The sequence below is a fragment of the Quercus lobata genome, chromosome 11, assembly GCF_001633185.2.
Source record: "Quercus lobata isolate SW786 chromosome 11, ValleyOak3.0 Primary Assembly, whole genome shotgun sequence".
Taxonomy (NCBI): domain Eukaryota; kingdom Viridiplantae; phylum Streptophyta; class Magnoliopsida; order Fagales; family Fagaceae; genus Quercus; species Quercus lobata.
Genome location: NC_044914.1, coordinates 27,219,986 through 27,292,074, shown reverse-complemented (window position 1 = coordinate 27,292,074; position 72,089 = coordinate 27,219,986). Strand labels below are relative to the sequence as shown.

Sequence of the window (72,089 nt, the reverse complement as noted above, 5' to 3'; positions counted from 1 at the left end):
ATATCGTTTAGAAATACATAAGAGTCCAATTCATAGCTTTCCATATGTAGAGTTGAATGAATACCATTACAAAAGAAATGAAAAAAACTTTCAATTCTGTGGTTCTATCTCCTATCTCACATTCCAAAACTGTTTCCACTGAACCTGTTTGTACCAGTTCATTAATGATGGGAAAATGAAGAGATGGGCATAATCAACATGCTTTAAGGATATTTAGAAACAGTGAATTAATCCATCCTACTTTTGATGAATTGAAGTTATAGCAGCACAACACATTCATGGTGGGTGTATCTGTTCTTACGCTCCAGCCAACCATGCTTGTTTGTTTTTTATACCAGTTGCAGTGGTACAAAGCCAACGCATGAGGTTTGTAGATGTGTGGAGAACCTAAATAAATGACTTACATTGGTGAAACTTTGTAAGGATTGTTTGCAGCAAATTTCAATAGAAGAGAGAGGAATTAGCATAGATATTCATTATTATCATGGTTACAATGTCCGTTTGAAAAATTATTTATGACCAAGAGTCTTGTAGCTCAATTGATTGATACCTTCAGGAGTTTTCTAATAGAGACATTCGTGATTCAAATTCCTCCCTTATGCCAATTATTGAATGATCAAAATCCGTTGACATTGGCCACAGTAACGTCATGGAGATCAAGAAATAAATATTTGATTCATATCAATCAACATGGCAATTGGCAAGATGTTGGCCGTTGGCCCCAGTAACACACAAGACTGCAACTTTGAACCCAGGGGGCCAACCTTGTGCTTGGCAATTAGCTCTCCTCAAACTCAAACATGAATTTTCTTCCATCTTTTGTTAAATAATCCACATAAGTCATAACACATCTATGTAATATCCCAAAATAAAATGGAATGACATTGACGGATATTTCAATTTTTGTTGAAAATCTTGTTGGTGTTCTTTGTAAATTGCAACGCCACAAAATTGAAAATAAAACTATTTTAGTATTGCAAGGTTTTAGAAATTCTTCCTGTACCAAAAACAATGTTTGCCCTCGTTAGGAACTTCATGTTCTAAAGAAGGCTAGAGCTGGTTTGATATCAATATTACAATCTTGGGTTCATGAGGAAGCTCTATGAACATCAGAAAGAGGATTCTCTCCACAATCCGTCTCCACAATAGCTGCTGGCATCTACTTTTGTAAGCCTCTTTGCATCCCGGGCTCATACAAAAATTGCTTCATACAGTTTGTTATGGAATCCACTCATGAGGTTCGTCGGTGATCCTAATAATGAAGATCTCTCTCAATTTATTCACATTTTAATTATGAGATCATCAAGAGTCTTGTAGTTGTAGCTCAACTAGTTGACACCTTTTGTTTCTAACGAAGACATCCAAGGTTCATATGAATCACATCCCCCTCCCCCTAAGGACTATTGGTGATGCCTCTGATCTGATTGTTTGCTTTTTGATAGCAGTTGAGCTGATTGAGCCTCTAAACAAGAGGAGAAATTCTATAAGATTTTAAAACAGAGATACTAACGTAGAGGCTTATAAGAAGATTATTCAGATGTTACGTAGTAACCTAACATACTATAATTTTAGACAAACTTATGAAGTTGAGGCTCCTGTTGTAAGAGAGGTTAGTTCTTCATCATTAGGAAAAAAATCCCATTATAAACCATAGCACTTTTGTATATAATCAGATCAGAATCCAGACCAGGCACAACTAGGCTCCACAAAACCCAACAAAATTCTGGTGTGCTCTCTTGTAAATCTACTTGGGAGACTAATCGAATGAAATTACCTGAGGTGGACTGGTGGAGATTGGCTTGGAAACATTCCAAAACACAACTTTATTTGTTGGCTTGCCCAGGGGAATAGACTGTCTACAAGGGATAGGTTGATTCAATGGGTTTATCAAGGGAATACTTTACTTGTTTTCTGCAGAAGGAAGCATGAGATCAGGGACTACCATTTCTTTGATTGCTCCATAACTAGAACGATTTGGCATCAGGTCAAAGTTTAGAGTTTGATGGAGGACTCTGGTTATGACTGGGGTTAGGTGCTTCAATGGAGTAACAGCGCTTGAAGAATAAGAGCTTTAAAGTGCTCTGATGCAGTGTACCACATCTGGTTACAGAGAAGCACCACACATTTTTAAGGAGCAACATTAAATTTAGAGTTAGGTTCCGCATGACAGTGAAGAATTCTATGATCAACAGGGTGATTTGTTGTAATTGGAGTGTTGTAGTCTAGCTGCTGCTCGGCTTAGTTTTTTTTTTTTTTTTTTTTTTTTTTTTTTTTTTTTTTTTTTTGGGTTGTTAGTAACCTTGGCTGCTTTGTGTAGTGTTTGTACCAGGCTTTCATTTATTGTGCAGTTCTTTTGGGCTGCTGGAGCGGTAGAATTTCACTTTTAACAAAATCTCACATTTATCTAAAACAGAGAATTTGAGGTTGCTTGAAACGTTGATGAGAATACTGAATGTGAGAGGGTGATAAGAATTGTTTTGCTTTAGTAGAGAATTGTTTTGGTGAGTAGCCACCATAGGCACTGCGCTGCTTTAGGGATGTATATAATCTTCAGCCCGCCAGGAATCTTAAAATCAATAATTTCATATATTTTGTAACTATAAATTAACCTATGTTTCCACTAAGTGTTGCATTTTAATTGAAGAATAATAAGTGTATCATTTGGTAACTCAAAGAGACAAGAAAACATGCTAAAAGTTCAATATAAACTCACTGAGTATTTTGATTTAAATGATCCGGAAAATAGACACTTCAATTTTTTTACAGCACTCTAAAGAGAGACACAAGACTTCACTCCAAACTATGCATCATTTCAGAAATACTCATCATTTCAATCCTGCTCTATGCATCCATGCGGATAATGCACCTAAGGCCTTCACCTCTAAGCATGTACTCAAAGGCCTTGTTGATTTCCGAGAAAGAGACTTCATGGGTGATGAACTTCTCTAGCTCAAGCTCCTGCCACAATATAGAACAATTAGACTAACAAAGCTAAACAAAAAAACAAAGAAAAGAGGGTGAAGCGGAATAAATAACTTGGATTTCTAAATAGTAAATACAAGCCATGTAAAGGTAATTCTTGATAGATAATGAAAGAGAAGACCTTGAAAGCAAGAACAATCAGACAAGGAAGAATTAAAGGGAAAAAAAAAAAAAAAAGATGGTCTTATTCCCTTTTGGAATTTAAGCATAATTTCTCTAGACATTTTGAATTTATATTTTTATCTTTTGTTATTCCTGAACTCTTGCCGGATATTGAGGCAGGATTAAAGCATTCAAATGAGTACTTAATTAAGGTATACCATGGAGGCTACTAGTGGCCATTAGACCATTTTCTTGATTAAAATTACTGCCAGTCACGTGTAAAGAAACTAGCATTCTAAGTAAAAGAAGTAATCCGATATGCGGATTGCAAAGTGATCTAATCCATACATTCTATTTTTCAATAAGAAATTCAGCTTACCTTATTCATGTACTTTTCAACCACCGAAGGCAAGTCAGACCGTGGTTTGTAGTTACCAAAGAAGGTACCCTTGATAGTCCTCTCATTCAAGATATTCATTGGGTGGGTTTTAAATGCATCATCTTTGTTTGGGACACCAACAAGTACAGCAACACCCCATCCCTGCAAAAAAACATACCATATGACAGATTTTAGACGAATGGATTCGAGATAAAATCTATTTATTACATGAACAGGAGCTCGTGGGAAATTACATCATGAACACATTCAAATGCAGAAATCATGGCATTGATACTTCCAGTGCACTCAATACTTCGATCAACTCCACCATTGGTCATTTCAGCAAGCACCTAAAGAAGTCAAGGAAAGTTAGAAAAGCTGTGAAAGTTGTTTGCACCTTCACCATGGAAAAATGTTTCTAGCATTTTAAAGTAAACCAACCTCATGAACAGGCTTGTCATGGTCTTTTGGGTTCACAAACTCGGTGACACCAAATTTCTTGGCTGTTGACAACAACAAGGAAAATGAACATAAAAGACTAAATAAATGAAAATCTAGCAACTCAAGCATTCCCTATATCATCAGATTTTGATAGCACCAAGTATCACAATACCTTCATCAAATCTCTTTGCATTCAGATCAACACCAATAATCCTTGAAGCACCCGCAATTCTAGCCCCTTCAGCAGCCTAATTACATAAAACCATAAAATCATGTGTGTGTGTGTGTATATATATATATATATTAATATATCTTTACTAGAAACAGTAATAATGCTGCAATAGTAATTCCAAAAAAGAGCCATATCAAATAAGTCATCTGCATTAGAAGATAGCAGAGACTCACAGCTAGTCCAACAGCCCCGAGTCCAAAAACAGCTACCGTCGATCCCTTTTTGGGTTTTGCAACATTCAAGGTAGCACCAAGGCCTACAGAACTCAATTCTCAACAATAAGAGAAATGAACAAATAACTATCATGCAAATAAATTCATACGGTTTTTAACCGACCTGTTGAGATTCCACAGCTGAGAACACAAACTTTGTCCAGAGGAGCAGCAGGATTAATTTTGGCAACACTACCAACATGTACCACAGTGTATTCACTAAAGGTAGAAGTCCCAACAAAATGGTAAATGGGTTGTCCATTAATAGAAAATCTCGACTTGCCGTCATTGAGCATCACGCCTCGGTCAGTGTTTATCCTCAGGAGGTCACACATGTTGCTCTCCTCTGACTTGCAATGCCGACACTCCTTGCACTCCCCAGTGAAGACAGGAAGCACATGGTCACCAGGTTTGAGGTCTGTCACACCCTCACCAACGCTCTCAACAATCCTAAAATACCAAAATGACCAGAAAGACAACTATATAGTTAGATAAATGTATTCAATTGTATATGAGAGGAACTGAAACACAATTAAAACTATTTGATGGTAACTAGTATGTTCTAAATCATTTTTCTTTTCTTGAAATGTCCATACCCGCCAGCTTCATGACCAAATATGCGAGGAAACAATGGGGTCTGTCCCTGCGTATTCAAAAATCAATCGGTTTAAGAATATCTCGCACAGAAAATAAGTATTTACCAGAATAATGCATTTCTATACACACGCATAAATCATATATATATGATCAAAATGTGATTACCTTGGCTTCCCAGAAGTAAACATCTGTGTGGCAGAGGGAGGTGAAGAGGATCTTGAGACGAACCTCCATAGCCTGTGGTGGCGCCACTTCCACTTCTTCTATCACTAGTGGCTTTCCAGCTTCCCATGCCACAGCAGCTACATTGCACATTCATTCAATAATTAATTGGAAAAAAAAAATAAAAAATAAAAAATAAACATAAATAGGATGTAGCTTTGACACTGCTAAAACATAAGACTGCCTGCTTGGGTTAAGCTAAAAAGTATGACTACTGTTAAGAACAAAGAAGGAATGCCCTCTAATTTATACTAAAACATTGGAAAAACTTGGCTTGTTTGGACTTCATACTGAAATTGCAATGTAAAGCCTAAACTTAGAGAAACTTTATTTACAAACTACAAATGTATCATCCTAAACAAAGACGAAAATAAAAAATGGATGGTCACATTCAGTCAATTCCGCTTGCTCATGGTGTGACCATTCTGTTTTGCTTAAGTTGAACTCTATCACGCTTCCACCATCATTGCAAACGATACCGACCCACTTGCAAGGACTTGCGGTTATTTTTTCATGCCACCACCACTGAGTCTGGTTCAGAGCCTTTGATTCCTGGGCTGGTGACGATGATTGAGGTTTTGCAACAGTAGTACTCGCATGGTTTATGATTATGATAGTAGTAATCCAAACAAATATAACAAGGGAGATGGAAACAGAGGATGGCATGTTTAGTGGATGATTGATGATTGTTTTGGTTCAATACAATTTTACTAAGCAAAACAAGTATAGATTCTGTTGGGTGCATCATAGCACCGTGGGTCCAGCCCACCCTTGATAAAACACCTCATTAAAGAGGTGGTTGGACAAGTGCTGAGAAGTCAGCAAAGTGAAATGGGTTTGCTGGAATAGCTTGACCGAAGGAGAAGAATTGGGTTCATCTTTTTTTCTGTAATTATGTACAAAGGTCCAGCAACATTTATGAAGGGATGTACAAGAGTCAAGCCACATAAACGAATATGTGATGTTAAACTTGTGAGACACGTTGAAGAAAGAAAAGAAGAAAAAAAGAAGAAAAGGATGAAGAAATATAAAGGCCATTTAGCCATTTGAAGAAGCAGAGAAGTGAAGTCCTAGGAAAGTGAGAGATCATTTGGATATTGTTTATTTGACTGAAAACTATAAAAAAAAATTACTGTTTATAAAATTATTACTGTTCATCAACCTAAATACACTGTTGATGGGCAATAGGCGCTGGTTAAAAAAAAAACAAAAAAAAAACAACAGACGTGGGAAGCACAAAATGCGCTTCCCAAACGCGCAGTTTTGAAGAACTGTGTAAATAAGAGAAAAATAGAGAGAGTAAGAGAAAATTGTGAGAGATACACAGTGAGAAACGGAGAAAGAAAGCAATGATTGAAAAGAAAATGAGAGTTTTGATACCTGCTTCAAACTTCTGAAGTAGCCCTGTTCCTAATGGCAACTGTTTTTCCTCGTTATTATCGTGTGTCAAACACATAGGAGTTCAATTTGTATGGGACAATCAAAAGCAAAACATGTTGCTGTATTGATTATTATTTTTGGTACACAGAGTATATCCTATTCCAAAAATTTCTAGTTTTTGGGAATGACAAAAGATCATGGTGCATCCTAAAACTAGAAACAGCTCAAGATTTGGCAATTAAACAGAGCCCTTTAAAACAAAGAAAACGTGACAACCCAACAAGGGACAAAGAGTCGAGATCATGATAACAAATGGTACATTAAAACAACAAAGAAATGGAAAGAAACCCATTGAACAATCACATGACTAAAACTAGGAAACAACAAGAAGATCAACAACAAAGAATGTCTGAAAAAATGAAAAGGTTGTACCTTTGCAACGTATGACTTGACCAGCAGTGGTTGAAGACATGTTTTTTTACTTTTCTTCACACTCTTTCTTGACTTTGATGTTTTATCACAGATTGCTTTGAATTCGTTGTGGAGAGATAGATATGCTCTATGAGGGTATATATAGCGTTTAGAACACAGGGTTCCCATATTTGCCTTCCAATAAGGTTCCAACTCCGGGATTCAAAACCAGATGTGGTACCGCTGGTTTTCAAAAGCCAGCAACTAACGGATCTGTATGTTTCCTTTTTTGATAAACTTGTTTATCACTTTCTAGCATCTGGTTTTCTTAATTCCCAGCATCTGGTTTTCTCTACAACATGCACTGATTGGTAATTCTCTTTTTCTTTTTCTTTTTTGATGAAATGATTGGTGCTTCTCTTGAGTCTGAAGACTAGACAGAAATAATACTAAAGAATTATAAATAAACCCCATTGTTTAAGAGTGTTACAGAATAAATAATATCATAATAAAGTAAGTCTATCTATCGTGGATTATTCAGCCCAAAAATAAATAAATCATAATTTGAAGGTCTAGTGGAATACAAACTGTGTGAAAGTTTTGGATCAAGACAAAAGGTTGCATTATTTCATGCTTTGGGAGTGCATATATTCACTGGGGTGTGTGTAAAAAACATAAGCTAAGAATTAGTTCTCCCATGCCGGCACAAGATAGTCTAAGGTTTAACGAGAAATTTTTAAAGGGGTCTTTTTATATTTAAATATCATTTAAATAATATTTTGTTTTTGTTCTCTATATATTAAGAAGATTTAAAAAGTTAATTATAATTTTAGAAAATGTCAAAAATATCCCTAATCTAATTAGATAATTCTTATTTATAAAAAAAAAAGGTTAAAATTGTAATTCAACAAAATTTAAAAACAAAAAAACTACCAAGAAACTTTTTCCCTAAAAATTAGCACACACTCTCTATTTAAATATGAGAGGTGCTACATCCACAATATTTTCACAATAATTCATAAGTGGTTAGTTGTTATTGATTCAAATTTGAACCTAACACTAGGATTACTTTCTTGCCACAATAATAATAACCACTAACAACTTACCACTTAAGATTTGTTGTAAAAATGTTGTGAACATATCATTTCTCATTTTAAATATATCTCACATACATTTGATACATTTTTTTTTCTAAAAACTAGCATACACTAAACCCAACAGTTTATTACTTTTCAAAATCATAAATTTTAGTTTCTTAAAAATCCCTTCCTGTATAACCTCACTAACAATAGACAAATTTAAATTCAAAAATTACATTAAACTCAAAAAAAAAAAAAAAAAAGAGCCTCATCGCACGTGTGGAGCACATGTAACGACATTCGTTTGACCAAATTTTATTAAATTAATATTAAAAATATTGTGTATTAACTTGTTCTTTGCCTAAGGGAATGATTCCAAAATTATCGGAAATTTAAGAATTAAAATCCATTATTTTAAAGTTTAATTAAAGTGTATCTTAAAATAAAAAGTATGACCTTTGCTCCTTTTCATTTTTATTTTTTTTTCAACGGGTTATGGAGATATTTGTTGTTGCAAGTGTTTTGGTGCTTGATAAATTTTTATTCTAAATTCATCAGTTGTATTTTTACTAACCATGGTTAAAATTTTGTGAAGAGATTCCTATAAAAATTTTAAATATTTCATTACTAATATAAATAGAAGGGGGTGAGTGTTAATTTTTTTCAAATCTCAAGGATTTGAGTGTTTTTCCCTTTCATGTTTGTGGTGGAATGTCATTCCCCCAAATCTCAAGAGAGGGGAATGTAACTACCCGAATGCAAAATACTTTTTTAAAATAACACATGCACTATTTAACGATTTAACCTATAAAATTTATATACTCTATTATAATTATGTAACATTTTCTCACGCATCACATGGGTCTGCGACTAGTTCTTACCATTTTTTTTTTTTTTGAGAAGGAATTTCTTACAATTAATAAGACTAATTCATCCAAACTGAGCTAGCGATACTATGTAGGTTTTATAAATTGATGTGTCACCAATAAAAAAAAAAGTTATTGAAAAAATTCATTTATTAAATTGTTTGAGTGACACAAATTATATTCTTGCCACATCAGTTTGTAAGTTTTTTGCCATAAAATTTGTATTAGTTTTAGCATTTTTCATTCACTTAATGGTGAATTGGTGATTGTGTTGTATTTCTATATTAATTCTTTTTTTTTTTTTTTGTATGTGTGTGTGTGTGGGGAAGATGCTAAAGTTACTACAATTTTTATTATAAAAAACTTACAAATTGATATGATATTTCAATAAAAGAATAAATGAGTATTGAACTGACATAAGTTGTAACTCAATTTGTATTGAATTGACATTACAAACTGATGTAACTCACTTTTTTAATTTAAAAAAAAATAAAAAAAATAAAAAAAAAAACTTACTGCACCCATATTAATTTGGGGGTTTCTACGTTAGGGCGCCTTAGGCCATGGCCTAGGCCCAGGGCTGGCCCTGAGTTCTCCCAAAACTTGATGGTAAAAATAGTGGAAAAAATTGGAAAATAACACCAAGTTGCAAACAATTTCATTAGTTAGCAACGTTTTCAAACTATTTAGGAAACTAATATCTCAAGTTCAGTGTAGCAACTCAAGTCCTAGAAACTCGAGTTCTGTGTGTCCAGATAAAACTCGAGTCTTAGAGACTCGAGTTCTTACTCCCAAAAACCCACTTCCTTCTTGCTCCCAAAAACCCACTTCCTTCTTCCTTCTTCTCACAATCTCAGAATTTAAAAAAGAAAATTCTCACGATCTCATAATTATGAAAAACCCAGTTCCCTCTTCCTTCTTCTTCTCACAATCACAGAATAAAAAAAAATAAAAAAATAAAAGAAGAAGAAGAAGAAGAAGAGAGAATTAGAGAAAAAGAGAGAAAGAAGAGACATACCTGCACCAAGAAGAACGACCACCTTCCCAATCGGGAAAGCCATCACCGATTGCCGTTGAGATGACAACAGGTGGGTGAGTTTGGTTTTTGCAGGTGACTTCTTCTTCTTCTTTTTCTCCTTTCTTTTTCTTCGTTTCTCTCTGGGTCTATTTCTGGGTTGTTGATTTCATTTAATGAACTCGAGTCTCTCAGACTCTAGTTGCTGCAGTGAACTCAAGTCTCTCAAACTTAAGATGTTAGTTTGCTAAATAGTTTGAAAATATTGCTAATTAACAAAATTGTTAGCAAAATTGTGTTATTTTGGGGGGGGGGGGGGGGGGGGAATCTTAGAAAACCACGGCATGGCCAATTCGGCTTCAGGCTTTAGAAGATTCATTTTGGAAAAAGTTTGTGACCTCTCATAATGGTTGGCCCTTTGGCACTGCAGAGCCACCCTTATCAAGTCTACATGCATTATGTATGGACTGCATGTTTTTTATGGCCTAAGTTTGAGACCATCTCAACAAGCCATATCTTTGTGGCTCAACTCCTGATAAAAATAAAAAGAGAAAAATCTATTGCACACATTGCCCAAAACATTGGTCACACAGTGTATGTAATAAACACTATCCAAAGTAAAATTCACGTAAAGTCACTAACCCAAATAATGATGTTGTCTGGGGGATAGGCCTTGAAATCTCTCCCTCTTATCTATTCAAAAATTATATAGGCTCACACCTTGATTCCCCTTTAAAGACCCATTACAGCTCCGACTCCACTATTTTGCGGGCCATGTCCTTAATTTCTTAATAATAAAAAATGGCATTACTCACGGATTGCTGCTAAGAGTGAAGTTTTCTACTTTGGGGTGGACCGATCAACAAACAAAATAACAGATTCAAGATCTTTTCAAGTTCAAAGAAGGTAGCCAGCCGTCTTATAAAAATCATAAGCCTTTGATTGAGAAAATCACAACTCGTATGAACTCCTGGACTACCAAGCATCTCTCTATTGTTGGGAGACTCCAACTTATTCAATCTATTCTGTTCAGGATTCAAGGTTACTGGCCTGGGGTTTTTATTCTCCCTAAAAAAGTTATTAAGAACCTGGAGTAAGTTTAACAGTTTCTTAGGAAGGAAAATAATGAGGCAGCTGCAGGTGCAAAGTTGCTTGGAGTTTGATGTGCGTTCCAAAGAAAGAAGGGAGCTTGAGGATTGGAATAAAGTTGTCATAATGAAGCACATTTGAAATCTTTTTGTCCTTACCGGATGAATTTGGGTGGCTTGGGTTAATGAAAATTTATTGAAGGATAAAAGCTTTTAGGTTGTTATAACTTAAAGCTCCTGAAAATTGATCTTGGGGTTGGAGGAAGATTTCAGAGTAAAGGGAAGTGATAAGGCTGTTCATTAAGCATAAGGTTAGGCATGACTATAGTATTTTTTTTTTTTTTTTTTTGGGTTGGATAATTGGCACCTAGATGGTGTTTTGTATTCTAAATATGATTATGGGGTAATATAAGATTCAGCAAGTACTTCAAATGCAAAGGCAAATTCAATTCTCTCTCATGATGGTTGGTGGTTTCCTAGATCCAAGGATCTAGTTGCTATTCAATACAAATGCTTCCATGGGAAATGAAGTAAGCAAGCTACTGTAGTGTGATTTTCTTCAAATTCTGCTGTGTTCTCTTGTAAATCTACTTGGGAGGCTAATAGAATGAAATTACCTAAGGTGGACTGATGGAGATTGGCTTGGAAAATTTCCAAACTTAATTATTAAAAAAAATCCAAACCACAACTTTAGTTGTTGGCTTTCCTAGGGGAATTGACTGTCTACAAAGGATAGGATGATTCAATGGGGTTATCAAGGGAATACTTTGCGTGTTTTCTGCAGAAGGAAGCGTGAGATCAGGGACTACATTTTCTTTGATTGCTCCATATGTAGAAGGATTTGGCATCAAGTCAAAGTTTAGAGTTTGATGGAGGACTCTGGTTATGACTGGGGTTAGGTGCTTCAATGGAGTAACAGCGCTTGAAGAATAAAAGCTTTAAAGTGCTCTGTCAGCAGGCTTATCTTAGCTGCTGCAGTGTACCACATCTGGTCACAGAGAAACACTACACATTTTTAGGAGCAACATTAATCTAGAGTTAGGTTCCGCATGAAAGTGAAGACTTCTAAGATCAACAGGGTGATTTGTTACAATTGGAGTGTTAGCTTCTGTGTGTTTAATAGAAGATGGAAGCAGGAATGCTGCTTCTAGTTTCTAGTTTCATTGTTGTAGTCTAACTGCTGTTTAGCTTTGTTTTTTTTTGTTTTGTTTTTTTTTTTGCCATGTTAGTAACCTAGGCTGCTTTATGCAGTGTTTGTAGGCTTTCTTTTATTGTGCAGTTTCTTTTGGGCTGCTGGATCTGTAGAATTTCTGTACTATTTTGCTCTTAACAAAATCTCTCACATTTATCTATAACTGAGAATTTGAGATTGCTTAAAACATTGATGAGAATACTGAATGTGAGAGGATGATAAGAATTGTTTTGCTTTAATGGAGAATTGTTTTGGTGAGTATCCACCATAGGCACTGCGCTGCTTTGGAATATATATAATCTTCAGCTCGCCAGTAATCTTAAAATCAATAATTTCATATATTTTGTACATATAAATTAACCTATGTTTGCACTAAGTGTGTCATTTTATTTGATGAATAATAAGTATCATCTGGTAATTCGAAGAGACAAGAAAACATGCAAAAATTTCAATATAAACTCACCAAGTATTTTGGTTTAAAGGATCTGGAAAATAGAAATTTCAATTCTTTTACAGCACTCTAAAGAGAGACACAACAAGACTTCGCTCCAAACTATCCTACCAGAAGCTAATTTCATTTGTGAGTAAAAGTTTATTTTCTTCAATTACACTCAGAAATACTCATCATTTCAATCCTGCTCTATGCATCCATGCGGATAATGCATCTAAGGCCTTCACCTGTAAGCATGTACTCAAAGGCCTTGTTGATTTCTGAGAAAGAGACTTCATGGGTGATGAACTTCTCTAGCTCAAGCTCCTGCCACAATATAGAACAATTAGACTGACAAAACTAACCAAAAAAACAAAGAAAAGAGGTGAAGCGGAATAAATTACATGAATTTCTAAATAGTAAATACAAGCCATGTAAAGGTAATTCTTCATAAATAAGGAAAGAGAAGACCTTGAAAGCAAGAACAATCAGACAAGAAGGAGGAATTAAAGGGAAAAAAAAAAAAGATGGTCTTATTCCCTTTTGGAGTTAAGCATAATTTCTCTGGACTTTTTGGATTTATATTTTTATCTTTTGTCTATTCCTCAACTCTTGTCGGATCTTGAGGCAAGATTAAAGCATTCAAATGAGTACTTAATTAAGGTATACCATGGAGGCCACTAGAGCTTCTAGTGACCATTATACCATTTTCTTGATTAAAATTGCTGTCAATCACGTGTACAGAAACTAGCATTCTAAGTAAAAGAAGTAATCCTATATGCGGATTGCAAAGTGATCTAATCTATACTTTCTATTTTTCAATAAGAAATTCAGCTTACCTTATTCATGTACTTTTCAACCACCGAAGGCAAGTCAGACCGCGGTTTGTAGTTGCCAAAGAAGGTACCCTTGATAGTCCTCTCATTCAAGATATTCATTGGGTGGGTTTTAAATGCATCATCTTTGTTTGGGACACCAACAAGTACAGCAACACCCCATCCCTGCAAAGAAACATACCATATGACAGATTTTAGAAGAATGGATTAGAGATAAAATCTATTTATTACATGAACAGGAGATTGTGGGAAATTACATCATGAACACATTCAAATGCAGAAATCATGGCATTTATACTTCCAGTGCACTCGATACTTCGATCAACTCCACCATTGGTCATTTCAGCAAGCACCTAAAGAAGTCAAAGAAAGTTAGAAAAGCTGTGAAAGTTGTTTTCACCTTCACCATGGAAAAATTTTTCTAGCATTTTAAAGTAAACCAACCTCATGAACAGGCTTGTCATGGTCTTTTGGGTTCACAAACTCGGTGACACCAAATTTCTTGGCTGTTGACAACAACAAGGAAAATGAACATAAAAGACTAATAAATGAAAACCCAGCACCTCAAGCATTCCATACTATATCATCAGATTTTGATAGCACCAAGTATCACAATACCTTCATCAAATCTCTTTGCATTCAGATCAACACCGATAATCCTTGAAGCACCCGCAATTCTAGCCCCTTCAGCAGCCTAATCACATAAAACCATAAAATCATGTGTGTGTGTATATATGTTTTTATTTTGCTAATCGTGTATATATATGTATATATATACTAGAAACAGTAATGCTGCAGCAGCAATTCCAAAAAAGAGCCATATCAAATAAGTCATCTGCATTAGAAGATAGGAGAGACTCACAGCTAGTCCAACAGCCCCAAGTCCAAAAACAGCTACAGTCGATCCCTTTTTGGGTTTTGCAACATTCAAGGTAGCACCAAGGCCTACAGAACTCAATTCTCAACAATAAGAGAAATGATCAAATAACTATCATGCAAATAAATTCATACGGTTTTTAACCGACCTGTTGAGATTCCACAGCTGAGAACACAAACTTTGTCCAGAGGAGCAGCTGGATTAATTTTGGCAACACTACCAACATGTACCACAGTGTATTCACTAAAGGTAGAAGTCCCAACAAAATGGTAAATTGGTTGTCCATTAATAGAAAATCTGGACTTGCCGTCATTGATCATCACGCCTCGGTCAGTGTTTATCCTCAGGAGGTCACACATGTTGCTCTCCTCTGACTTGCAATGCCGACACTCCTTGCACTCCCCAGTGAAGACAGGAAGCGCATGGTCACCAGGTTTGAGGTCTGCCACACCCTCACCAACGCTCTCAACAATCCTAAAATACCAAAATGACCAGAAAGACAACTATATATTTAGATAAATGTATTCAATTGTATATGAAAGGAACTGAAACACAATTAAAACTATTTGATTGTAACTAGTATGTTCTAAATCTTTTTTCATTTCTTGAAATATCCATACCCGCCAGCTTCATGACCAAATATGCGAGGAAACAATGGGGTCTGTCCCTGCATATTCAAAAATCAATTGGTTTAAGACTATCTAGCACAGAAAATAAGTATTCACCAGAACAATGCATTTCTATACACGCATAAATCATATATATATATATGATCAAAATGTGATTACCTTGGCTTCCCAGAAGTAAACATCTGTGTGGCAGAGGGAGGTGAAGAGGATCTTGAGACGAACCTCCATGGCCTGTGGTGGTGCCACTTCCACTTCTTCTATCACTAGTGGCTTTCCAGCTTCCCATGCCACAGCAGCTGCAATGCACATTCATCAAATAATTAATTGGCAAAGAAAAAAACAACATAAACATAAATAGGATGCAGCTTTGACACTGCTAAAACATAAAACTGCCTGCTTGGGGAAAGCTAAAAAGTATGACTACTGTTAAGAACAAAGAAGGAATGCCCTCAAATTTATACTAAAACATTGGACAAACCTGGCTTGTTTGGACTTCATACTGAAATTGCAATGTAAAGCCTAAACTTAGAGAAACTTTATTTACAAACTACAAATGTATCATCCTAAACAAAGACGAAAATAGAAAATGGACGGTCACATTCAGTCAATTCCGGTACCTGCTTCAAACTTCTGAAGTAGCTCTGTTCCTAATGGCTACTGTTTTTCCTCGTTGTTATCTTGTGTCAAACACACAGGAGTTCAATTTGTATGGGACAATCAAAAGCAAAACATGTTGCTGTATTGATTATTATTTTTGGTACACAAAGAGTATATCCTATTCCAAAAAATTCTAGTTTTTGGGAATGACAAAAGCTCATAGCGCATCCTAAAACTGGAAACAGCTCAAGATTTAGCAATCAAACAGAACCCTTTAAAACAAAGAAAAAGTGACAACCCAACAAGGGACAAAGAGTTGAGATCATCATAACAAATGGAATATTAAACAACAAAGAAATGGAAAGAAACCCATTGAACAATCACATGACTAAAACTAGGAAACAACAACAAGATCAACAACAAAGAATGTCAGAAAAAATGAAAAGGTAGTACCTTTGCAACGTATGACTTGACCAGCAGTGGTTGAAGACATGTTTTTTTACTTTTCTTAACTCGTTCTTGACTTTGATGTTTGATCACAGATTGCTTTGAATCGTTGTGGAGATATGGGTATGCTCTATGAGGGTATATATAGCGTTTAGAACACACAGGATCCCCATATTTGCCTTCCAATAAGGTTCCAACTCCGGGGGGCAAAACCATAAAGTGATACCGCTGGTTTTCAAAACCAACAACAAACAGCATTGGCTTATTTATGTTTCCTTGTTTTGATAAACTTATTTATTACTTTCTAGCATCTGGCTTTCTTGATTCCCAGCAGCTGGTTTTCTCTACAAAACGCACCGATTGGTACTTCTCTTGAGTCAAAGGGTCTAGACAAAGAAATAATACTAAAGAATTATATACAAACCCCATTGTTTAAGAGTTTTAACAGATTTATAATATCATTTTAAAGTAGGTCTATCTATCATCTTATCTATGTGGATTATTCAGCCCAAAAATAAATAAATAAAATTTGAAGGTATATGTGGAATTGTGGATTACAAACTCTGAGAATTTGAAATTAAAGGCAAAAGGTTGCATGTTCCTGAAAAAAAAAAAAAAAAAAAAAAAAAAAAAAAAAAAAAAAAAGAGTTATGTTAGGGACATAACCTTTGGCACAATTTTATGCCACAACTCACCACATGACGAGTTATGATTGGTAAGGATATGTCAGTAGGTTATGTGAGGATACATCTTTATCAATCACAACTCGCCATGTGGCAAGTTATGGCATAAAATTACGTGAGTTGTGTCACGGTTTGGGAGGGCATATTTCACGCTTTGCTTTTTGGGAGAGCATATTTCACGCTTTGGGAGAGCATATATTCATTGGGGTGTGTGAAAAACATAATTTGAGAATTAGTTCTCCCGAAACTTTATGGTAAAAAGAGTAGAGAAAATCACGGCATGGCCAATTCGGCTTCCTTTAGAAGATTCATTTTGGAAATAGTTTGTGCAATGCATGTTTTTTACAGCCTAAGTTTGAGACCATCTCAACAAGCCATTTCTTTGGGACTCCACTCCAGATAAAAATTTAGTAAAAGATAAAAATCTATTGCACACATTGCCCAAAACATTGGTTGCATTCAATAAGCAATATCCGAAATAAAATTCACATAAAGTCACTAACCCAAAGACTGATATGGTCTGGGCCTTTTGGAGGATAGGCCTTGAAATCTCTCCCTCCTATCATATCTATTCAATAATTTTATGGATATTCTCCTTTAAAGGCCCATCACTGACTCATTTTGCGGGCCATACCTTTAATCTCTTAATAAAAGAACAGCTTTACTCACAGACGGTGCATTCAACTCACCAACCCCATAAACCCAACTCTCGTAACACTTGGGAGTGGCTTTTGTGGGTTTGGGTTGGTTGGGTTCTAAATTTCTTTTGAAGCTTGGGTACACCATTAGGATAGCAGCCAGGCACGGGCCTTCATGATAGGCTCTAAATGGTAGCCGACAGAATTAACAATTTAATCATTTAACTTGATCCTTGATGCGCGACAAGTGGCCTTTGACATTAACAAAAATCTTATTCTAAAGGACCTCAACAACCTGTGGATTAAATTAGTAGGTCCTTACTATAAAGCTTTTACAACCACATGTCAAGCATTGTTATTTACTTCATGCAGACCTTTTCTGAGTCATTGTTATGTAGAACTAGTGCAATTTAGTTATCTTTTATAATATTTTTCTCATTCCCAACCCCCCCCCCCCCCCCCCCTTCCCCACCAAAAAAAAAAAAAATCTTAGTTGATCTCATTTGATGATGCTGAAAATACCACCAATGAGCCACATGGTCCTCGCGCACCCCAAATAGCACTTGCACAGCGAAAAGAAACTACCTAACAGAGAGTACCGGTATGGTACAGGCCAAATACCCTCCGAAGGTCAAGTCAGAACTATTCTCACCACTCAAGAGTGCTAGAGAAGGTAAATTATGCGTACTTCGGTTTGTGAGGGTGCTTGGGTTTTTATAGTAGCAAGGGTTGCCCCCCCTTTTCCTTGGAGTAGAAGTCTTTTCCTTATAGGAGTCTTCTTGGGCGTATTTTACAGGATCTTTTTCTTATAGGGATCCCTTGAATATTATCAAGCGTGGGAAGCAAGACAATTCCTTATATGTAACGTGGATAGCAAGTAAACTTACGTTCGGACCGTCAGCTTGATTTGCTTCCTTCAGCTTTTTGGGCGTTGGCCTAATAGTGCTGTCAGCCTTAAAGTATATCCAACACTTTTCCTAGAGCCAGCTGACCGATAACCGTCAGCCATAACAACATCGTCTGCTTATGTCTGAAGGATTGTACTAAAAAACCGTCAGCTTTATGTTCCGCATGACTAGGCTTATTTTTTATCCTCATCAGCTGCCCCCTACTCTACATGCTTGACGCCTCACACCGTCAGCATGTGGAGTTTATGACTTGACTATCTTTTGGTTCATAAGGTTGAGAAAACCATTTATGAATGATTCCTCGAGCCGCAAGCCATTTAATGCGTGGCGCGCTTTTGTTGGCCTCGATTCTGGGCAAGGGCGTCGCCTCGCCTTCTGTGCATTTTTCCTTCTATATAGATATCATGTCCTTTTCCTCATTTCTCTATTTCAACCTTGCTGACTTTTTAAGAGAGAACTTGTCGCCCTTACTTCCGATTTGATCTGTCAGCTATTATCAACACCGTCACTTCCAAGGTCGTTTTATTCATTCAAGATCTATTTATCTGTAAGTTCTTCTTCCCTTTTTCTTTGCACTTTTATTTTGCCTGAACAATTTCTTATTAAGGACGTCAGTCTAGGCACTTAGAGTGGATCCGTCACTTGTAGGTAATCAGATGTTAAGTGACACGTCGAGTGACCAGTCGTCAGTCCGCGATGGAGCGGGCTACGACGAAGTTTTTGGCTCAGGTCAAGAGTCCGATGGCTTTTCTGAGTCGTCAGGAAAAGAAACGTCAGTAATAGGGATTTTACTATCTTCAGGAACATGAGAAATTTCATACAGGTAATCTAACCTATTTGTAGTGGATTTTCAAAGGGAAAGATCAAAGGCAGGTTTAGTGGTATCAATGACTTCTGAGGATGAACTTGCCATGATAGTTTCTTTCAGATAGAACTGTTTACCAAAGACCTGACAGGACTAAGATGCCAATTTTAGGTTGAAACGTCCACAAGGTTACTATTGGAGAAGCAGATTCTTTAAAATCTTTAAAAGCAAACCCCTTAGTGTTCTATTTGATTATCAAATCCAGTGTTCTGATGTGATTAATACAGAGGATCCACAAATTGTGGCAACTATAAATCACAGAGCATACTAATCAGGACAATAATCAAATATACTAATCAAAGGAGAGTGAAACTGATCACGGGCTCTGATACCAGCTATTAGGTCAAAAGAACAAAACAGAAGCTAGAGGGAAGATTGAAATAGAGGGTGTAAGAAGATTATGGAAATTGGTTTACAAAGCATACGACTAAGAAGAGATAAAAAATTACTTGAAAGTGAGGTTGAAGTCGAGGGGGGAGACGAGGAGATTGATAGTGACGGGAATGTAGATGAAGGTGACGAGGAGTCCTATGAGGGAACTTCAGGGAGTTCTGGAGGTAACCGTCCCTTCATTCTTTGGGAGGAGTGGGCTGTCAATAAATTCTTTCCAAAGATGAGCAATAGAGTTTTTAATGAGTTGCGTACCCGTTTCCAAATCCCAGATCACATTCCCATCCATCTCCCTAGGAAAAACAAGAGGTGTTATACAAAGAGGACTGCAGATGTTGGGATGTACGATGCTATGTTCGTAGCAGGTCTTAGATTACCACTGACGGCTTTACACCGTCAACTGGCGGATTTCTTGGGATTTTCCGTCAGCCAGATTGCTCCGAATGCCTGGAGGATCTTCATTGGTGCTGAGATCCTTTAGGGCTAATTGAGTGGGGGGAACCGTCACCTTTCGTTAGACGAGTTCTTTTATTGCTACAGACCTCAGCATAAAGTATCTTCCAAGGGGACATACCATTTTGCTCCTCGTGAGAAGAGCTTAAGATTAGTGTCTGATATGCCAGCCTCAAATAGGAATTGGAAAAGTAGATTTTTCTTCGTTAAGGGGACGGACTGGGTGTGCCGTCTGGATGAGTGGGATACGCTGCCCGGTGGTTATTTTGACAACACTTGGGCTTATATTAGGGATTCAGGTCACCCCTTCTCTTTCCTTCTTCCCCCCCTTTTTTTTAGGAGCACCGTCTCTTCTTACTCGTCAGGGAATTTTTAACACCGTTTATTCCCTTTTGTTTCAGCTAGCACTCGTCCGGAAATATCTGACGAACAAAGGGAATTCATCCATCGGGTACTTGGCATCCAGCTTGAGCAACGGAAGTGTAGGGATTTGATTACCCTAGACACTCTTCATCTGTACTGTAGGGGTCCAGAGCCGACGGCTGAGGCTCGGAAGTTGGAAGAATTTTCCCGGAAACGTAAGTGGACGCTCCATTTAATCCGTCAACTTATTTACTCCGTCTGCTTTACTGATACCTGTCAGTTTATTTTGCACAGAGATGGAGGCTGCTAAGCAGAGGGTGAGGGCCGCCGCGGCTCGTAAGAAGGAGGAAGAGAAGGCCAAGGGAAAGGAGGGGTGTCCTCGTCAACCCCTCATACTGCTTCTAAGGGTTCAGTTAAGAGAAGGGCTGACGAAAAGGATGATCCTCCCTCTAAGAAGGTGGCCGTCACTCCTGGGGATGTGCCCTCCAAGAGGTCGTCCCCCAAGTCTAGTCATGGTGCTGGGAAATGAGTGATGACCTCTTCCGGCCCTATCATCAAGGGGCCCCGTTGCTTGCTAACTCACAAGGATTATGCTGTTGAAGGGGTAGAATCTCTTATAAAACAGACGGATCTGGATCCTTGTGCTCAGCTAGGGACGGAGGACCTAGGAGCGTCAGCTTTCTTTGACATAGCACGGGTATGCTTTCTACCTTGAATAACCTGATCTTGTCTTGGTTAATGGCTGACGGCTACATTCCTTTCAGGCCTTGGTTCGCGTTAAAGCACTCCAAGACTGGTGCGTGGCCAAAGAGGGCGTCGTCACTCGGGTTAGGAGGCATAACTCCAACTTGATGGATCAGCAAGCGCAATATAAAGAGAGGCCGTCCGTCTGTTAAATGCTGATCTGAAGGACTTGAGGGAGAAGTTAGGAGAGGCAGGGCGTCAGCAGGAGAAGCTTGAGGAGGAACTGGCGTCTTTACGTGCGCAGGTAAAGACGGCTGGGACTGATGCAGTCCAAAAATTCAAGACAACCCAGTCATTTATTGATTCTTATGCTGATTATTATGGCACTGGTTTCGATGATTGTTTGAAGCAAGTGGCGTCAGTTTATCCGGAGTTGGATCTATCTGGAATTACCATGGATGTTCCCGTGCCGATGACTCCTGCTGGCGACACCATTGCTGACAAAGCTGACGAACCCATCAATTTGGACCTTCTGCTTAATGATGATGGAGTCGTTTTAGCCCAGCCTGTCGTCAACACACCTGCCGAGTTTTCAAATAAAGAACAAACTGCCAAGGACAAAGCTGACGGGGCCTTTAAGGACGTTCCTGCCACTTAGTTCTGGCCTTTTTATTTTAATTTCTAAACAATGTCTTTAAGTGCCCTTGTGTTTATTGGGCTTTCACTTGTAACCCCCTCTTTTTTTTTTCTTTTTTTATTTTTTTTATGACACTTGGTATCCATCGCTTTGAACATGTATGCACTGTTTTTTACCTTTGCTTATTATACTTGGTATCCGTCACTTTGAACATATTGCTATCTAGATTTGCATTTGTCCACCATCTTTGGGGACTAATTTGTTCTCGAGAATTGGCAAATCTGTTGGTTTTTGTTTTATCCATTTATTGACTAATTTTTATAGCCCCATCCATTTAATGAGACTGTCATCTTTTTGACCTTAACCTTTTTTCTTGATGAGCTCGTCATCTCTGCAGGCTCATTGGTTTGAGAACCTTGTTCATATGAGTACAGTCTCATCTCTTTGGTGAGACCGTCAGCTTTTTAGCTTTGGCCTTGATGACTTTGTCATCTTTGTAGGTCTGTTGGTTTTAGGACCTTGGCCACATGATGATAGCTTCATCTATGGGACCATTAGCTTTTTAGCCTTAGTTATGATGACCTTGTCATCTTTGTAGGTCCGTTGGTTTTAGGACCTCGTCCACATGATGATAGCTTCATCTATATAACCGTCAGCTTTTAGGCCCAGTCATGATGACCTTGTCATCTTTGTAGGTCCGTCGATTTGAGGACCTCGTCCACATGATGATAGCTTCATCTATGGGACCGTTGGCTTTTTAGTCCGTGTTTATGGACTTAGTCGTTTCGGTTGTTCACTTTTGTGAACTTAGTTGCCCACTTCTGTGGACTTTAAACCGTAGATTTCTAAAATAGACACTTCAGCAATTTTGAATAAACTCCTCTTATTGCCATGCATTTGTAAATAAAAGTAATTCTAAAACCAAATCCTGCCTTTTGGGCTTAAAACAAAAAAGAGGTATTGTTGCAAAAAAAACTAAAGTAAATGATAAATCTGAGGAGTAAGACTAAAATTTGCTGGAATGTGAATAAAAAGGGTTGGTCCTCATGCTGCCGCTCCTATTGGTAATACTTTCGTAGGTGCGCGGTGTTCCATGGGTGTGGCAGTTTCTGTCCTTCCAATGTCTCCAGGTGGTAAGTGCCTTTCCTTTGCCACGTCGTTACTCGGTAAGGTCCTTCCCAATTGGGGCTGAGTTTCCCTTGGGTAGGGTCCCTAGCGGCGCTCATGACCTTTCTAAGAACAAGGTCTCTAACTTGGAAGTCTCTGTGTCGGACCCGAGAGTTGTAGTGTTTGGCCATGCGGTCTTGGTACCTAGCGAGCCTTTGTTCTACTGCTGCTCTGATTTCGTCCACTAGGTCGAGCTGTAGTCGCATAGCCTCGTCGTTTTTGTTCTCATTATGGTTGTGCACCCTGAAACTTGTGAGCCCAACCTCAGCCGGGATGACCGTTTCGCCTCTGTACGTCAGTCGGAACGGTGTCTCTCCTATGGGTGTCCTTGCTGTCGTCCTGTATGCCCATAGTATGCTTGGCAATTCTTCGGGCCATATACCCTTTGCTCCCTCGAGTCGAGTCTTGATAATCTTGAGAAAGGATCGGTTCGTGACTTCGACCTGGCCATTTGCTTGAGGGTGGGCAGGGGAGGAGTAGTGGTTCTTTATTCCTAACTGTGAGTGAAAATCCCGGAAGGGGTCGTTGTCAAATTGCCTCCCGTTGTCCGAGACAAAGACTCTAGGAATGCCAAACTTGCATATGATGCATCTCCAAACAAAGTTTCGCACGTTCTTCTCTGTAATTGTGGCCAGAGCTTCAGCTTCCACCCATTTTGTGAAATAGTCAATGCCCACCACCAGGAACTTCAGCTGTCGTACTACTGTAGGGAATGGTCTCATAATATCTAACCCCCATTGTGCGAATGGCCATGGGGCTGTCATCGGGGTCAGCTCTTCGGTTGGTTGTCTAATAATATTGCTGAACCTTTGGCATTTGTCACAGGCCCTGACATAGGCTTCGGCGTCCTTCTGCATGGTGGGCCAATAGTACCCCGCTCGTATAAGCTTGTCTACCAATGATCTAGACCTTGAATGGTTTCCGCAGATTCCTTCATGTACCTCTCTCATGACGTAGTCTGCCTCTTCTGTACCCAAGCTTCTTAAATATGGTTGGGAGAAGTCTCTTTTGTACAGGACGTCTTTTATCAGGACGAACCTTGTCGCCTGGACCTTAAGTTTCCTTGCGGCCTCCTTTTCTTTTGGTAAGACCCCGTCTTTTTCAAATATGAAACTATCGGTGCGGTCCAGCTACTATTGGAGCATATTTCTTGCACGTTGCTGGGATCTATTAGCAGAGAAAGCTGAACAAAAAAGAGTACATTACCAGAGATGACCATTTGTTCTACTGAAGCGGCCTTTGCGAGGTAGTTGGCTTGCTCGTTTTCTCCTCTGGGAATTTGGACGACTTTGGCTTCTAGGTCATCCACTCTCACCCTTACTTCATCAAGGTACTTCTTCATCCTTTCGCCCTTGCACTCGTAGTCTCCATTTATTTGGTTAGTGATGACCTGAGAGTCGCAGTAGATGACTACCCTCGCGGCTCCTGTTGCTTTGGCGAGGTCGAGCCCTGCTATCAGCGCTTCATACTCTGATTCATTGTTGGTAGCGGGGAAGTCGAGACGGACCATACATTCAATGGTGTCTCCTTCGGGTGATAGTAGCACAATGTCGGCCCCTCCAGCTTGTCTGTTGGATGACCCGTCCGTATATATGCTCCAATGAGGGGACTTTTCTGCCCCCTTGTCTTCGTCATGAGTGAATTCAGCTATGAAGTCTGCGACAACCTGTCCCTTGATGGCGGTCCGTGGGCGGTACTGAATATCAAACTCACTCAGTTCTATAGCCCATAACACCAATCGACCCGCAGCCTCGGGATTGCTCATTGCCCGTTGTAAGGGCTTGTCAGTCAGGACATTCACCGTATGAGCTTGAAAGTACGGTTTGAACTTGCGGGCCGCCGTAACTAATGCAAAGGCAAGTTTTTCCATGGGCGGATATTTTTCTTCAGCACCGCGAAGCGCTCGGCTTGCGTAGTATACGGGCTTTTGTACTTTCTCTTTTTCTCTGATTAAGGCAGCACTAACAGCTACGGGGGAGACGGCTAGATAGAGAAAAAGCTCTTCTCCTGGCTTTGACGGGCTCAGCAGCGGTGGAGAGGAGAGATAAGCCTTCAATTCTTCGAACGCTCGCTGGCATTTAGAGGTCCACTCAAACGATTTCTTCAGTGTTTGGAAGAAGGGTAAACACTTGTTCGTCGCCCTTGATACGAACCTGTTTAGCGCCACTATCTTTCCGTTGAGGCTTTGCACTTCCTTCACATTTTTTGGTGGTGCCATCTCCATAATAGCCCGGATCTTGTTTGGGTTTACCTCGATTCCTCTTTGGGACACCATAAATCCTAAGAATTTTCCCGCCGTCACTCCAAAGGCACATTTTCTTGGATTGAGCTTCATGTTGTATGAGCAAAGGGTGTTGAATGTTTCTTTGAGATCTTCCAGATGATCTTCCTCCCTTCGGCTTTTTACTAGCATATCGTCAACGTAAACCTAGACATTTCTCCCAATCTGTTGTGCGAACATTTTGTTCATAAGTCTTTGGTATGTTGCACTTGTGTTCTTCAGGCCCATGGGCATTACTTCGTAATAGAAGAGGCCCTGGCTGGTTACGAATGACGTCTTTTCCTAATCAGTTTCGTGCATTCGGATTTGGTTGTACCCTGAAAAGGCGTCCATGAAGCTCAGCAACTGGTGTTGGGCCGTTGAGTCTACTAGGACGTCGACCCTTGGGAGGGGGTAACTATCTTTGGGGCAGGCTTTGTTGAGGTCGGTGAAGTCCACACACATCCGCCATTTCCCGCTAGCTTTTTTGACCATTACTACGTTTGCTAGCCAATCGGGATAGTATACTTCCCTAATGAAGCTGGCTTCCTGTAGCTTTCGGACTTCTTCTGCTATGGCCTCATCTTGTTCGGGGGCGAACACTCTTTTCTTTTGACGGACAGGTGGGAAGGCGGGCGATACATTCAACTTGTGCACCATGACTGATGGGTCTATTCTTGGCATATCTTCATGACTCCAGGCGAATACGTCTTGATTGCCTCTGAGGAAGGTTATGAGTTCCTGACGGATCGCGGGGTTAGCGAGTGTTCCAATTTTGGTTGTTCGGCCAGGATCGGAACTGTCAAGGGGTATCTCTTCTAACTTCTCTATTGGCTCTGTTACCGTCCAATGCTCTTCTATACTTAAAGCTTGAATCTGGTCCTCTATTTCCATCATGGTTATGTAGCATTCGCGCACGGCCATCTGACTTCCGCACAACTCCCCTACTCCGTAGTCAGTAGGGAATTTGATCATCAGGTGGTAGGTTGAGGTTACCGCCTTCCATGAGTTGAGCGTGGGTCGTCCGAGGATAACGTTGTAGGCAGACGAGCAATTGACCACCAAGAACGTCACATCCTTGGTTATTTGCTGAGGGTAATCGCCTACTATAACGGACAACGTGACCGCGCTCAAGGGGAATACCTGGCTCCCTCCAAAGCCTATAAACGGGGCATTTGTCGGAATCAATCGCCCCCTGTCGATCCTCATCCGCTGGAAAGCCGGGTAGTATAAAATATCTGTTGAACTACTGTTGTCAACCAACACCCGGTGCATGTTATAGTCTTCTACCCATAAGCTGACGACAAGCGCATCGTCATGTGGATGGTGAAGGCGTCATGTGTCTTCCTCAGAGAACCCAATTATAGGGCCTTCTCTTCGTGCTATCTTCGGCACGACTCCCGTCAGTTGAACATTTTGTACCATCCGAAGGTAGGTCTTGCGGGCCTTCTTGGACGACCCAGCGACCGCCGTTCCTCCTACGATCATCCTTATGTCCCCTATTGGGGGCCTCGGTCGCTCATTATCTTGTCGGGGGTGTTGTTCTTGTGCGGGTGAATCCGTTTTCTCCTTGCTAACTAATTTCTGCAATTTTCCTTGTCTGATAAGGGCCTCAATCTGCTGCTTGAGGTCATAGTAATCAGCTGTATCGTGACCGTGGTCGCGGTGGAAACGACAATACTTATCCCTAGAACGTTTGTTAGGATCACTCTTCAACTTTCCCGGGAACGTCAGGGCCTCCTCGTCCTTGATTTGCATAAGGACTTGATCTATCGGGGCTGTCAATGGAGTGAAGCTCGTGAATCTTCCTCCCAGGGGCTTAGGGCGCCTCTCGTCCCTTCGGTCTCCTGTTCTTGCATTTTTTCGGCCTTGGTCCTGCCTAGTGTCTTCCTGCCTTTCTCTTTTCCTGGGCCTCTCTTCTCGGGCTAACAGTGCGTCTTCAGCGTTCATATACTTGGTGGCACGATAAAGTACTTCCGACATCGTTTTTGGATCATTTTTGTATAGGGAGAACAAAAACTTTCCCTTCTTCAAGCCATTTATGAATGCCGCAACGAGTATCTTATCGACGGCTTCATCGATCGAGAGTGCCTCCTTGTTGAAGTGGGATATGTAGGCTCTTAAAGTTTCATCCTCTCGCTGCTTCATACTCATCAAGCAAGCCGTAGACTTTTTGTACCGATGGCCTCCGATGAAGTGTGTGGTGAATTGAGCACTGAGTTTTTTGAAGGTGCTGATGGAGTTCGGTGCCAGTTGGCTGAACCAAATTCTCGCTGCGCCCTTCAGCGTCGTAGGGAAGGCCCTACACATGATCGCGTCTGCTACTCCTTGAAGGTGTATTAGGGTCTTGAAGGTCTCCAAGTGGTCCAGAGGGTCCTTGACCTCGTCATAGCTGTCTATCTGTGGCATGCGAAACTTACTCGGTAGAGGGTAGGAGTTGATGGTGGCGGTGAACGGCGAGTCAGTCTGGTTGACAAGGTCGTCAAGATCGCTGGACACTCGCCCCTTGAGAGCGTTCATCATAACCTCCATTTGTTCCTTCATGGCCTGCATCTCTGCAATAATAGGTGGCGGAGCTGCCTTTGTGAGGGAAGGGAGGCTCATGTTTTGTTGCTTCGGTTTGCTCGGGGCGTTGCTGGCCTGGGGTCCCTCCCGGTTTCTTCTGTCGGCGCTGGTTCCTTCTTGATCAGCTCCTTGGTTGTCTGGTGCAGCGTTCTTCTGGAGTAGTTGCTCTTCCAGGTCGCGGTTTTGTCGAGTGAGACATTCCACGGCCGCGGCGAAAGTCTTGACTTGCTTCTCGAGGGCGGTTGTGGGTGGTTCTTTTTCTTGAATGTCGTTAGTGGTTGCCATTGAGCGGGTGAGCACCATTCGACTTTTGTCCAGGAAGCGGTAATATGACTTTACACTACACGTTTCCCACAGACGGCGCCAACTGATGATGCCGAAAATACCACTAGTGAGCCACACGGTTCTCGCGCGCCCCAAATAGCACCTACACAGTGAAAAGAAACTACCTAACAGAGAGTACCGATGTGGTACTGGCCAAATACCCTCCGAAGGTCAAGTTAGAACTATTCTCACCACTCTAGAGTGCTAGAGAGGGTAAATTATGCATACCTTGGTTTGTGAGGGTGCTTGGGTTTTTATAGTAGCAAGGGTTGCCCCCCCTTTTCCTTGGAGTAGAAGTCTTTTCCTTATAGGAGTCTTCTTGGGCGTATTTTACGGGATCTTTTCCTTATAGGGATCCCTTGAATATTATCAAGCGTGGGAAGCAAGAAAATTCCTTATATGTAACATGGATAGCAAGTAAACTTACGTTCGGACCGTCAGCTTGATTTACTTCCTTCAGCTTTTTGGGCGTTGGCCTAATAGTGCCGTCAGCCTTAAAGTATATCCAGCACTTTTCCTAGAGCCAGCTGACCGATAACCGTCAGCCATAACAACATCGTCTGCTTATGTCTGAAGGATTGTACTAAAAAACCGTCAGCTTTATGTTCCGCATGACTAGGCTTATTTTTTATCCTCATCATCATTTATAGTCATATGAATAAAAAGACCATCTTGTTACTTGTGATTTTAACCATTAATTAAATCTAGGGTCCTATCATGTTGTACATTAGGTATAACTATTTGTATGACCATATTATATATCTATATGACCATAAATTTCACATCATATTTTTTAAGCCAACAATTTTTATTTGCAATATGCTTGTGTGACCAGCTATGTTTAGTAAGAAATAAATAAGAGGTCTATGGTGGGTTGATTGAACCAATCTTGTTTGCCGGAGAAGTGAAAGAAGTATACAATTGTGAGAACTGCAACCAAAAACATATAAATTCAAAGGTTCGATTACATATGAAGAAGGTGGTCGACATCCCAAAAATAATTGATTTAGCCTGATGATGAACACTTATTTTCTTCCCAATACCATTAGAGAAGGAAAACCCGGTGAGTATGGGAGAGTGAGCAATGGAATAGCATCTCATTTTGAAAAGAATTGCTGAATATGTACCCTTTTTTTTTTTTTAAAAAAAAAATCGAAGGAGAATATTGTGCATATTGTAGACCAACCTCTACTTCATGGTTTTCGTGCTTGCTTGAGGCGCTTGAAGTTTTTATCAAAGCACTTGCGTCTTTTCCAAGACATCCCATTGAGGGTATCTAGTGTGCAGCCCTTAGATCCAGGTACCTTTTCGTAGCTGGAAATCCTTGTTCATGCTTAATTATCTGTTTAAAAGATTTGTTATTGATGATGCCAGAAATTGTTAGTAAGCCACACGATACTCACGTGCTCGAGATAATACTTGCAAGACCAAAAATAAAGAAAAACCCTAGGAGAGTATTGGTATGGTACTGACCAAAGACCCTCCGAAGGTTAAGCCAGAAAAACCTTTTCACAACTCTAGAGTACTAGAGCTGGAGTGAATTATGCGTACCTTGTTTTCTAAGGGCTTTAGGGTTTTTATAGTAGTGTAGAGCCGACCTCCGTTTCTTACGTAGGAAGGTATTTCCTTACATGGAAGATTATCATTAATGGGCGTATATTACGGAATCCTTCTCATGCTAGAATTCTTTTCATATTGGGATTCTATCGATTAGGGTTAATCGTGGGACACAAGTTGTTTCTATTAAGGATTCCTTGGAAATCACTTAAACCATGTGAAGGCCACGCGGCCCTTGAGATCCGTCTACCTTGCGCCTGTGCATCTTGGATCCGTCCACTACTAATTTAACACTGTCAAGGGATGAGGATTTGGAGACGGTTGGGTTATAGGATGACTCTAGTGATGGTCTTGATGGTGCTGAACCTCCAGTCCAATCCGTCATAGGTCCTGATGGACTTAGAGAGTTCATAATGCTACCCATATGGATGGTTAATGATTTTGTTTCTACAATCAAAGAATCTCACTTCAAGACACTTAGGGCGAAATACCAGGTACCCATCAACATACCCATGCGTCTACCTTACATGTCAGAGAAATGTTACTATGAGGGTGTTGAAGGCATCGGGGTCTATGAGCAGATGCTAAAGGCAGGACTTAGATTCCCTTTAAGTTCACTTCACTGTTGCCTCCTTCAATACCTGGGTCTGGTCGTCACCCAAATCTCCCCAAATGCCTGGAAGGTCTTTCTTGGCGCGATGGTCTTATATGTGGCCATGTCCAACGGAGCACAGAGGTTAACGGTGGAAGAATTCTTTAATTGTTACCGTCCGGCTGAGATTGCTCAGTCAAAGGGCATGTATAGCTTTGTGCCTAGGAGCCTATTGTTGAGGCTCATGTATGAAACCCTCGACTCCAACAGAAACTGGAAGAGTCGGTATTTTTTTTTAGAAGGTGACAAGTGGATGTGTCGTCTTGCTGACCATGAATATATGCCTGTCGACACAACATGGGGCATAATGCCCTTGTCCAGTATGCACCCGTCTATATTCAAACTTTTAATTGTTTGTTAGATGTTACTCTAACCGTCTTCTTTCTCTTTATGTTATAGTTCAAGACCGTCCACAAGTCTCACTAGAGTAGTGGATTTTTTTGGAGAAGATTTTCAACAAAACTAAGCTAGAGGAAAGCATATGGGCTAAATTAGTCACCCTAGACACCCTCTTTTAGTATTGTGACGGACCAGAGCCCACAACAGCCGCCCGTCGCTACAATCTTTAAATTCGCCAACGTAAGCCCGTCACCCAATATATTCATATTTTTATTTATTTTTTCAAACTCTTGACCTCCGTCCCCTTTGTGCAAAAATGGACGCTATTAGGAGAAAGGCCCATATTAAGCAGCAAGCTGCTTTAAAGAAACAACAGGAGGGTCAAACCCCTAAAGGGACAGGCTTGGCCAACCCGTCTACCAAGAGGAAACAACCAGAGAAGACTGGGCGTCTTTCAAAGAAACCCAAAACTGTCCCTGAACCCATTGTGGGTTTGCAAGCTGAGGCCAAGAAGACGGTTACTTAGCCTAGTCTAAGAAAGGGCAAAGGACTTATGACGGGTTCTATCCCCGTCGCTGAAAAACCACCTATCCTCATCCATGAGGACTCTAAGTATGCGTTGGAGCAGCTCTCGTCCATCATCACGACTGATGATTGGACTTGAGTAACCACGCAACTAAGGCCATGGGGGAGATGAGGCCTTTTAGCATTGCTCAGATAACTACGTCAGTCCACCTTCTTTTTTCTTTTTTCTTTTCTTCAACTTGCCTTGCTACTAACCCTTCCGTGTTTAGGCAATGTTAATGATGAAGGGATTGATGGGGTGTTGCCTGAACCATGAGATGGCGTTGGACCGTATAAGGGCAAAGGCAAGGTCGATGGAGGACGAACTGAATGAGTTGAAGGCCTGGAAGACGGTCCAGGAGAAGAAGCTTGCTTTATCAGAGGAAGCTAGGGATGAGTTGGAGAAGCAGACGGAGCTGTTGAAGCAGGTCTTGGAGGACAAGGAAAAAGAAATTCGTGACACCAAGAACCAGCTCCGTCAGGCGAAGGAGGAAGCGATATGTGAGTATCGTGACTCCGATGCCTTTCTGGCAGAGCTTGGAGGCTCCTTTGCTGAAGGCTTTGACGACACCCTCCGTCAAGTCAAGACTTCTTATCCAGACCTGGACGTATCTCATGTTACTATTGATTCCCATGCCCAAACCTCAGTTTAGCCCATCCATTCCGAGAGTATGGATGAATTATTTGCTAATGATGCCTTTGTAGACGGCCCTCGTGGTGACGTAGGGACTGCTATTGAAAGCCAAACCAAGAACATTGGGGACAACACCCATCAACCTGAAGATCAAGTTTTGGAAGAAAGAGACGATGACGCTCCTGTTCAACAGTAGCTTTTTTTTTTAGAATGTGAAGGTTTTGAAAAATAGCTTATGTTTTAATTTATCCGTTGCTTGTATGTAGACATCTCCTTTTATGGGCTTTAAGTAATTTTCAATTATTTTAAACAATCCATCTAGTTTTATTCCTGTAGATGAATTTGTTTAGTTTATGGTTACATCCGTCCACTTCCATGGATATTAACGTTCTTATCATCCCTTGGATGAACCCGTCCTCCTTATTGACTAGTAACTTTTAATTCACCGTGTTTGTTGAACCCATCTTCATTATGGGCTTGTAATTTTAGTTCAACGTGCTTGTTGAACTCATCCATTCTGTGGACTTAATAATTTTTTTTGTTCATCCTGATGAGGCCGTTCACTTATGGACTTGTAATTCAACGTGTCTGCTGAACCCGTTTGGATTTGTATCTGTTTATGTTATGGACTTATATCCCGTCCACTTACGAACTTATATCCGTCCACATTATGGACTATAAACTCATTTACTTTACGGATTGACGCGTCCTTGCATGGATTTGTATCTGTCCATGTTATGGACTATAAACCTATTTAAATTACGGATTGACGCATCCTTGCATGGATTTGTTTCCATCCATGTTATGGACTTATATCCTATCCACTTACAGACTTGTATCCATCTACGTTATGGACTAATTTTCTGTTCATCTTTTTGGGCGAACCTGTCCTCTTATGGACTTGTAACTTTGATTCAACACGTGGTTGAACCCGTCCATTTTATGGACTTTATAAGGTTCTGATCATCCTCTTGGATGAACCCGTCCTCTTTTGGACTTTATCACGAATCTGTCCACTTGTGGACTTGATAATACCCCTATGGGATAAACTCTACTTATGGACGGACTTGTGAATCCGTCCACTTGTGGACTTTAATTAATCGGTCCGCTTGTAGACTTTTAATTTAAAACATCCTTGTAGTGGACTTGATCATGGATCCGTCCACTTGCGATATTAATTTATCCTCATGGGATGAACCCATCCATTTGTGGACCTGATCATGAATCCGTCCCCTTAAGGACTAATATTAACTCATCCTTATGAACTAGTCCATTTTTGGACTTAATCTTCAATCTGTCCACTTGTGGATGAGCTCGTCTACTTGTGGATTTTTTAATTAAAGCATCCATATAGGATGATGGACTCGTCCACTCGTGGACTTGATAATTTCAAAGCATTCTTATAAGATGAACTTGTCCACTTGTGGACTTGATAACGAAAGTAGTTTAGTAGAGAAAATATACACTGCTTGTATCTGAATAACTCCTCTTATTTTTGGTAAATGCATGCATAAGTAAAAGATTGTTCTTAAAAGGATAAAAAACTTGCCCTTTGGGCTTAAAAAGTACTGTAAGCAAAAATTTGACTAAAAGAAATAAACCGGAAGTGAGGACTATCGCTCTTCATGCTATCTTCTACTGGTAGTACTTTTGGAGATGCTCGGTGTTCCATGGATGGCGCAACTTTTGTTCGTCCAACATCTCCGAGTGGTAGGTGTGTTTCCTCTGCCAAGAAGTAATTCTGTAGGGCCCTTCCCAGTTAGGTCCAAGCTTTCCTTGTGTGGGATCTCTGGTGGCACCCATTACCTTCCTTAAGACGAGGTCTCCAACCTTGAAGTCTCTGTGCATAACTCAGGAGTTGTAATGCCTGGCCATGAGGTCTTGGTATCAAGCGAGCCTTTGTTTAGCTGTCGCCTTGACTTCGTCTATTAGGTCAAGCTATAGACACATTGCCTCATCATTCTTCCCATCATTGGGATTACCTATCCTATAGCTTGTGAGTCCGACCTTTGCTGGGATGACTGTCTTGCTTTCATATGCTAATTGAAACGGTGTCTCTCCTGTTGGTGTTCTAGCCGTTGTTCTCTATGCCCATTGTATGCTTGGTAACTCTTTTGGCCATACACCCTTTGCCCCCCCGAGCCAAGTCTTGATGATTTTAAGTAAGGATCGGTTCATGACTTCGACCTGCCCGTTGGCTTGGGGGTGGGCGGGGGAGGAGTAGTGGTTCTTGATTCCTAGCTACGAGCAAAAATCTTTGAAAGAGTCGTTGTCAAACTGTTTCCCGTTATCTGATACCAAGACTATGGGGATTCCATACTTACAGATGATGTTTCTCCAAATGAAGCTTCTCACATTCTTCTCTGTAATAGTGGCCAAGGCTTCTGCTTCTACCCATTTGGTAAAATAGTCTATACCTACTTCAAGGAACTTTAGCTGTCGTATTGCTATCAGGAACGGACCCATGATGTCGAGCCCTTATTGAGTGAATGGCCATGGGGTTGTCATCAAGGTCAATTCCTCCGTCGGCTGTCTGATGACATTACTAAACCTTTGACATTTGTCACATGCTTTGACATAAGTCAGGGCATCCTTTTGCATAGTAGGCTAGTAGTATCCGGCTCTAATCAGTTTATGAACCAGTGACCGCGATCTTGAATGGTTGTTGTAGATCCCTTCGTGTACTTCTCTCATGACATAATCCACTTCTTCGAGACTTAAATATCTCAGGTACAGTCGGGAGAAGCCCCTCCTGTACAAGACGTCTTTTATCATGATAAATCATGCTGCCTGAACTTTCAGCTTTCTTGCGGCCCCCTTTCCGTTTGGTAGTGTGCCGTCTTTCAAATAGGAAACTATTGGCGTAGTCCAATTGCTTTCCGAGTTCACTTCCTGCACGCCGACGTCATCTATCAAGGGTGAAATTTGAACAAAGGAAAGTACTTTTTCGGGGAGAAGCATGTATTCAGCTAACGCAGCTTTGGCAAGGCGATTAGCTTGCTCGTTTTCCTCTCTTGGGATTTGGAAGAACTTGGCTTGCAATTTGTTGACACGTTTCCGCACTTGATCCAGATACTTCTTCATCCTTTCTCCTTTGCACTCGTAGTTGCCATTTACCTGACTGGTGACTACCTAAGAGTCGCAGTATACAATCACACTTGTCGCTCCTGCAGCTTTGGCGAGGTCTAGTCCTACTACTAAGGCTTCATACTCTACCTCATTGTTTGTTATGGGAAAGTCAAGTCGAACCATGCATTCGATCTCGTCTCCCTCTAGTGAGCGGAGCACTACACATATTTCACTAGCTTGCTTGTTAGATGACCCATTTATGTGGACGCTCCAGTGAGGAGGTTCTTCTACCCCCTGTCCTTCCATATTGGTGAACTCCGCAACTACATAACTAATTAAATTATTCCATGAACAGTGTAAAGCCAAAAACCCAACTCTTCCATCGCTTTTATATCATAAGAAAGTACATGATATCTGTCTTAATTGATGTTAAACCTTCCAATTCGCAAAATAAAATATAGAACCCAGAATTCAAAATCATACTGTTGGTTTTTTGGGACAGTGAGAAACCAACCAGCAAGTGGAAAAATAAGATTAATAAGAAAGAAGCAAAATTAAGATGAAGCCACACCCTATGCGTTCAACTGGGTTTGGTTTACTGCAAATGCATATTATATAACAACAATCAAATGAAAATAGTGTTTTAAAAAATCAAAAAAGAGAAGAAGGAACAATCTATGGAAGAGTATAAAAGAGAAGAAAAAGAATATGTCCCATACCAGAACAATCTCATAGACAAAACATTTGACTCCATGCTTCATCCGGTTGTGTTAGATTAGCAATTGATGCAGCAATCTCTTCACCAGTATCAGAAGGAACTGGTCTAACAGTAGTGAAGGACCTCCCATAGATCTTTCTCTCCTACTCTCTTTGCACAACACATTCATTAAAGAAAAAACGAAATCAAAATTAAATTGCTGAAAACTATAACAGAACAAAAGGGCTCGATACAAAATTGGAACAGAATATTAATAATTCTGTTGATCAGTGATTACCCAAAACTATTGATAAGGCTTATTATACATTAAATTGAGTAGACAAACATTTCGAGAGAAAACCAAAAGCCCAAAATAGAACTGAATCTACACAAATACCTAAACTTAAACAAATCCATCAAAAATACCCAAAACTGAGTTGTACTTAATACCCAAGTATTAAAAAGTTTTTCTCTCTGTGTTTGCCTACGGTTCCAAAAGTCTAAGGCTAGTGTTGTAGTGAAAACTGATGGTCATGGTGGCCCTTTGATATTTCTTCCAAATTGTCTCTCAGTTTCTCTATTCACACCTTTCAAATTGTCTCTCAATCTCTCTCTTATCTGAATTCATTCGTGTGTTTTTTAAACCATATACATTTATTAAGAAACCTTTAAACGGCTTTGAAATTTAAACAATGTATTAGCATTCCCAGAACCGATGTAGCCTTTCGCATTTAAAAAGTACATGTGTGTGATTGAAGAGTGTATAAAGAGAAAGAAATGGTGTAATATTTGTAACTACCGAATGAACCCTAAATCAAAATCAAGCCAATTGAAATACCAAAAGCCAAAATCATATTTAATTGCAAGTAAAAAAAAAAAATTGGACACTTTACTGGTAAAGCTTCTGGAGAAAGACCGGTCTGATCACAGTAAACCTGTTCTTGACGTTGAACTGTAAGGTAGTGACTCTGAAAAGACGGTAGTAGGACGCTATACAATGGGAGGAAAGCTTTTTGTGAGAAGTTGGGCTGATTTTTAGGGACCTAAGAAGTTCTTCATCGTTGTAGAGAGAAGGATTTGGTAAATTAAAGAAAAGAGAGGGGGAAACAGCTTTGGTGAGGGTAGCAAATTGATGACTGAAGGCAGTGACAGGGGAGCGTTAGGGAAAACGATGGAGACTATATTGGGAGTCAGAGGTTGAGAAAAGGCAAAGAAATTGTTTTTGAAAAAGAGTAAAATAAGAGAGGCTTTTATAAAAAATATAAATAAATAAGTGAGGTTTTGGTGAGAAATTCATAATTACTAAGTGAATTGGTGCAACCAAACCCCAAACAATAGCAACTTTAGCGGTCCTAACGACTAGACACATCTTTCTGTGTTTTAAAATATATAGATGTGGCACAAATTTATGTAGTCATATGGCGCAATAAGTAGTGGTCAACAAAGTTAAATGTTTCGACTATTAGTTATTACTAGTCGCTAACCCGTGCGATGCACGGGAAAGTTCTTAGAAATGCTAAATATTTTTTTAATCAAATTAAATGCATTTTTAGTTGGTTTGAGAGTGAAAACTTTTGCGGAAGCAATATAAAACAAAAAAAATTATATTTTCATTTAAAGATCGTTGTACCACACAACCATGGATTCTAAATAGAACAAATTGTGTACCTCTTAGCAACCCAAGTGTGTTGCCTCCCAAGGTATTCACCTCTCTCTCTATATTTCTTTTTGAGTTTTTAGAATACTGCAGTATCACACAGTAGTTCTGATGGCCAACCAATTAAATATGATATTATAAAATCTTATTTTATTTAAGACTTCTAAAACCCTAGAGAGAGATTGGACGTGGGATCCTTAGGGATCCTAATCTTCAGCCGTAGTTCTGATGGCCAACCAATTAAATATGATATTATAAAATCTTATTTTATTTAAGACTTCTAAAACCCTAGAGAGAGATTGGACGTGGGATCCTTAGGGATCCTAATCTTCAACCGTAGGATTTATCAATAATTTTTTGAATGTTATTGACTTATCTTGAAACTCTTTCAAAATTATTTCTTAATTTTCTCAACCATATCAAGAAAATATATGAACTTCTACAAATTGCAATAATGTCCATCAACACATTGCAATTGACCCCTGAAGATTAGAGAATTACAAATGAGGTCCCATTTCATACAATTTTATATCTATGTCCTTCCACCATACTATATTCCCACAAGCCACTAGGATTGGATAAATATCACTGTCATGTCCCTAGCTTATGTGACCCTTAATTTCTTGATTTTATAATTTCTATTGGACTCCAAAATATCTTTAAAAACTCTTTATATATATATATATATATATATATATATATATATACACAATATTATATATATGAAAAACATTTTTGAAAAATGTCACCGGCCGGTTTTGTTTTGAGTCTAACTTCAATATGAAAATCAACCGAATATACTATCTTCTTTAGAGACTGGTGGATTCATTTTTGAGCATTTATATATTTTACTCATTACACACATAACCCAACAAGTCTGTATATAGCCTTTAAAATTGGCATCACCAGTTGGCATTGTCAAAGTTATATGCATAATAAATAAAATATACACAAATCCCTCATGTTTGAGGACAATAGAAAAATTGTGATAGAACAACCTTTTAATTAACAATGATCACTCCATAAGTTGTCCTTGATCGGATCCAATTCAGTGTATGTACTTATTACATTACACCCACTTGTTTGCTTAAAGTCACTACTTCAATGATGGAGTAAATCATCCTATCATATAGTAGTACAACAAGTGTAGGCTTCAGTGGTAATATTCAATTAATATCCACAGCCTAGAACAATTTAATAATTTATGAAAACTCATTACTCTCTGTCTTTGGTTCCTTAACCATTAACATGATTTTTCCTACAAAGGTGACATCACATTCCACATTTAAACAATGAAATATACCTATAAAAGTTATGAATGTGAAAATAAAATTTTATCATCAAATAAAAATGCATAGTATTGGTTTTGAGGGCACATAATTCTAACAATCTCCCACCTGCACTCAAAACCAATCATACATGTATTTAATACTCATTGGTTCCAAATGCTTCTCAAACACCTTTTGAGACAATGCCTTTGTGAGTGGATCCGCAACATTATTGGTAGAGGCAATCTTTGTTATTGCTACATCACCTCTTTGTATAATATCATGTATCAAGTGATATTTACGTGCAATATGTTTTGTCCTTTGATGAGCCCTTGGTTCTACTGCATTTGCAACAACCCCACTATTGTCACAATAGATAGTAATGGGTGACTCAATAGAAGGAACAACTTCAAGTTCTTGAATGAACTTGTGAATCCACACAGCTTCCTTTGCAGCTTCACTTGCAGCTATATACTCTGCTTCTGTAGTAAAGTTTGCAGTAGTATCTTGCTTGCAACTTTTCCAACTTATTGCTCCCTTGCCAAGAGTGAACACAAATCCAGAAATTGATTTTCTATCATCAATATCAGATTGAAAATCAGAATCTGTATACCCTTGGATAGTCAAATCCTCACCACCAAACACCAAGAAATAATGTTTGGTCCTTTTTAAATATTTGAGGATATGTTTCACTACTGTCCAATGCTTAGAACCTGGATTGGATTGATATCTACTCACAATGCTCACTGCATAACAAATGTCTGGCTAATGCAAAGCATTGCGTACATGAGACTTCCTACAGCCGAAGCATAAGGACAATTTCTCATTGTCTCTCTCTCTTCTTGTGTTTTAGGACACATTTGATTAGAGAGATGAACTCCATGTCTAAAAGGTGAACCCTTTCTTGGAATCTTGCATGCTAAACCTAGCCAATATCTTGTCAATATAATTGACTTGTGAAAGTCCCAATAACCTTTTCTTTTGGTCTCTAAACAATTTGATTCCGAGCATATAGGACACTTCACCAAGATCTTTCATTGCAAAGTGACTAGATAACCATACTTTTATAGATGACATTGCTCCTACATCATTGCCAATTAGTAGTATGTCATCTACATAAAGAACTAAAAATGTAATAGTGCTCCCACTAACCTTTTTGTAAACACAAGGTTCATCCATATTTTGTGAGAAACCAAACGATTTGATTGCCTCATCAAAATGGATGTTCCAACTGCGTGATGCTTGCTTTAGGCCGTATATAGATCTCATCAACTTGCACACTTTTGATTCTTGACCATAAGATATGAAACCTTCTGGCTGGTCCATAAAAATTTCTTCTCGAATGTGTCCATTCAAGAAAGCTATTTTAACATCCATTTGCCATATCTCATAATCATAATGTGCAACAATTGACAATAGAATCCTTATGGACTTTAGCATGGATACTGGCGAAAAAGTTTCCTCATAATCAATTCCAGCCTTTTGATTATACCATTTTGCCACTAGCCTAGCTTTATAGGTCTCCACCTTACCATTAGGTCCTATCTTCCTTTTGTAGACCCATTTACAACCAATAGGCTTAAAACCTTCTGGTTTGTCTACTAAGGTCTAGACCTGGTTGATATACATTGAGTCCATCTCTGATTCCATGGCCCTTTTCCAATTCTCAACATCCTTATCAGTCATTGCTTCTTGATAAGTAAAAGGATCATTATCATGCTCCTCTAACTCCATTAAATAAATCTCATTTAACAAAGTGAGTCTAACTAGAGGCCTGATAGTCCTTTTACTACGTCGAGTCTCTTGTATTTTGCTTGGTTCAGTAGGCACTATTACTTGCTCTTCATTATTCTCATTCAACTTAGCCATTGGGTTATCAGTTTGTTCATCCAGAGAAACTTTTGCTCTACTTTCATTTAAGCTATAATCTTCCTCAAGAAAAATAGCATTCTTGCTCACAAACACTTTTTGCTCACTAGGATTGTAAAAATAGAAACCAGTAGACATCTTGGGATAGCCAACAAATAAACATCTATCACTCCTAAGTCCTAGCTTATCCATATTATACTTTCTAACATGTGTTGGACAACCCTATATCTTTAAGTGATTTAGACTTGGTTTTTTACCAGTCCATAACTCATATGGGGTATTAGGAACTGAGTTGGTAGGGACTCTATTTAATAAATAAACAGCAATCTCCAAAGCATAACCCCAAAATGAAATTGGCAACTCTGACACACTCATCATAGAACAAACCATATATAATAAGGTTCTATTTCTTCTTTCAGCTACACCATTATGTTGAGGTGTGGCAGGGGGAGTCAATTGAGAAATAATCCCATTTTCTTTTAGATATTCCTTAAATTGATCCAAGAGGTATTCTCCTCCTCTATCAGAGCGAAGAACTTTTATGCATTTTCCAGCTTGTTTCTCAACCTCATTATGAAATTCTTTGAACTTTTCAAAGGATTCAGATTTATGTTTCATTAGGTACAAATAACCATACCTAGAATAATCATCAATAAAAGTAATGAAGTAATAGAAACCACCTCTTGCCATGTGATTCATAGGACCACAAACATCAGTGTGTATTAATCTACATCAGTGGCTCTAGCTCCCTTTTCTGTAAATGGACTTTTGGTCATTTTCCCTTGTAAGCAAGGCTCACAAATTGGATAAGACTCTACCTTCAAAAGATTCAATGGCCCATCCCTTACCAATCTATTAATTCGGTCAATATTGATATGACCAAGCCTTAAGTGCCACAAATAGTTAGGATTAACATCTCTTTTTCTTTTAAGAGATAACACACTAGCAGCAATATCATTCTCAACACAATTAATAGAATTATTAATAGAACTCAAAAAATAAAGACCATCTTGTAAAATGCTAGAAGTTGCAAATTTATTATTAAACTGTAATGTTGAATTTAATCAACCATTTTGTTGGCTTTATTCCGTGTCAAATTTGCTTGTATTTCAGCATTTAGTTACCTTGTATTTAGGTGGGTTTGTTGTAGGGTAGTGAGTGAGATAGAGTGTTGAATGCTCAAGAGTGTGCAAGAAAACAAAGTCTCACGGCTAGATCTCGCGGGTGACTCGCGGCTGCAAGCTGCCAGATGCAGCACACGTACCAAGCATGTCAAAAGGTGAACAGTCATGCTAGCTGGAGCACTACAGGACAAAATAGGACAACTAGCCATTCGGTTATCTCGCGACTGGATCTCGTGACTCAGTCAAGTCGTAAGGCCAAGCCGCGAGCCAGCCCTGTTTTGAAAAACCTGACGTTTCACATTCCTCTCTCACCCTAGTATATATACCCCTTATACCCACAAAAGAAAGAGAGCTTCCAGAGAGAATTTTGAGAGAGAAACCCTAGAGTAAAACAAAATTGATTAATCTACAATCTTTACATAAGAGTCTTTTCAAATTCCTCAACTCTCTTCCTCTCCATTGTCAAACCCTTGAGAGGCATTTTACCAAAACCTTGTTCTCATCATATTCATTACTGTGAGAGGGCTGTTTGGTGTTCTGGGAAGCAATTGGGAAGGAACCAATCTACATTGGTTGATGCTATGGTCAAGTAGCAGAATCCGGGAAGCTAGAAAAGAAAAATGTTCGGCGCAACCTCGTTGGAGCAAGAAGCTTGGAGGCCTTAGGTGCACTGGGTAAATTAGGCTTGGAGGGTCTATTGCTGTCCATGTATCCCAACTACATTTTCTAGTGGATTGTTTACCGCTTGGAGGGCGGCGAAGAGGTTTTACGCCGAGGGTTTCGGTTTCCTCTTCGATAACACATCGCGTGTTGTCCTTGTGTTTGCATCTTCCTTTCCTTTTATCTTTGCCTTTTATTATCTGCTGTGGGTTGTGATTTTAATTTGGCTTAGATAGTTTTTCAATTCTATTTTATAGCTTTTGTTCATTTTCCGCACACTAGTTGTTTGACATAAAGCTTGAATTGGTTAATTTGTAAATTGGGGGTCTAAACGATCAATGGTGTTTTTACACTATTTGAACTTTCATAAACTTAACAACAAGTTTAGAAGTAAAAAGAAATGAATATCTTGAACAACCAAGTTTTGAAACTGAAACTAAATTTCTTCACACTTCTGGCACATATAAGCAATCTTCTAAGACAAGAGTTCTACTAGAAGATAATTCTAAATAAAAGGTTCCAATGGCAGTGGCTGCAATAGTTGCACCAGTCCCCATCTTTAGGATCACCTCCTTTTCATTTAGCATTCGGGTCTCCTTGAACCCCTGCAACACATTGCAAATGTGTGAGATTGTACTAGAATCTACACACCAAGAATCAAATGGACCATCCATTAAATTTGTTTCAATAACGAGCAAATTAGGCATACCTTCCGCAGGTTTGTCATTCTTCAAAGAAGCCAAATAATAGCGACAATTTCTCTTCCAATGACCAGGCTTACCACAATGGAAACAATTTCCTTTTGCTTTCTTTTTCTCAGTGTCCTTATTCACTTTGTTACCTTGAGCCTTATTGAATGACAAAGACCCTTTTCTCTTAAAGTTCTTACCCTTAGGCTTCAACTTAAGAGAAGTATCAGATTTTTCAGCCAACATTACAGTAGGCTTTTCTTTCTTGATGAGATCCTTAGCTACTTTCAACATATTGAGTAGCTCTGACAATGTCACTACCATCTTATTCATGTTATAGTTCGTGATAAACTGATTAAAAGAATCAGGTAAAGATGCTAGGATCGCATCAACTTGGGTCTCACTATCAATTTCTGCACCAAGCATATCCAGTTCATTGATGAAAGAAATCATCTTCAGGACATGTTCCCGAATTGGAGTTCCTTCCACCATTTTGGTGGACATGAGATTTTTCATAGCAATTTGCCGTGCACTTCTGCTTTGTTCTCCAAACATCTCTTTGAGGTGCAGCATCATATCTTATGCTGTAACTAGGCCTTGGCATTGTTTTTGCAACACATTGGTCATAGAGGCCATTATGTAGCATTTAGCCATTTCATCAACCTCATGCCACTTATTAAATGCATCTCTTTGCATCTCAGTGGCATCAACTAAAGCAAGTTCTGGTGCCTCAGTATTAAGGACATGAGCTATCTTATCAGTAGTGAGAACAATGATTAGGTTCCTTTTCCAATCTACATAGTTTGGTTCAGACAATCGATTTTCATCCAAAATCTTAGCTAAGGGATTAAAATTGGTCATAATGAATCTGCAAAATAATATAAAATAATATTTTCACATACATATATCCATCATATTCAGGTTTTTGAATAACTAATGGTACCTCACACAAGAACAAAATATCATAGATTCCCAGAACAGAATATAACAATTATATTCATAAATAGTTCGAAGTGGGCATCGAGAACCCTTACCTTGCATGCTCCAATAATTTCTTTTGAAATATACTGTGCACACCATATAAAGGCAAATAGATACTATTCATCATAATTTCATCTCATGTTTCTAATATTATTTAATTTATCTATGACTCCCGATTTACTTTTGGCCTCCAAATCAAACATGTTTTACACTATTTTAGTGGTCATGTTTATTTGGATAAGTGCAAACCATTATCTGAGTGTGATATATGTACTAGTATGATTATGTTGCTATTTTAGCCACACTCCCACCAGTCATACACACACTTGTCTTCCTAAGAAGTAAACAAAAGGAACTACTAAACCAAAATCAAGTCTATCCTTTTGGCTTCGACATAATTTTAATTTAATAGAACCTATATTCACTGACAATGGAGGGCCATAGGAATTATTCTATAAAATAATCCTATTTAGCACTTAATATATATTACTACTGGGACTATCTAAATATTATTCTTTATGTATCTGATACAACTCCCACTAATTGAGATTCAACACCTCAATTCGGTAATACTCAAGATTTTATCAACATAAAAAGGAGAGTCAATGAACCAATATATATCAATATAGGTTACACAGATAAGCACATATACATGAAACCATAATAGACAATCTATAAAGCATTTATAGGCTTATAGCACTCCGACGCACAACTCAAGATTAGATGCAAGAGACATGCCACTTCTCCGAATATCAATTATAGCACTACGAAAACGAATCGGAACCAAACAATCAACATATCATTATATATCAATCACAGCATAGATTTTTATTGTTCTCCACTTCTCCGAATAAATAAAAAAACAATTAACATATCACATATATCAATCACGACATATAGGAAATAAATCTCAGCACACATACTGATATGAATAACGATTCAGAATCCATGATTAATTGTGGTTTGCTCTGATACCACTGAAAACTTTTGCAGAAGCAATATAAAACCAAAAAAAAAATTATATTTTCATTTAAAGATCGTTGTACCACACAACCATGGATTCTAAATAGAACAAATTGCATACCTCTCTTAGCAACCCAAGCGTGTTGCCTCCCAAGGTATTCACGTCTCTCTCTCTATTTCTTTTTGAGTTTTCAGAAGACTGCAGTATCACACAGTAGTTCTGATGGCCAACCACTAAAATATGATATTATAAAATCTTATTTTATTTAAGACTTCTAAAACCCTAGAGAGAGATTGGACGTGGAATCCTTAGGGATCCTAATCTTTAGCCGTAGGATTTATCAATAACTTTTTGAACGTTATTGACTTATCTTGAAACTCTTTCAAAATTATTTCTTAATTTTCTCAACTATATCAAGAAAATATCTAAACTTCTATAGATTGCAATAATGTCCATCAAAACATTGCAATTGACCCCTGAAGATTAGAGAATTACAAAATGAGGTCCCATTTCATACAATTTTATATCTATGTCCTTCTACCATACTATATTCCTACAAGCCACTAGGACTGGATAAATATCACTGTCATGTCCCTAGCTTATGTGACCCTTAATTTCTTGATTTCATAATTTCTATTGGACTCCAAAATATCTTTAAAAAACTCTTTAAATATATATATATACAATATTATATATATGAAAAACATTTTTGAAACATGTCACCGGCCGGTTTTGTTTTGAGTCCAACTTCAATATGAAAATCAACTGAATATACTATCTTCTTTAGAGACTAGTGGATTCATTGTTGAGCATTTATATATTTTACTCATTACACACATAACCCAACGTGTCTGCATATAGCCTTTAAAATTGGCATCACCAGTTGGCATTACCAGTTGGCATTGTCAAAGTTATGTGCATAATAAATAAATATACACAAACCCCTCATGTTTGAGGACAATAGAAAAATTATGATAGAACAACCTTTTAATTAACAATAATCACTCCATAAGGTGTCCTTGATCGGATCCAATTCAGTGTATGTACTTGTTACATTACACCCACTAGTTTGCTTAAAGTCACTACTTCAATGATGGAGTAAATCATCCTATCATATAGCAGTACAACAAGTGTAGGCTTCAGTGGTAATATTCAATTAATATCCACAGTCTAGAACAATTAATAATTTATGAAAACTCATTACTCCCTGTCTTTGGTTCCTTAACCATTAACATGATTTTTCCTACAGAGGTGACATCACATGCCACATTTAAACAATGAAATATACCTATAAAAGTTATGAATGTGAAAATAAAATTTTATCATCAAATAAAAATGTATAGTATTGTTTTTTAGGGCACATAATTCTAACAGAGAGAAATTTAGTTAACTTAAATGAACCTTTTCGCTTTGGATTGTAAGGAATAACTCACACAAAAAGGAATATACAAATTTTATTAGGATTTGAACTGGTCAACCAAGGTATGTATGTGTGTGTCTATATATATATATATATATTTCTTAATCTGCCAACAAAGCAAATTATTGCCCATTTGAAGCAATTTACAATGTTAATTCTAGACAGAAGCTTACATACTTTTTGTTGTTGTGATTTACAATTTGAGTAGATGAAAAATAATATGATGTTCTATCACTAGTTATTGCCTTCACAACAAAAAGGGTAAAATTTCAAATCAAAAGATTACATATCACATTTAAAAGAAACACTAACAGAAAGTAAAATATATGACATGCACTAATAACAAATGATCATAATATTCAAAAAGTTTTGTAAATCAACAACAAAATCTTATTAAATTGCTTGAAGCAGCTTCGCTAACTATATTTTATCAATAAAAATAACCTTCTTCATAAGACTTGTTTAAGTTATCATATTAAATATGAGAAAACAGGTGCAAGCATATTGTTGTTGACTCTACACTGTATCAGAAAGAGTCTCTCTTGGATTGCTTCATTCTTCTCTCTGCTCTACAACTAAAGCCCTCCCATCATAAGCTTCTTGCCTTGCAAAACTATCAACCATCAATAACACACCCAAAATGATAAAAATCTAAATAGATTAAAATGTTAGATTTAGAAAGAACTTAACTGTTTATTTATAACTGCCAAAAATGTTTAAGGATTTCCAAAACTATTGAAGTTTGTTAGGGTTAAAAAATTTTATACACCTATGGGAATCTAATTCTTTTCAATCTAGTCAAAGAATTAGATAAAGAAAAAAAAAGAATAGAAAGATATAATACATGTTTTCAAAGTTTTCAATGGCTTTAACTAATTCCTCATACTTATATTCCTTTATCTCCACCTCTACCTCTATTTTCTCCACCATTCCTGCACCTTTTTAAAATGCCAAAATAACCCAACAACGTCGTTTAATGCAATATCTTTTAAATTAAAGCATGGACACAATAAAAATGAGTGAAAAAAATCATAAATTTATGTAAACATTCAAAAATTTGGGAATTTAGATTCAAATTTTGTAGTAAGAACAAAATAGTCGGATATATTATCTTAAAGGTGTTGTCTAACATAGAACAAATTGGGTTGCCGAGCTATTTGGTTTTTCCTTTATAGATGATTGTTGATACCCATTTTCGCGACACATTTTCTACGAGCTCAATTCAATCAAGCCTAACTACCTTGTGGGCTCAATTCATGTATTATATTTTATTTTATTATTCTAAGCATGGCCCAAGCTCATGCGGCTTGTTAGGGGAAATTGAGGAAGTGTGGTTTGGAGGGTATGGGTCGGTTCCTTTCGGACTTTTTGCATGAGCCCAGCCCATGCATGTTACCAAGTGGGCAACGGACACTGGTAGCACCTCAGGCTCATGGAGGAGGTTTTGTATCCAAAATTTTCACCCCAAAACAGCTTTTATGCTCTGGGTGACTGTAGCCTAACTTTTCTGCTTTACCTTTTTTTTTTGCCTAAAACACATAGCTGACCCTAAGTGGTTGGCCTGGTCTACTGCAACAACCAAATGCAGACTCCAAGGGCTTGCCATGTCTAGGAAACATAAACCCATGAATTTAGGTCACTCCATTTCCCAAATTATGTAAAAAGCAAGCCAACTCTCTTACCCAATTAAAGCAAATCTGACCATAACCTCTTTGATTGAGACCTTGGGGTTCAAAGCCTCTTCTATTGACCAAAAACCAGTCACTTAAAGCACTCCAAACTTAGTACAAAAGGCGAGAATCAGATTCAAAAGGAACAAACCACGTTCTAGCTAGAGACCTGAAACTTCAAAGCAAAAGCCCATTCAGCCAGTCAACAATCTCACAATTTCGAAGTTTGGGGGTGGAAATATGGGTACAGGGAAACCTTCCCTCTCTTCCTCACAACCTCTCTCAATTTCCTCTTTTGTGTGACTGCGGGTCAAAGTTTCAGACCTGTTAAACCACGTTTTCCCTATAGAGCTGAAACTTGAGAGCAAAAACCCACTGAGCCAAGAGACATTATCACAATTCTGAACCTTAGGGTTGGGAATGTGGGTACAGGGGAACCTTCCCTCTCTTCCTCACGACCTTCCTCAATTTCTTCTTCTATGTGACTGTAGGTCGAAGTTTCAGACCTATTATGTTTTTATGTTTTTTTTGCACTTCTGTTGTTAGCATTTTGATTCTCTCTTGTCAAAGCACCATTAGCCTTTGTTTTTTTTTTTTTTTTTTTTTTTTTTTTTTTTTTTTTTTTTTTTTACTTTGTGAATTTTGTGCTTGATTCTCCATAAACAAACACTTCTAAAGAACTCAAGGGGAGATTTGGGTCGTTTTCGCATTTTCGGCCCTTGTCGCAAAAAACGTCCCCAACATTTTGGCAACTCCGCTAGGGAGTCAAGCAGCTAACACAAGAGAAATAGTGCCTCCAAAGGTGTGGAGCCAGCAAAGAGATGGTGTTTCTCACACCAAATTGTCGTTCTAAGAGAAATCTTATGATACTTTGCCGCGCAAGAAGAGCATGGTGAAGTTGAGCTGAAATGAGTTCTATCCTTAACTCATTGAGCTGCTAGAGATGCTCCAAATCATGTGATGAAATCGCTCCAACCTACAGAAACCACCCAAGAAGTGAAGGATGGAGGGAGAATCAACTTTCTTATTCAAAGAAAAAAAAAAAAAAAAATTCTTCCACTAATCTATATTATTTCTGTTTTAGCTATCATTCTTATGGATGAATCATCATATATCTCCTGCTTTACATGATATTTGTGAAAATTTTTGTTGTAGCTTGAAAATGCAAAAATGGCAAGCCACAAATCCAACCTCGAAGGGAATGACGGTTCCAACTAATAATCAACAATGCAAAGCTCTAAATATCAATTTCAAAACCAAGTACCCTTCACACGCTGAGCATATGAGAGCTGCGGGTGATTGACTCATTTTGACGCAACAATAATTGCTGCTGTGTGCGACCCTTCGCAACTAAACATTTTTGGCGTCGTCACTAAATGAAGCTTCACCAAATAGCTAAAGGTCGTAGCTAAATGGCTCACCACAAGGCGCTAGATATTCCATACACCAAGCCTTGAGGTAAACATTTTTGGCATCACCGCTAAATGAAGTCTCCACCAAAGAGCTAAATGACATAGCTAAATGGCCCACCGCAAGGCGCTAGATGTTCCATGCACCAAGCCTTGAGGTAAACATTTTTTGGCATCACCGCTAAATGAAGTCTCCACCAAAGAGCTAAATGACATAGCTAAATGGCCCACCGCAAGGCGCTAGATGTTCCATGCACCAAGCCTTGAGGTAAACATTTTTTGGCATCACCACTAAATGGAGTCTTCACCAAAGAGCTAAAGGCCATAGCTAAATGGCCCATCGCAAGGCGCTAGACGTTCCATGCACCAAGCCTTGAGCTAAACATTTTTTGGCGTCACCGCTAAATGGAGTCTTCACCAAAGAGCTAAAGGTCATAGCTAAATGGCCCACCGCAAGACGCTAGACATTCCATGCACCAAGCATTGAGCTAAACATTTTTTGGCGTCATCGCTAAATGGAGTCTTCACCAAAAAGCTAAAGGCCATAGCTAAATGGCCCACTGCAAGGCGCTAGATGTTCCATGCACCAAACCTTGAGGTTATTTCACACCATACATCAAGTCTTTAAGAAGTGACATTTCATAAGCCAAGTTTTGAAGTCATACGAACGATATACTATCGTTTAAAGCATGCTTAAGCTAAGACTCTCGAGCACTCTCTTCGCTAATTCATTTTCTTTTATACATATCGTTTAAACCATTTTAATCTTTCAAATTTTAATCAAAATATTTTCTATAAGTTGTTTATGCTACTTTGCTTGGCCATGACTATCGCTTACTAATATAAATCAAATTTGCACGTAGGGTGAAACGGAAACCTTCTCGAAGCACCCAACCACAAAGAAAATCCAAACTCAATTCCCTCTTACTGAAGCCATGACACGCTCATGAACGCTAAGCTATGACGAGCTCACACATCCAAAATCATGGTTGATCCGCACAAGCCAAGCCATGGCATGTTCATATATCTCAAGTCATAACAAGCACATGCATTCTAAGCCATGACAACGCCTTAATCCTTCTTGAATTTGAGATTATACATGAAGAGGGAAGTTAATGTCATTATCCTCAAGAAAATTGCTCTTGGCACGCAACTTTGAAGAATGCTTTTCTAGAGCTCGCTCTAAATATTGATGCCAAACAGCTTGAAAATCGCAAGCTGATTGCTAAAAATCCATTCCAAAAGATTTTCGAGTGAAATCTTAGTACAATGTGGAAACTTGGAATAAGCGGCATAGAGGCTAACGATAGAATTTTTTGTGATAGAGATGCTACATCCCTACACCTACGTCTCTAATGTTTAGCCTATCATTATCTTAAAGTTAGAAGTCAAGCAAACCAAGTATGAAGCCGTTGTTTGCGATACCATGTATCTTCAACAAAGAGGCTAACCAAAGCGTGAAAAAAAAAAATTGTTGTGCTGGGAATGAAGCAACCCTATATCGACATCTCCGATGCTTAGCCGATCAGCGTCCCAACGATAGAAGCCAAGTTAGCGAAGTATGGAGACGCTGTCTGTGGCATAACAAATCTTCGACAAAGAGGAATTATATTATGCCCTCTATATAGCAAATGAGGAACCCCATTTTTGGAATTCATCTTGAAGAAATATGGTGAGTACTAAGGGAGGAATAAATCCTACCAACAACTCTTGGCGATGGGATACCATTGGCTTAGCATAACCAAATTCGCTAAAGTCACCACACTTCCAAGTGCACTCCAAGCTTATATGCACACACCATATAGGCCTTCAAGATGTGAGCGCTCCATAGCCTTTTATACTCGGGGGCTTGAACTCATCAGACCTATCCATGCACCCTTGAATGAGTATATTCGGGTCTTTACCGCCACTAAATAGTTCACTAAGTAGGCAGAAGCAATTTGACTCAAGAAAAGCAATGGGAATGGTTGTAGCCAAACTCATCAAGAAGCATATCATTTGTTGCTTTGACATCTCGTTCACAAACGACAACAATACATCTCGCTTATACCAATTTTCGGAGGCAAGCCCTATGAAGTACTAGGAAGCCAACGAACTATCATGTTATCCAAGCATAGTGAAATCCCTACATGCGAAGGTGCAATGCCTTCAATAAGGTAGGGAAAGCCAATACTTTCTTCTAATGAGAAACCTTGCAAAACGACAAGAAAACCAACAAATTACTCATACGGCAAAGCCTCTACATGTGAGGGTAAAAAAATGCTCTCAATAAGGTAGGGAAAGCCAAACACATACTCTCTCAATGGTAAGCCCTATCAAATGGCTAGGAAGGCAATGAGACGTTTTATTATGGCGATACCCCTACTTGTGAGGGCACGATAGCCCTCAACAAGGTAGGGAAGCCAATGCGTCCTCAAAGGAAATCCCTACCAAATGATTAGGAAGCCAACGAGATATCATATCATTCATATATGGCAATATCCCTACTTGCGAGGATGCAATACCTTCGACAAAGTAGGGAAAGTAAAAAATTTCTTAACGGCAAGCCTTACAAAGCGGTAGGGAAGCCAACATAATATCTTAAAATTCAAGCACGGTGATCCACTACATGCGGGGACATAGCCAGCCCTCAAAAGGATGAGAAAGCCAATGCATAAACCTTATAAAGCAGCAAGGAAGTCAATGAACTATTACCCCATTGCCAAATGGTAATTCGCTATGTGCAAGGATAAAACTCCTCAAGAGAACGGCAAAATTGTGCATTCTATAAGGCGTTATATCCAAGAATGCGATATCTTCAAAAATTGATAGCAATACAAGCTTTATTCAAGCCGCTGACTGTGAGAACACAATCAGCCTCTATGAAACGATGACAAACAAGTGCACCATGAGTCGCAGGATGCGCAAACGTAGCCCATATGTGGGGGCTTCTTGAAACTAACAAAATATCAACCTAATATATGTCGAGAATAAGTCGACTATCAAACGGCGAGCCAAGTTTCAATATATATGAGGTGCTATCTGTGAAACCAAATCTGCCTATCAGAAGAGCGCTGAAAAATGGTGCACAGGCAGCGAGACTTGCGCTTAGACAAAACCTTTTTGCAAAGGCGTGACAACCAAGCAACATGTCTACTAACTTGTCCTTGCGAAGGCAAAGCCATATTCACAAATTATCCAATCAACCACAAGTCATTCTCAAGAGACTAAGTGCATATAATCTATCAAAATTATGCCTACTTCATCGCAAGGTGCACTTGACCCTTCCAAGCAAGCTTTTCTCAAAATATTCAAATGGTCGTAGCCATACAAGAGTTGTTTTCACAACAAAAACATGTTCATAGCCTATTGAAGAAAGGTAGAAACTCATTCTCAAGGTATAAAATACAAACTATTCACATCCTTGAGGTACAAATCATTCTTTTCATTCCAAAATTCAAATTACATGTTGAGACATCGTATATGTGTTTCTTTGTACAAAATACAAATTGTGTCTACTAACTATGATAGTACAAACTCAAAGCGGCACCAATATAACTAGACAGAAGCTGCTCTATACATAAGTGGGCTGCCCACAAGGGTGAAATACAAGAGAAAATGTTTCCAAGATAGCAACCCATATTACACACTTCAACTAGTTCGAAATTTCAAAGCTTAGGGTTCAATACAAGACAATCAAATAAAAAAAAAAGAAGGGGGAAAGCAAGAAAGGAGGCAAAGGAAAAAGTTGAAGCAATGTCGTAGTCCATTCCAACATCACCATCTTCCGGGCATTGGCTTACAATCACTCTCTTCTTTACTTTAAAGCCACAAGAGAGAAATAGACTAAAAATGGCCCAAAGTTATTAGCAGCAGCCATGGTACCATCTATTGCAGCTTTATGTTGTTGTTCGTAGCGGTTTTAACCTCAGAAAATGATGCATTGGCAATGGGATTGGCTTCGGGAATGAAAGTCTCAACAACAGCATCACAATTGTCTAAGCCAAAGTCATCCTACAAGAAATCATAGTACAACTCACTCAATATACTATTATATGCAATAAAAAAAAAATGAAGAAGATGTTTGACGTACCAAGTGAGTTCCAAAGTTCCCACTCAATAATGTCTCATTTCCCAAAGTACACTTAGTTTATGCAAGATGGCAATGCAGTGCACTCAACAATCCCTATTGGAATGAAAAGGGGTTGGCAGCGAGTTTTGACTTGCCACAACAAATTTTAACTTGCCAGAGAAATTTCGACTTCATCTTCAAAATGGAGCTGCTGTCTATGCAAAGTGTCGAGGCTGTCGACAATTACATTGAAGGAATAGTGGCTGCGACATGGAATCACCAACTTTGGCTCCACCAATTCATGTTAATAATCAAGCTATGCAACATATGGCTTACTCTCGATGGCATTGCTGGGGCTAAAGGCTTACTCAACCGCTATGCGCCCCTGCACTAGAAATTCAAGTTTCATTCCTACACTTTCATTTCAAGCTTGCTGAATCGAGAGGCAACTACTACTCGGTGACTATCACTCTCACTTGCGGTCATCGCAACAATACGATACAGGGGGTTGCCAACCAATGTAGTAGCTATGTCACATCCTTATACTACATTGCCAAGTGATATCTTCGCTCCATTCTATCTCAAATAAGCTATCCCAAGACAGTCAGTAGTATCACTCATGGCTATGACTTCATCGAAATTAATCTTGGCAAACACGATCTCACCAAATTGGCCAACAATAAAGCTACTAAAAAATTGAATCATCCTAAATGTGTTGTTTCATCATCATCTCCTCACATGGACCCAATTCACTCATTCAAATTTGCAACAAACAATGGGGACAATTTACTTCCAAGTCAAGCATAGCCACATTGCAAACTAATTTCCATGACTATTGGAATCAATGGGAATCAGCTTCGACATGAGTTTCGGCTTCAATGAGAACAATGGCTCAACCTCATGAATCGGCGCAATGAGACTATCATTTTTCCAAGGAAAAGACACCCTACAAATTGAATTGAACAACACGTTTAACATATCAACAAGCACAACCAAGGCATAGCGAACAAAAAAAAAAATCAACTCACCAAGGTGGGCATCATGCATTCGCATTTATTAAGTTTGCTCAAAGTACGAATTCAACACCTTGTCGTGATGTTTGGCATCATCCTCCAACAACAAAACTTTGTTCCTCACTGACGAGGGTACCTTTCTCTTCGCTGTTGACATTGCTTAGCCAAGATTGGTGCAGACGAATCTCACAGCCATTGGCAGCGAGTTGTCGCAAACCTCCATTGTCATCACTGACAGAACAACCTTGCTCCTTCACGATGGATTGCTCCTTTTCTTCGACGACAACACTTTGACCCATCTAAATCTCAACTATATGGATGGTGGGTGGAACCAAGCTCTTTAAATTTTTTTATGTTGGAACTCCTTTGCTTCTCAACCATAAGGATCTCCACCATCGCAGTACCCTCCTTGAGTTTTGACGATATGGGTGGAGAATTGAAGATGGGTGTTGCAAGATTTGATCAAGGTTGAGGGTTTCAAAAAAAAAGAGGAGGAAGAATGAGAAACACGTTTGAGATGAAAGAAAGGAGTTTAAAGATCTTTACTACAAGTCTTGAATCCTTGCTCCCAAAAGACACTTGAAGCAAATCTAGAGAAAAAGGAGAGCAAAGCGGTGTGAAAGATATTGAGGCCAAAAAAAAAAAAAATGACAATGGCCAAAGAAGAGACTAAAGTGGCGTGTAATATGTTGAGAGGAATAAAGCTACAATTGTAAACTAAAAAACAAGTTTTTGGAAGAAAAGTCAAAGCCAAAATATAGATTGCAAGGCAATTGACGTGGTGGCTTAAAGTCACATACCATCCAATTGAAAGGGATGCTAAAATCACCATGGTGGTCATGAAAGTCATCAAGGAAAAGATTCTAAAGTTACATGTGAGCATGGAAGTCAAGCCTTATGCCTTTCCTTGAGGTGTTTTGAATTATATTATGCAGAAGGTGCTACATATATCGACCAATTGATGTTCGTTAATGGAATCAATAACCATCAAGTGCCCATGTTTGTGATCACAAAATTTTTACAAGCGAGCTCCTTTGAATTGAGAGTTTTCTACAAGTGGTCTCCACGAGCCACAAGATATCTACAAACAGGCTTCATCAACCTATATCTTCTCAACAAAAAATGAAGCATTTGGAAGGACTAATTCCTAAACCCGCAACCTATATAAGCAGTGGGAAACATCAACTACTCACACGCATGCCGCAAGCACCATGTGTGCTCGGGGGGCTAATGTTGATACCCATTTTCGTGACACATTTTCTACGAGATCGATTCAACCAAACCTAACTACCTTGTGGGCTCAATTCATGTATTATATTTTATTTTATTATTCTAAGCATGGCCCAAGCCCATGCGACTTGTTTGGGGAAATTGAGGAAGTGTGGTTTGGAGGGTATGGGTCGGTTCCTTTCGGACCTTTTGCATGAGCCCAGCCCATGCGTGCTACCAAGTGGGCAAGGGACATTGATAGCACCTCAGGCTCATGAAGGAGGTCTTGTATCCAAAATTTTCAGCCCAAAACAACTTTTATGCTCTGGGTGACTATAGCCTAACTTTTCTGCTTTACCTTTTTTTTTGCCTAAAACACATAGCTGACCCTAAGTGGCTGGCCTAGTCTGCTGCAACAACCAAATGTAGACTCCAAGGGCTTGCCATGTCTAGGAAACATCAACCCATGAATTTAGGTCACTCCATTTCCCAAATTATGTAAAAAGCAAGCCAACTCTCTTACCCAATTAAAGCAAATCTGACCATAACCTCTTTGATTGAGACCTTGGGGTTCAAAGCCTCTCTTATTGACCAAAAACCAGTCACTTAAAGCACCCCAAACTTAGTACAAAAGGCGAGAATCAGATTCAAAAGAAACAAACCACGTTCTAGCTAAAGACCTGAAACTTCAAAGCAAAAGCCCATTCAGCCAGTCAATAATCTCACAATTCCGAAGCTTGGGGGGTCGAAATATGGGTACAGGGAAACCTTCCCTCTCTTCCTCACGACCTCTCTCAATTTCCTCTTCTGTGTGACTGCGGGTCGTAGGTTCAGACCTGTTAAACCACGTTTTCCCTATAGAGCTGAAACTTGAGAGCAAAAACCCACTAAACCAAGAGACATTCTCACAATTCTGAACCTTAGGGTTGGAAATATGGGTATAGGAGAACCTTCCCTCTCTTCCTCACGACCTTCCTCAATTTCTTCTTCTGTGTGACTGTGAGTCGAAGTTTCAGACCTGTTATGTTTTTATGCTTTTTCTGCACTTTTGTTGTTAGCATTTTGATTCTCTCTTGTCAAAGCACCATTAGCCTTTGTTTTTTTATACATTGTGAATTTTGGGCTTGATTCTCCATAAACAAACACTTCTAAAGAACCCAAGGGGAGATTTGGGTCGTTTTCACATTTTCAGCCCTTGTCGCAAAAAACGTCCCCAACAATGATGTACGGTAGCTGTTTTTCCTTTCTTTCCCACTAACGAAAGTAATATTGTTTATGAGAAAAGTTTGAGTTGAAGCCAAGAGAAGAATTTTTATAGATACAAAATATTCAAGGGCAGGTTGTATGATTGAAAACAAATATTTTACCTTCCAACTATTTAAAAGAAATATTTTACCTTCTCACAATGAATTATTGGAAAAACAACTAGAAACAATTATAATGAGTATAACAATTGCAATAAACAATATGTTCCAACGTTTAAAAGAAATATTTCTTTTATTTTGTATAACAACTCAACTGAGTTAAATATACTTTTTTTTAAAATTTTAAAATGAAAATAGTCTAAAAACAAAGTCATTTTTTTCTTCTCTTTTTTCTTTTATTTAGCAAGTAAATAGAATAGTGAACAAATATAGATTCCATAAACAAAACTATCTACATCAGACAAATAGTGCAATACGTGTATTAGTAGCAAAGCAATAAATGATCTGATTAATGGTTTTATATTGACTATTTATATATAACTTTTATGCAACAGGAACTTTTTTTTAAAATTTTTTTACAGAAATTGTTAACAAACCTTGAGTCGATGCAGTTAAGTATGCAAAATAAGTATTTTTTTTAATTAAAATAATTTGTAAAAAACAGAATAACAAAGATCAATAATAGTGTAGTAAATGACCACCTAAATCAAGTTAATACCTACTCACAAAAATAACAGCGAGAGAATTAACTCCTACATCCTTTGCAACTCCAAGCACGCAAAAAAGAAAGTGACATATTATATATTTCTAAACCTAGACATGGATCAATGTTTATCTGTCGGTGTCTAGTACCAAAATGTTCAGTTTCTCAGAGAAAATGTGCAAGATCTGGAAGACAGCATCGAAAACAGGTCATTCTAAGCTTTAGTAGTTGGAAGTAAATTCACATGCTCAATAGCTAATGTGATATTAGAACTAAAATCAAAAGTCATATCAATAGAGAAACAAAAAAGAAAAAAACAGTTCTTGACAATATCTGAGGATCTTAAACAATCATATATTATGAACATTCTCTGTTAACAAAATGAATTTTTCTTTCAAAAAATCACATGCCCAAACATAAGCCTAAATTTTTGATAAATCCAAACATAAGCCAAAATTAAAACAAATTCAAATAAAGAACAATATTAAAAACTCCAGCAACCCGAAACTAAAACAAACCCCAGCAGCAACACAAAACTAAAACAAACCCCCAACAACCGTAGGAACCAAGCCCAGCAAATAGACATGCTAACTATAAACTATTGACTCCTTGAGAAATATGCCAGAGTTCCAAAGATTGGTCATTTAGTTGCATCAATGATTCAGATTTAAAAATTAAAAAAAAAAAAAAAAGGAAAAAAAAAAAGAAAAGAGAAGAAAGAGAATCTGTCCAATACCAGAACAATCTCATAGACAAAACATTTGGCTCCATGCTTCATCCGGTTATGTCAGATTTGCAATTAATGCAACAATCTCTTCATCAATATCAAAGGGGACCGGTCTGACAATAGTGAAGGGCCTCCCGTAGATCTCTCTCTCCAACTCTTTCTACACAATACATTCATTATAGGAAAAAATGAAATCAAGAGGTAAATAAATCAACCGTGCCTAAAATTATTATTAAACCCCATAACTATCTCTAATACACCGCCCATGCATATCACTGAATTAATTTTTCAGCCAAAATAAATTAATCATCAGGCTAACTCTTAGGCCTTTCAAAAAAACAGAAACAAAAAACCATTAAATTGATACAATCTCCACTATGAAACCCATCAATATTTATAATATTTTCTTACAAAACCCGCAGAATTTGAAATCCCTAAATCGATAGAAAACCTAATTGAAGACATATAATTAAAATATAGCTTTGAGGCTCAATTCCATTTAAACCAATTTCAATCTGAATTTTAACCCATATCAATCAAATAAAATTGAAACTTGAAAAAGATCAAATTAGAATTCTTCATACCTGAAAAATCGTCCAACATCCGAAATGAAAAAGGATCCAAATTCGTCCAACATCAAAAACGGAAAAGGATCCAAATTCTTCAAGTTAGTCCTGTAAATCAAATGCCCAGAAAGGGGGCCAAAAAAATAATCAATGCCTAGATGATAAAAACTCAAGAACAAAATAACCATGAATCAAAATTGACATCAGCCAGAGGAGTTGTGGCTGAGAAAAGAAGGAGGGAGCTGCATTAAATGAGAGAGTTAAAGAAGAAGAAGGAGAAGGGAGTGAGTTTGAAATAGAGAGAGTTTGATCGAGGGTTTTGTTAGGGCTGAGTTTGCGTTTGAGAGATAGTTTTGAGATAGTTGCGGCTGATTTCTGCTTTTAGGCTCCTCTTGTAGTTGGGTTTTAATAAGAATCGGGTTTGTAATCTATATTTGATGGGAAAAAAAAAGATTTATTATTATTTCGGGTTTGTAATTTGTATTTGATAGAAAAAAAATATTTATTATTATTTATATAAGTATTGTTGACGTGGAAAATTGTGGAAGCTCCAAAAGTTTTGGTTATATATATATACTAGTCCTAAAATAATGTTATTTATTTATTTTTAAGAATGTTAAAAAATACATGAGTAATTATAGAAGCTCAAATCCCTATAAAAAGCTCAAATCGCTTAAAATAGTACACCAAAATGAGAAATTGGTTGCTTTGTTCTACCCACGTACAAAGTTAAAAACAACCTCTAACTTTGTATAACTTATTTGTACCTTTAGTTAATAATCTTGAACTACTGTGCAGGGAGGACTTCCTCTTGCATGCTTTTGTGAGAAGAGACCTTTGTTTCCTGAAAACCAAAAAAGAAAGAAAATTTTGAAATAAAGAAAACATGAAAAACATATTGGAAGCAAAAGTTACTACTCACAATACCACTTGAGAATACACTTTGATCGTATATATAATTATTTAAGACGTACATTTAGAGAAAGATTATGAATCAACCTTATGCAACTCATCTAAAAGTAAAGAAAATTAATCATACAAGAATACATATCTGACATCAAGATTAGACTCAACTTCTACTTAAAATTGAAACTTAAAACAAATCCTAGTCTCAAAACTTTTGGAATCTCATAACGTAAGATCAAAAACCAATTAAAGAAACAAATGGATTGTAGAGAACCAAATTTAAGGTACATAAACTATCCTACAGTTGTATTATGACTATTTGATAATCCTTTCAGATTTTTAATGAGGCTTCTAATTCTCTATTTTATCAAATATGGGAATGATAGATAAGTTGAACAAAAAATAAATTTTAGGTCATATGTTTGCTTAAGTTTCAAATTAATTTTTCAATCTCTCTATTAATTCACTTGTAGAAAGTTTTGTAGACGAACTTCGTAAACAAAACTGACAGAACATCATACAAAAATATAAAGGCAAGGCAAACAATGGTTTCTATGACTTTAATTAAATAAAACTGTATCTTACCAAAGTTCAATCTGTTTCTTGAAAGAAAAAAAAAAATACTCTTTTTAATAAACAAACTTAAGTTGTCATTAAGACTCTTGCTACAACAATTTCTTTATATTTTTTTTTCATATAAATAAAAAATATGCCACCTCCTTATCTTATGCCTCTTTGTTGATTACTAAAAATATTTGTTTTCTACGTTAAAGCATAAGAACCTATGCCATAACCATGTAAACAGAACCTATAAAAATAAATATGTTTAGATCCCACGAGGAAAAGATAAAATTATACCTTCCAGATGCAAGCCTTGTCTTAAGAAATCTTTAAAATTAACTTTTCTTGAAGCTTCAAGCAAAGCTGAAACAGCAACGTAGAAAACATAAATAACCATAACTTCCATGTGTCAAAAAATTTGTTCAAGCATTACAACACAACAATTGATATAACAAAAAGGATTAAAGTTAATTACCTCAATTGTTTCGAAATGTAGCACAAGAGTGCCCTAATTGGAAAAGCCATTCCTAAACTGGCATAGGCATAAAACCATACATATTAATTCAATTGACATCTGTAAGGTACAAAGTACGTCTTCTTAGATGAATTAATTAGTATCAATATGAGGAGCATATAGGTTCTGATCAATAAAATCTATAAACATTTCCCCAAACCCTTCTTTTTTCTTGAAGGGAACAAATATGACAAAGAAATTGGACCCAAATAAAACAGGACACATAATTTTTTAAAATCAATTAAATTTCTTAATCAATTTTGATGCTGCATTACATGTCACTAAAACTATCAAAGTTCATATTTTAATGCATAACTTAATGGGAGATTAGGAGAAAGAGAAACAATAAAATTTAATAAAACAATACCTACAGTTGTGTTAAGATGTATATCGTTAATTGAAGCCATCCTCATTTGCTTTGCTCCAGAATTCATAGTCTTAATAATTGGGAATTGACATGCAAAAGCAAAATCTCCTTTAAATTTGGCATTTCTTCAACTCAAATATTTGAAGGGGAGATAATACATGCCTCTGACTTCTGAAAAAGGAGATCATTAAAAACTTAAAATAGGTATAGATTTATAGGAAATTCACCTGAGAATGGTTAGGGAGAAAAATTCAAAAGGTAAAAAAATAAAAAATAATAAAAAAAGGGAAAATATGAAACACAATAAACAACATAAATTCAAAGAACAAAGAAAGAACATAAGTTTAGAGAAAAGCGAGCGTACCTCGAAGAACAATAACAAACCCACCACATTGGCAAACAGAGAAGATCAATGGTTGAAGTTGTGACTATTGATTAATCTTATGATTCTTGCAAATGGGCAGTTGGATTTTATGGGTCGTTGGGGATAGAGACTGGAGTGAGAGAGAAAGGTCGCAATTGAAGAGCAAAGTTTTATGCGTGTGGCCGTGGGTTCGTAGGATTTTCAATTTGGGGGGCTTTTCAAAATGCTTGTATGTAGAAATTCTCCTCAAAGAGTGTACATACAGAGTAATAAAAAAGAAGTTTTTTTTTTTTTTTTTTGAAAGAAATATATAAGCGTGCAAATTTCGTAACTACCCCTATTAGCAGGATGGTGAAATATATTGCTAATCAGCAACGTACAGAGAGAGGGGTGCCCAGGGTGAAGAATCAGAAGTTTTTGATTTTTTTTTTTTTAAGAGATATAAACTGAAACTTATTAGGAAAGGTGTAAAATTTATAACTACCCTCTGGAACAGTGCAATTGAACACAACGGTAGCAAAAAATAGTACTGAAATGTTACTCTTATTTCACTAATTTGGTGTTTTTAAATGTAAACGTGGCAGTAATTTGTGTAACCACGTGGCGCAATGAGGTGTGGTCAACAAAAAGTCAAACGTTTGGACTATTTGTTATTATATAGATATAAATTAGTTATTGGCTAACTAAAAATCAGATTACCCAGGTTCTAGCCATGATTTTAACTCATGATTGACCACAATATTGAAGTTTATATCTGTTTATGGTATTCCAAAACTTATGGTCCAATTGAGAGCAAAAGAAAATATCCCAATTTTGGGGAGGACTAGTATGATATAGATGACAGAAGTAAACGAAACAATAATTCAATATCAAATAAAATATCCCAACACAGTAAATACAAGCAAGGCAAGAACTTAGCAAATAAAATCAAATAAAATAACACTACGCAACATTACATTAATAAACGCAATATCATTTCTAACATCATCAAATTTATCAAGAAGAAAGTCATCAAACTTTCAAAATTTCTTAAAATTTTTCAATAATATGGATCCAATTAAACACTAAATCATCAACTTTAACAAACCCTAACATCAACAATTTAATTTAACAAAGACCTAGTTAACAAACCCTAACATCATCATTGTAGAACAATGGGTTTAGCCCTTTCCTAGAACAATGCATAGTTCAAGATAGAAATTTGAAATTTGCCTAATATCAACAATTCAACCCACGAAAAAAAAAAGTGCAAAAAAAAATTAGCATTAAAGAAATGGATTACCTAGCGTGGGTTTTAGTAAGGGTGAGTCTGTGGAACAGGAATTTGGTGGAGGACTAGGATTTGACACAATGAGAGTGAAGGAATTGAGAGTGTCTCTGAGGAATTGAGAGTGTCTCTGAGGAATTGATAGGATGAAAGTGAAGGTGCGTAAGAGTGGAGATCGAGTGAGAGTGGAAAGCGTGCGTGAGAGTGGAGATTGAGTGAGAGTGGAGAGGGTGAGTAAGAGTGGAGGTGTGTGAGAGTGGTCTAGTGTCTATGACTTATGAATTTTGAATAAACCCTTTATGAAATTGAGTCTCTAAGGATCGCTTTCTAGGTGGCTTCCACATGTAAAAATGCCAAATCAGAACATAGAAACCGAGTCTTTAAGACTTAATTTTCAAGCCCTAAATCGAGTCTTTTAAACTCAAGATGTTAGTTAAAAATATAGTTTTGAAACGTTGCCTACTAACTATATTGATTGCCAATTTTGCCTGTTTTTATTTATTTATTTTTTCCATTTTTTTATTTAGTTAAAATTGATAAATTAATTTTTTATATTTAAAAGGTGACGTGGCATTTTTAAAATTCTAAATAAAAAATTTTATTATTATTATTTTAATGTTGATGTCAGCATTTAGTGTGCCAGCGTTGCACTCCGTTTGCCACGTAGACTATTTCTATTAGTGAGATAATTATAGGGATCAAAACAAGATCGCTTTTTGATTTTAGGGATAAAATGCGGTAAAATTAAAAATTAGGAACCAAAGTGGGAATGAAGTGAAAATGTAGGGAAGAAAATAGTATTTTCAGCCAAAAAAAAAAAAGGAAAAAAAATGAATTGGACATGGGCATTTTTGTCCAATAAGCAGCCTCATTTTCTCCCTTCAGTTTTCTCTCCATTTTAGGGAGAAAACTTTTTGGTGGGCTTGGGGAGAAAACACTTAGGCCCCACTATTTATTTTCCTTCCTCCCCACCCAACTAAACACACTCAAAAAAATTTTTCTTCCCAGTTTCTTTCCAAAGTTTCTCATCCACTCTATTTCACCTCCAAACAAACACACCCTAAATGTTCATCTTGGGCAATTTTAATTTTTCATATAATTTTATCTTTACATATTCATCTATTTTAATTATATTTTTTCTACAAAATAAATTTTAATTTAAATTTTTATAAGTAAACAATAAAATAATGATTCGTGAATAATCAAAAAAAAAAAAATTATCTATACATATTTATCTTGTGCGGTTGTAACTTTACATATAATTTTGCATTTATATATTCATCTACATTAATTTAGATGTTTATAACTAAATAATGAAATCTATAAACAAGGTAATTAAAACAATCATATTTCTACACTTCAAAAAGTCACCATTTCTTTTTTCAAAAAACGACCTTTTACATTTCCTTGGAATTGTTTCTTTTATACCACTAACCTAACCATTTCATACATTAAAAAAAATAATAATAATAAAAAAAAAAAAATTAAGGCGACTGAGACCAAACTAGAGAATTACCTTTCATATTTCTCTGAAAATTCATTAGGTAAAAAACAAACCTTTAACATACCACTAACGTGACTACATCTATAACTATTTAAGTCATCCATGATATCTATTTCTTACTGATAACCATAAAAATTACAATTAGCAAAGGAACATACAAAGTAATAAATAATAAATGAAGGAAGGAAAAAAAGAAATGAAATCGAACGCCAATTAGTAACTGTTATTTGGAAAATAAAAAAGTGGTCAAGGGGAGTAAGAAATAAAATATAGATGACTATACAAAGGACATTGAAAACTTTATAGTGCAATAAAATCAACCATTACATTCACTTAATTAAATCAATAATCAACAATAAAATATAATAATATAATTTTAAACTTAAAACTAATCAAACTCTAACTAAGGAAATTATATTTCCTATCATAACTAAAAATGAGATGTTCTTCAGTAATTTAGAAATTATATTAGAAATAAAGTTGGAAAATTTTATAATTAACCTTATATATATATATATGTATGTATATATAATCTTCATATACCATGACTTGAAAAAATCTAATGAACAACTCTACCTCTTATTTAATGTCTGTGTTATGCAAATCATCAATCAGTAAATATATTATAATGGTAAGAAACGTTATAGACAAGATTATGAAAAATATGATGAAACTTTTTTCTTTTAAACTCTTTATAAAGTTTAGGGACTAAAATAGTATTTTACCTAAAAAATTATCACGCGCACGAGCATTGAATGCTACAAAAATCACTCATGTTAAAGCGACCATCTATCACAAGATATAAACTACAAGAAACTTTCCTATACAAAGCAAAATAAGTACCACACATTCCTTTTGAAGGATATTTGAAACTCTAGATGCCAGTTGCCAAATTTTGAAACTCTGGTGACCTCTTGCTTTCTTCAATTACTCTTGGTGAAATAGCAGGTTGAGAGGGACCAAAGAAACCAAAGATGTAAAGATTTTTTTTTGAGAAACCACCCTCGAAACAGAGGGGACCAAAGATGTAAAGATAAAATCATAAAACTAAGAGAAGTGTTATGTTCACAACATTTCACATCAAATCATATATGGTAAGTTATTATTGGTTCTAATTTAAATCCACAACTTAAATTACTTTTTTGCCCACCATTAATAACGAATAACAACCTATCACTTAAGATTTATTGTGAAAGTGTTCTAAAAATATTGTGGACATAGCATTTTTCTAGGCCTCGTCAATGGGCCGGGCCGGGCCGGCCCGACCCGTTTTTACTTGGCCCATGGGTCTAATGGGCTGGGCTTAACGGGCTGTTGACTAGTCAATGGGCTGGGTCGGGCCGGGCTGGATGGAAAAACCCTAGCCCATGGCCCTACCCATGGGCAATGCCCATTTGGGCTTTAGCGGGCTGGGCTAGTGAGGTGGGTTTAATGGGCTACCCATGGACATTTTTAACAGGTCTTCAATGGGGTTATAAAAATTTAACCAAAAAAATTATAATTATATATTATTACAAACTATCAAACTAAACAATTAAATCTACTAAAAAGATTCTATTAAAAAAAATACTAAGACATACCTCTTAAAAAGGTACTAAAATAAGATTAATTAACTTTTATTGATAAGAATAAATAAGTACATTGAATTAAATATCAACTCTTAAAGGAAATATTTGAAGAATAAAATATCAATTCTTAAAGGAAATATATGAAGAATCAAATATCAACTCATTAAGGAAAGAATTTCTTCCAACCAACAGTAAGCTTTTTTTTTTTTTTTTTTTTAAGGAATTTCTTCTATAATTGTAACTTGTAAGGAAAGAATTGGAATTTATCAAAGGAAAGAATGACTTTCTTTCCAGAGGCACAGAGGTAGGGCAACAGTCATCGTAGTAACTTTGTTTTAAAAATCAAAGCTACTAGACTAATACCAAAACATATATTTATTATGCATATTGTATCACAATCATTCCAAATATTTAGTGGTTAGGTGTGTGGTCTTAAAGTTTTTATAATGTCTAAAGTTCAATCCCTCACCCACCCAACCCCCAAATTATTTTGTTATAAATTTTGGGCAATGAGTCAGGCTAACGGGTCGGGCTACTGGGCTGGGCTAACGGGCCGGCCCATCGGGCGCCCATGGGTAAAGAAACCAACCCATAGCCTGTCTCATTGGGCTACTGGGCTGCCCACGGGTTTCAATATTACCGGGTTGGGCTGCCCATTAGCCTGGTGGGCTAGCGGGCTACTGGGCCAGCCCATGGGTCATGGGCTATTTGATGACCCTTACATTTTTCTAAAAGTAATTATACAACAAAAATAGTATTGTTGAGGACAAATTCAAGTCTAAAGAGGCAATATTGTAATAAATCTATTATCTATTCATATAGTCAAGTGCCTTATATCTCAATTGGTTAACATCTTCTCATGTTTCCAATGGAGATTTCCAGAGTTCAAATCCTCCACCTCAACTATCCAAAAAAAAAAAAAAAAACACCTATCTATTCATATGATGATTGCAACGCCATTCACCAAAAGCACAATCAAATAGCATATTACTAGCAGGTTTTAACTTTTGAAGAGAAGGAACCATGTCAATAAGCATAGATGATAGTTTTAACTCCAAGGTTGAATTAAGTTAGAAGTACTATAACGCAAAGGACACACGGTCTAGCTTAGCCATCTGTGTTCAACATGTAAATTTGCGTATAAGAAATGCACACTTAAAACAGAGTAAAAAAAACAAAAGAAAAAAAAAAAAATATATATATATATATATATATATCTCAATAAGATTCACTACATTTTAAGCCTTCAACTATCAATCATCAAATGTAATTTAGTTAACTTCACTGATTCACATTGAGAAATTTCTCAAACTCAAGGATGGAAACAATTAAAACCTTTTTCACCATCAAAACTATTTAGTTTCCAAAATAAATCGAATCAATATATATATATATATATATATATATCTATATATCTATATATATATATATATAAAAGCAAATACCTCATGCAGGAAAGCATGAGGTTTTGCCATGTGGCACACTCTATGAAAAGAATTAAAACACTCTTAAGTCATATTAAAGATAAGAATAAATTTAAAAATAGAGACTCTTTTTGCTATGTCTGCAGCACACATGGAAGAGGGAACAAGTGATGCAATTGAAGTTGGACTCTAGAAGTGGCCAAAGATAAAGCAGAGCAGCTGAAGATAAATGCCTCAAGTGTCGTGTTTGTATTAATTGATAGTTTCGTATTTGAATTAGGATGTTGTCATTAGTTGTTGTTATCAATAAACTTCCTGGAGATAGGACTCATCCTATTATCTTGGATAGACTTAGCTATTAGGTTGGTTGTTATCTTTTTAATTGTGGTTATCCTTTTATTTGAGTTAGTCATGGTTGATGTATTTAAACTAAGAGTTATGGAATAAGAGGCAAGCTGATAATATTTACAGAATTCCTTTCTTTTCTATTTGTTCTTGGAGGGTTGTCGCCTTGAATACGACTTGTTATTTCTCTTCATGCAACCGGGTCACGACATTTGGTATCAGAGCCAGATGACTACCAACCCACCACCATCCACACGATCAACTACCAATGATGATCAACTATCTGCTCTAGAAGTTAGTAGCCATTCTCTTCGAAGGCAAATCGATGGCCATAAGGAAGACTTGACAGCAATACATGAGGGTATAGATGCCCTCTCCAATGTTGTAGCCAAGATGGGATGACAACTCAAAGCAAGGGGGGATCGGACCAATGAAACCAGCCAGAATGACAATCATAGGGATGGCTCCATCAATCGAAATCGTGGAGAAGGAAATGGAGGACATACGGGAGGCATACAAACTTGAATCTCTCGGTTAGACTTTCCTCACTTCAACGGGGAAGGCCCAACGGAGTGGATTTACAAGGCTGAACAATTTTTTCATTATCAGAGGACAACAAGGGAGGAGAGAGTGGTGCTAGCTTCATTCCACTTACAAGATGATGCCCTACAATGGTATCAATGGTATGAGAAGACGCAGTCTAATGTGCAGTGGGAGGAATTTACGCAAGCTTTATGTGTCCGTTTTGGGCCTTCCGGCTACGAAGATTTTGATGAAGCACTTGCCAAAGTGCGACAAACAAGAACTGTATGTGAATATCAAACGTTGTTTGAACGATTAGCTGCAAGGGTACAATATTGGCCTCAACGGGCTTTGGTTGGAAGTTACATTGACGGCCTTAAGGAGGAAATTCGTTTAGAAGTCAAACTTTTCTGACTGGCCACCCTTCTCCACACCACCAATTTAGCCTGTTTGTAGGAAGACAAGTTGCAAAGGCTTAAACGTGTGTCATTCCCTTCCAAATCTGCACCACTACCGACAACCCAGCTAGCTCTTTTACCGAGTCCCCCATCTAGATGGAGCAAGGCAGGGATATCACCGTCCTCTAGTTCACGAACTCAAAGCAACCCTTCATTCAAAAAGCTTTCTTGGACAAAGATGCAAGCACGAAGGGATAAGGGATTATGTTACAACTGTGATGAAAAGTTTGGACCGGGACATAGGTGCAAGACACAACAAATGTTTATTTTGGAGACGGTAGCAGATGCAGAGGAATTTGCTGAAGTGGAGGAAGCAAGTAACGAGGAAGAAGAATCAGCTACTACTCTAGAGATCTTGCTTCATGCTCTGTCTGGTATAGCCACTCCCCAAACTATGCGACTGACAGGTTTAATAAAAGGGAGGCGCTTACATTCTCATTGATAGCGGAACCACTCACAACTTTGTTGGATGGAAGTTTGCCAAACGAATGGAATGCTGCAAGGCACCAACGGAAACTTTTCAAGTGATAGTAGCCAATGGAGAAAGGCTACAATGTGAAGAAGTCTATCAAGAAGTACCTGTGGAAATTCAAGGCTCCCAATTTTGAACCAACATGTACTCGTTGGATTTGCAAGGATCAGATCTTGTCTTGGGAATGCAATGGTTACAAGGCCTTGGAAAAGTTTTGCATGATTAGAGTAATCTCACTATGTAGTTTTGGTGTAAAGACAAGAAGTATGCTTTACAGGGGGAGAAAACAGGTAAAGTGACACATGGCTCTATTCAATCTATCCAAAAGCTTCTAGCCAATGGGGTGGAGAGCTATGTCCTAACTATCAACAAATCCACTGAAAACACTGAGGTTGAATCGGCCCAAGTGCAAACAAGGGAACTAACGGAGTTGCTGCAAAAGTACCAGCCCATATTTCATATTCCTAACCCATTGCCTCCCTCACGAGCTCATGACCATAGAATTATTTTGGAGCATAATAGTGGGCCTGTCAATGTTCGGCCATACCGTTATCCCCACATTCAAAAGAATGAGATTGAAAGGGCCGTCAAGGAGATGCTTTCCACTGGAATAATACAACCCAGTTCTAGCCCATTTTCTTCTCTGGTTCTACTAGTAAAGAAGAAGGATGGTTCCTGCGTTTTTGTGTCGACTATAGAGCTTTGAATAGTGTGACTGTGAAAGATCGATACCCAATTCTTGCCATAGATGAGTTGCTAGATGAATTGCATGGCGCATCATATTTCACCAAATTGAATCTCAAATCCGGATATCATCAGATTCGAGTACAACCAGAGGATGTTCATAAGACTGCTTTTCGCACTCATGATGATCACTACGAATTTTTGGTCATGCCATTTGGGCTCACCAATGCCCCTACCACGTTCTAATCATTGATGAACGATATATTTCGAACCTTACTATGGAGGTATGTGTTAGTATTCTTTGATGACATCTTAGTTTATAGTAGAACTTGGATAGAACATTTATCTCTGTTATGAACCGTGGACATGTGGAGTTAGAAGAAAGGGCTGAGCCAAATAGTGGCTAACATGGGCCAAGTGATAGAGATTGCCTCAAGTAGTAGTTATCGTGTGTTAGGATAAATTGTTATTTGAATTCAATTAAGTTATTGTTAGGATAGAGTTCTATCTAAAGAGAGTCCTTCAGGAAGCATTAGTACATTGGACAGGAACAACAATTGATGACGCCACGTGGGAACCTCTTCCGGAATTACTACAGCAGTTTCCCCATTTGAATCTTGAGGACAAGATTCGTTCTCCAGAGGGTGGGAATGTTATGAACCGTGGACATGTGGAGTTAGAAGAAAGGGCTGAGCCAAATAGTGGCTAACATGGGCCAAGTGATAGAGATTGCCTCAAGTAGTAGTTATCGTGTGTTAGGATAAATTGTTATTTGAATTCAATTAAGTTATTGTTAGGATAGAGTTCTATCTAAAGAGAGTCCTTCAGGAAGCATTAGTACATTGGACAGGAACAACAATTGATGACGCCACGTGGGAACCTCTTCCGGAATTACTACAGCAGTTTCCCCATTTGAATCTTGAGGACAAGATTCGTTCTCCAGAGGGTGGGAATGTTATGAACCGTGGACATGTGGAGTTAGAAGAAAGGGCTGAGCCAAATAGTGGCTAACATGGGCCAAGTGATAGAGATTGCCTCAAGTAGTAGTTATCGTGTGTTAGGATAAATTGTTATTTGAATTCAATTAAGTTATTGTTAGGATAGGGTCTATCTTGTGATAGAACTCTATTAGGAGTTATCTTGATTTCCATTCTAGTGTATTTAAGCATTAAGGATGAATAACATGAGGCAAGAAGAATTTAACCCAAACACTCTTTTCTTCCTTTTATTCTAGGAGGGTAGTCGCCTCGAATACGACTAAACCATCTCATTATTTGCAGTTCACTGCAATTGGTATCAGAGCCATGACAACCATCCCACCAAATACACATTCAACCACCAACGATGACCGCCTGGCTGCCTTGGAGGTTAGCACCCATTCCCTTAAACAACAAGCCGACGCTCAAAAAGAAGAATTTGCAGGCATGAAGGGAGCGTTGGAGGCCCTCACTGATGCCGTGGCCAAAATGAGCTGAGCTATGGAGGACAGGGGAACTCGGGTTGATGAGGAACAGAGCAGCAGTGGCAGAGACAGTGGGTCCATCAACCGGCATCGCGAGTATGGAGAAGGAAGCCGAGGCACTCAACAGGGCGGCTTGCAGACCAGATTTTCACGATTGGACTTCCCTCGTTTCAACGGGGAAAACCCAACCGGATGGATTTATAAAGCAGAACAGTTTTTCCATTATCAAAAAACAGAGGCCAACGAAAAGGTGTTGTTGGCATCTTTCCACTTACAGGATGACGCTTTGGAGTGGTATCAATGGTTTGAACAATCCCAACCAAACGTACAATGGGAAGAGTTCACCCAAGCCTTGTGCATCCGTTTCGGCCCTTCAGACTATGAAGATTTCGACGAGGCTCTCACTAAATTGCAGCAAACGGGCACCGTACGAGAATACCAAACGCAGTTTGAACGCCTGGCTGCGCGTGTCCGTCAATGGCCTCAACGAGCGTTGGTGGGTAGCTACGTCGGCGGGCTGAAAGAAGAGATCCGCGCAGAAGTTAAACTCTTCCGGCCCACCACCCTGCTTCATGCCGCAAGCTTGGCTCGGTTACTAGAAGAAAAACTATCCAAACAACGACGACCAATATTCACCGCAACACCACCCAGACCTTCACTGTCACAGCCCCCACCATACAAACCGTCCCTTCTTCCTACCCCAACACCTATCAAAACCACCACACCCTTTCATCCCAGCAACCGAACTACCACCAATCCGACATTTAAAAAATTGTCATGGGCTGAGATGCAAGCGCGACGGGAAAAAGGCCTTTGCTACAACTGCGACGAAAGGTTCGGACCAGGGCACCGATGCAAGAAACAACAAATTCGTCTTGGAAACAATGGATGAGACGGAAGAAAACTTTGGGGCAGTAGAACTGGATCCCGAACTTGAAGCATCACAAGCGGTGCCGGAAATCTCGCTCCATGCATTGTCTGGAGTGTCCACGCCCCGAACGATGCGAGTCACTGGCTTAATCC

At 37.9% G+C, this 72,089-nt stretch overlaps 4 protein-coding genes and 1 long non-coding RNA gene across 11 annotated transcripts in view; 1 reads left to right on the top strand and 4 right to left on the bottom strand.

Moving 5' to 3' along the window:
- Window positions 1–256, top strand: part of LOC115968323 (probable protein S-acyltransferase 23) — a 14,734-nt gene extending 14,478 nt beyond the window's left edge. For both annotated transcript variants that reach the window (XM_031087688.1, XM_031087687.1), the window contains exon 13: window positions 1–256. This exon is cut by the window's left edge and continues 318 nt beyond it. The gene's annotated coding sequence lies outside the window, so the exon portion shown is untranslated.
- Window positions 257–2,697: 2,441 nt separating this feature from the next.
- LOC115968324 (alcohol dehydrogenase 1-like) lies at window positions 2,698–7,325 on the bottom strand. 2 transcript variants are annotated; one of them, XM_031087690.1, is made up of 10 exons: window positions 6,980–7,325; window positions 5,111–5,247; window positions 4,945–4,991; window positions 4,473–4,798; window positions 4,310–4,392; window positions 4,077–4,152; window positions 3,905–3,966; window positions 3,718–3,813; window positions 3,464–3,625; window positions 2,698–2,958 (listed from the first exon to the last, which is right to left on the bottom strand). In XM_031087690.1, the coding sequence occupies exons 1-10, from the start codon at window positions 7,017–7,019 to the stop codon at window positions 2,842–2,844; spliced, it is 1,146 nt and encodes a 381-aa protein (XP_030943550.1). In that variant the 5' UTR covers window positions 7,020–7,325; the 3' UTR covers window positions 2,698–2,841. The 2 variants fall into 2 exon arrangements, with proteins under 2 accessions (XP_030943550.1, XP_030943549.1); XM_031087689.1 differs by lacking the exon at window positions 6,980–7,325 and adding an exon at window positions 5,557–6,128.
- A 5,300-nt stretch (window positions 7,326–12,625) lies between these two features.
- On the bottom strand, window positions 12,626–16,385 carry LOC115968322 (alcohol dehydrogenase 1-like). The gene is made up of 10 exons (XM_031087686.1): window positions 16,021–16,385; window positions 15,130–15,266; window positions 14,962–15,008; window positions 14,490–14,815; window positions 14,327–14,409; window positions 14,083–14,158; window positions 13,909–13,970; window positions 13,722–13,817; window positions 13,468–13,629; window positions 12,626–12,955 (listed from the first exon to the last, which is right to left on the bottom strand). Exons 1-10 carry the CDS (start codon window positions 16,058–16,060, stop codon window positions 12,839–12,841), a joined length of 1,146 nt encoding a protein of 381 aa, XP_030943546.1. The 5' UTR covers window positions 16,061–16,385; the 3' UTR covers window positions 12,626–12,838.
- Window positions 16,386–26,397: 10,012 nt separating this feature from the next.
- On the bottom strand, window positions 26,398–27,912 carry LOC115966641. The gene is made up of 2 exons (XM_031085836.1): window positions 27,589–27,912; window positions 26,398–27,201 (listed from the first exon to the last, which is right to left on the bottom strand). The coding sequence occupies exons 1-2, from the start codon at window positions 27,910–27,912 to the stop codon at window positions 26,398–26,400; spliced, it is 1,128 nt and encodes a 375-aa protein (XP_030941696.1).
- Window positions 27,913–46,502: 18,590 nt separating this feature from the next.
- Window positions 46,503–61,610, bottom strand: LOC115967457. Of its 5 annotated transcripts, none has more exons than XR_004086457.1 (8): window positions 61,361–61,610; window positions 60,997–61,167; window positions 60,591–60,647; window positions 60,413–60,478; window positions 59,416–59,492; window positions 58,667–58,756; window positions 58,092–58,242; window positions 46,503–46,699 (listed from the first exon to the last, which is right to left on the bottom strand). It is a non-coding gene; the product is annotated as an uncharacterized LOC115967457 (long non-coding RNA). The 5 variants fall into 5 exon arrangements; XR_004086455.1 differs by having other exon boundaries at window positions 61,001–61,167; XR_004086459.1 differs by having other exon boundaries at window positions 60,591–60,642; window positions 61,001–61,167.
- Window positions 61,611–72,089: the final 10,479 nt, after the last annotated feature.

What these genes read in the sequence shown, in the direction of transcription:
- LOC115968324 (XM_031087689.1), bottom strand. Translation starts at nt 5,833, where the DNA reads ATGCCATCCTCTGTTTCCATCTCCCTTGTTATATTTGTTTGGATTACT. An exon ending in GCAAGCGGAATTGACTGAAT is followed by an intron (nt 5,248 to 5,556) that starts GTGACCATCCAT and finishes TGTGCAATGTAG; the next exon opens with CTGCTGTGGCATGGGAAGCT. An exon ending in TTTGGTCATGAAGCTGGCGG is followed by an intron (nt 4,799 to 4,944) that starts GTATGGACATTT and finishes TTGGTATTTTAG; the next exon opens with GATTGTTGAGAGCGTTGGTG.
- LOC115968322 (XM_031087686.1), bottom strand. Translation starts at nt 16,060, where the DNA reads ATGTCTTCAACCACTGCTGGTCAAGTCATACGTTGCAAAG. An exon ending in CAGCTGTGGAATCTCAACAG is followed by an intron (nt 14,410 to 14,489) that starts GTCGGTTAAAAA and finishes TGAGTTCTGTAG; the next exon opens with GCCTTGGTGCTACCTTGAAT. An exon ending in CATTTGAATGTGTTCATGAT is followed by an intron (nt 13,630 to 13,721) that starts GTAATTTCCCAC and finishes GTTTCTTTGCAG; the next exon opens with GGATGGGGTGTTGCTGTACT.
- LOC115966641 (XM_031085836.1), bottom strand. Translation starts at nt 27,912, where the DNA reads ATGGCAACCACTAACGACATTCAAGAAAAAGAACCACCCACAACCGCC. An exon ending in CCATGAAGGAACAAATGGAG is followed by an intron (nt 27,202 to 27,588) that starts GTTATGATGAAC and finishes AGTATGAAGCAG; the next exon opens with CGAGAGGATGAAACTTTAAG.